This window comes from Lactuca virosa, chromosome 9 (assembly GCF_052849685.1).
Source record: "Lactuca virosa cultivar CGN04683 chromosome 9, Lactuca_virosa_CGN04683_v6, whole genome shotgun sequence".
Lineage (NCBI taxonomy): Eukaryota > Viridiplantae > Streptophyta > Magnoliopsida > Asterales > Asteraceae > Lactuca > Lactuca virosa.
In genome coordinates this window covers 47,848,973-47,921,061 of record NC_136434.1, presented here as the reverse complement: position 1 = coordinate 47,921,061, position 72,089 = coordinate 47,848,973, and the positions used below count along the sequence as shown (strand labels likewise).

At 35.2% G+C, this 72,089-nt stretch overlaps 6 protein-coding genes across 7 annotated transcripts; 3 read left to right on the top strand and 3 right to left on the bottom strand.

The window, feature by feature from the left end:
- The first annotated feature begins 270 nt into the window (after nt 1-270).
- On the top strand, nt 271-1,262 carry LOC145139207 (uncharacterized). Its single transcript, XM_079073117.1, has 2 exons — nt 271-862; nt 931-1,262. The coding sequence occupies exons 1-2, from the start codon at nt 271-273 to the stop codon at nt 1,260-1,262; spliced, it is 924 nt and encodes a 307-aa protein (XP_078929243.1).
- Nucleotides 1,263-18,275: 17,013 nt separating this feature from the next.
- LOC145137774 (adenylosuccinate synthetase 2, chloroplastic-like) lies at nt 18,276-20,414 on the top strand. The gene is made up of 4 exons (XM_079071911.1): nt 18,276-18,665; nt 18,875-19,567; nt 19,640-19,951; nt 20,038-20,414. Exons 1-4 carry the CDS (start codon nt 18,345-18,347, stop codon nt 20,206-20,208), a joined length of 1,497 nt encoding a protein of 498 aa, XP_078928037.1. The 5' UTR covers nt 18,276-18,344; the 3' UTR covers nt 20,209-20,414.
- A 7,220-nt stretch (nt 20,415-27,634) lies between these two features.
- On the bottom strand, nt 27,635-28,665 carry LOC145139206 (uncharacterized). The gene is made up of 2 exons (XM_079073116.1): nt 28,074-28,665; nt 27,635-28,005 (listed from the first exon to the last, which is right to left on the bottom strand). Exons 1-2 carry the CDS (start codon nt 28,663-28,665, stop codon nt 27,635-27,637), a joined length of 963 nt encoding a protein of 320 aa, XP_078929242.1.
- A 7,285-nt stretch (nt 28,666-35,950) lies between these two features.
- On the bottom strand, nt 35,951-41,192 carry LOC145138528 (exostosin family protein). Its single transcript, XM_079072602.1, has 15 exons — nt 40,942-41,192; nt 39,743-40,161; nt 39,554-39,647; nt 39,114-39,300; nt 38,768-39,026; nt 38,425-38,640; nt 38,252-38,338; nt 38,009-38,143; nt 37,815-37,928; nt 37,481-37,728; nt 37,315-37,395; nt 36,997-37,228; nt 36,778-36,876; nt 36,499-36,687; nt 35,951-36,286 (listed from the first exon to the last, which is right to left on the bottom strand). The coding sequence occupies exons 2-15, from the start codon at nt 40,064-40,066 to the stop codon at nt 36,188-36,190; spliced, it is 2,364 nt and encodes a 787-aa protein (XP_078928728.1). The 5' UTR covers nt 40,067-40,161; nt 40,942-41,192; the 3' UTR covers nt 35,951-36,187.
- A 14,239-nt stretch (nt 41,193-55,431) lies between these two features.
- LOC145137089 (1-acyl-sn-glycerol-3-phosphate acyltransferase 2-like) lies at nt 55,432-58,481 on the top strand. Its single transcript, XM_079071233.1, has 11 exons — nt 55,432-55,660; nt 55,882-56,004; nt 56,250-56,289; nt 56,390-56,463; nt 56,635-56,694; nt 57,179-57,256; nt 57,336-57,494; nt 57,565-57,690; nt 57,789-57,881; nt 57,971-58,057; nt 58,149-58,481. The coding sequence occupies exons 1-11, from the start codon at nt 55,580-55,582 to the stop codon at nt 58,371-58,373; spliced, it is 1,146 nt and encodes a 381-aa protein (XP_078927359.1). The 5' UTR covers nt 55,432-55,579; the 3' UTR covers nt 58,374-58,481.
- A 120-nt stretch (nt 58,482-58,601) lies between these two features.
- NRPA1 (nuclear RNA polymerase A1) lies at nt 58,602-65,678 on the bottom strand. 2 transcript variants are annotated; one of them, XM_079071232.1, is made up of 17 exons: nt 65,429-65,678; nt 65,233-65,355; nt 64,569-64,898; nt 64,163-64,483; nt 63,802-64,077; nt 63,542-63,721; nt 63,291-63,453; nt 63,019-63,209; nt 62,847-62,936; nt 62,505-62,767; nt 62,068-62,419; nt 61,653-61,979; nt 61,382-61,520; nt 60,465-61,308; nt 60,246-60,386; nt 59,427-60,168; nt 58,602-59,356 (listed from the first exon to the last, which is right to left on the bottom strand). In XM_079071232.1, exons 2-17 carry the CDS (start codon nt 65,248-65,250, stop codon nt 58,775-58,777), a joined length of 4,959 nt encoding a protein of 1,652 aa, XP_078927358.1. In that variant the 5' UTR covers nt 65,251-65,355; nt 65,429-65,678; the 3' UTR covers nt 58,602-58,774. The 2 variants fall into 2 exon arrangements, with proteins under 2 accessions (XP_078927358.1, XP_078927357.1); XM_079071231.1 differs by having other exon boundaries at nt 65,516-65,678.
- Between the last annotated feature and the right edge of the window lie 6,411 nt (nt 65,679-72,089).

The window sequence follows — 72,089 nt, the reverse complement described above, 5'->3', positions numbered from 1 at the left end:
AATCTTCAAAGAACAAATCCTAATACCTTCACAGCCATCAAGAAAACGGATACCAACCGCTTTCAATTCTGTTTTGTGGCGTTAGGTTGCGTGGTATAACATATTTGTTTTATTGACTTAATTAATATTTCTTGCTAATGTATCTCGTGTACTCTTTACTTATCACTAATTTATGTTTGTTTTTTTATGCAGATTCGTACCTTCCTTAGGTGCATGATACCGTTAATATATGTGGGTTATTTACCCCTTCTTAGGAGCTATCTGACAACAATGTACTTCGCAGTGGCTTTAGATGGAAATCATGAACCCCTACTCTTAGCAATTGATTTGGGAACCTTAGAGTGTGAAGAATCATGGAGATGGTTCATGATAAAGTTAAAAGAGTGTTTAGGTGAGGATACAGAGGTTGGTTTCATAAGCAACCTATGTGATAAAATAGACTTTGGTGTTCAGAGTGCCTACCCAGATTCGTATCATGGATATTGTCCTAAAGATATAGCTCGAAAAATACATGAGTCTGTCGGACATAACGATACGGAAGTCGAATCGTTGTTTTGGAAGTCATGCAATGCATATAGTGTTCATGATTTGTACTTGTGTCTGGAAAGGTTGCAAAGTGCATGTAGGAAACCACCTTTCTGCACGTTGCTTAGGAGTCCAATTTTCTGGCTTGACGATATAGCAATTTCAAAATGGACACGAGCATTTTTCCCAAAAGTACGTTACAATGTTAAATCGATTGATGTCCCTGAAATGTTGCAAATTATATCCACGTCCACACGTGAGTTTCCTATAACAACGATAATTGAGTTAATCAATACGTCGATACAATCAAAGTATGTTGAACGGGCTGAAGTGGCGGGTAAGGGATATTGTTATATTTAGTTTTTTCTTGTGTTATTATTTTTCTAAAATTATCAAATTTTCCAGGGAGGTTGTCTGGTGGGTTGACCCCTTATGTTGAGAGTAAGGTTCAAAAACGTGTCAACAAGTCTTATAATTGGATGGCAAGACGTTTGTATGGGGATACATTTGAAGTCGATGACAATTTTGCCACCAGCAAAGTACAACTTGAACGTAGGGTATGTAGTTGTGGGAAATGGAAAAAAAGCGGTATACCATGTGGCCATGCTATAGCATCTCTAAGAACCCGTACGTCTGAAGCCATTCACGAAATGGTTGATTACAAGTTCACTGCTTTCGTGTATCGACTTGCATTTGGATCTGAGTTGGTGAATTCTATACCATCACATGTGCACTGAGAAATACCAAATGAAACGGTGGTCATGTTACCTCCCTCAAAGAAGTAGTGATTCATGTACCCCGTTTGTATTTTATGTCGTATTATGTATTAGTTATTCATGTACCCCGTTTACATTTTATGTCGTATTATGTATTACTTATTCATGTACCCCGTTTGCATTTTATGTCGTATTATGTATTAGTTATTTATGTACCTGTTTTGTTAATTCTTTTTTAATTGCGATTGAGGAAACAATATACATTAAAAGTAAGGGACATTTATTAACTAGTCACAAAACACACGTACAACAACAAGCAACTTAACTAACGAAAAACAATTAACTTAACCAACATGCATATTAAAAATGAGTGACATTCTTTAAAATATTCCATGCATCTGCGTGGGTAAACTCGCTACCATCATATTCAAAACGGTATAGTTCCAAAGCCACCTGTCGCAGAATGTCTTCATCCATATTTACATGTTCATTATCCAACTCGTTATAAATACGTTGAAATTGCTTCACCTTTATTTTCAAATCCAGTAACGTCGCTTTGACATCTCTTCTTCTTCGATATTGAGTACGCCCCATTAAATGGTGAAACAAATGACAGACACGAGACCAAAATGATCCAGTGCAAACTTGTGGCGGACCCGGTGGAAAATCCTCCTCTACAGTTACAATCCAAACTTGAACCAAAGCGACCTCCTCTTAGTTGCTCCATATATGTGGTACATGTGAGTCCATACTTGCAAGGAGAGAAGTAATGCGATACAATTAAAATGGATATTAACAACTATTTATAGCGACTCCTTATTTTCCCGGTGCAATGGCTTGTCAACTCAAGTAGCAGTGTATTGTGTTGTCATTCGATGGAATGACTTGTCAACTCGAACAGTGATCTGTTGTGTTCTCAGTTAGTACATTGCGTTCGTCAGTTAAGTTGGACTATGAATTGCAGACAAATTAGAAGATTGGACTGCGATATTGTGTATAAACTACTATAAATTGACATTAAGTTAAATAAATAGTTTACTAAACGATGTTACAGCTGTTCATATATTATTTTTGACATTTTACTCTCTTTGTTTCAATAAAAATGAGTTATATACCATGGAGCAATGACGAGTTCTTGGTTCTTACACGTGCATATATTCATGTGTACGAGACCAGCAAGTTGAACGATCCAATGTTTTGGAGTCGTTTAACCAATATTTTCAACGCTGAAAACCGAATGACTACAACAAACGATCGTGACGAACTAGACATCTTAGCAAGATGGTATGAAATGAAAACCGAAGTTCTATTATTCAACGATCTTTATACCAAAATTGACGACACCCGTTTAAATGCTACTGAGGAGGTCATCTTGGAAATTGCTAAGGAGGAATATAAGTCATTAAGTGACGGGTTGAAATTCCAGTTTGAAGCCCCTTGGAATATTTTGAAATATATCCCGTTTATTTAAAATCTATTTCAGTTTATTAGGTGAGTACTAGGTTATTTTCATGTATTACGTATGTATTGGATGCATCTCTTATGTTTAATTTTAATTAATAAATGCCCATTGCATTAGTTTTCACAATACATTAGAATACATTACTAACAACAATTCCATGAACCATTACAAACATTACAACAATTACATGAAAAACAACGAAATACTACAAACAAAGCATTAAAATAAAAAACAAGTCCATGGGTTATTATTAACGGAAAATAGAGTGGTCTACATGAAATACTGATTATTTTTAACAACCTTCCAAACTTCCTCATATTCGAAGTCTCTTCCTTCACGCTCACAGATGTAAAAATCTGTAACAACTTCCAAGAACTCTTCTTCGTCCCGACAACGAAGTTTGGTACTTTTCGCATAATTACACGCTCGATTGAACCATGTCACTTCTTCCTTTACATCCATCCATTTAGTAACAACATCTGATTGTTCTCGTTGTTGTCCTTCTCCCATCTCATAATTGAACAAAGCTGTTATGCGAGTCCATTCATCACCTACTATGCAATGCGGGGGAGCAAGTAACGATACACCATCCTTAACACTTAGCCAGTATCGTGTAAGAACCAACACCTCGTTTGTCGTCCATGGTCGTTTAGAATTGGAACCAGGTACTTCATTCGAAGAACTTGCTGCATTCGACGACATTTCTAAATATGGGAGTTGGTTTCGTTTAGGTGATTTGGGTGTTTGGTTTTTAGATCTTAAACATCTATTTATATTAATAAATACAGGACTATGAATTACAACTTTGACTACGAAATGGTTGCATTTGGACTACGATTTGCAGGTTACTGCAGTGACTTATCATGTCAAACAGTCATTTATGTCTTGTCACTTAAGAGTTTGACTACGATTTGCAGGTTACTGCAGTGACTTATCATGTCAAACAGTCATTTACGTCTAGTCACTTCAGAGTTTGACTACGATTTACAGGTTACTACAGTGACTTGTCATTAATGTCTAGTCATTTCAAAGTTGGACTATGAATTACAACTCTGACTACGAAATGGTAGCATTTGGACTAGTATGTATAAATACCACTTATAGCACCAGTTTATTATAATGTCGACTTTATTATGACTTCCTCACACAAATTCGAAGTTTGCTCATGCAACGAAGTAGATTGTTACTACTGTGATTCAGTCGACCCTTTTTTTTACACCCTCTTCAGCCGGGCCATATATGTCAGATGAAAATTTTAAAGAATTGAAGAAGGCTGAAGAACAACAAGAATAGGACAAAGAGTCATCCCGACTTCTCACTCAACGTGGTAATGATATTGCATCGGAATGCAAACAAGCTCAAGAATGGATACACCCCAATAAAAACAAAATCAAAGAACATGAAGAATGGATAAAAAAGACTAAGAAGGCAATCAAAACGACTGAAAAATGGCTTGCTGAGAAGGACGAGCAGTTGATACATATTATAGTGCAATAGGATCATTTGGAAGACAAAATGAGAATTAGGGATGACTATATAACAATCGAGAAAGAGAAGTACCCATTGCAGTTCCCTAAGTTTAAAAATTAGTTACAAAATTGTTGTAATATTATCATGATACACCTTTGGTTGCAAAAGGATCGTTTGTTGTTTTTTTTTAAATAACATCTTGTAATTGTTATAATCTGCAAACTAAATATTATAATATAAAAGCTTCATTAATTGTTATAATCTACAAACTAAACTAAAATATGAAAGCATAGCAATGTCTTCTAAGATTTAATACAAAAATTACAATACATAATAAGTTAACAACTCTTCATTTCAAGGTTGTTTTATATCAAAATCAGCGTCATAGGTTTGTGAGCAACTCGCTGAACCACAAATATTAAATGCCATTTGTGCAGTAGAAATTGTGCGACGTGCTCCACTACTGGACGCCCTTCCAGTACAATTGTTTCTCGTGTGTCCTAGTTGACCACATGTAGAACACTCTTTTCTAATTGGACCCTCGCCTTGGGATGGAATGCGGTCTGTGTTTCTTGGCCTGCCTGGCTGACGTTTATCCATTATAGGTGGCTTAACAATCATCAAATCATCGGGGATATCCCATTCGGATGGCTTTGGCAAAGGGTTTATTGATTCCTCATACGTTTTCCTTAGTGTTTCGGTAAAGTAAGCATTTAATGCATACCTCGAGCAGTCTTGGTAATTGTTCACTGTTAAACATCTTATGACATGACCACAAGGTATCCCATCAAGTTTCCAATGCCTACATGTACATGTCATATGTTGGAAATCAACAATCACGTTTTGTGCCCCCTTTTTGACCTCACATTTCGTATTTGAGATCATGCGAACATCCCACTTACTAAAAGTTTTTTTTGTTTTCTTTTACAATATCATCGGCCCAAGGGGTGAGTGTTGTTGTTGCTTCCGCTAAAAAAACGCAAAATGAAGAAGTTAAGATCAATAACATTAAATTAATAAAACATTAATATTCAAAATTAACTTAATACCTGCAAAGTTACGTCTTTGAAACCACCACTGTTGCATTGTTGCACGAAAAAAATCGATCAACATAAGTATCGGCACCTTACGTGCGTGTCTAGATAATGCATTTATAGACTCCGCACTGTTGGACGACATAAGATTGTATCGGTTCCCTCTAAAATGTGCCATTGACCAAGTTTCTGGATTTATACTTTTTAAGTACTCCCATACTGGTTCTTTTGTCTTTTTCATAACATCCATGGCAGCGTCAAAAGCATCAACTGTGTACGCCCTACAAGCCTCCCAAAAAATTCCTTTAACTGTGTTACTCTTCCCGAATCTAGATACTATGTTGAAATACAAATGGACACCACATATTCCGTGATGAGCGTGAGGAAAAATGTTGGCAACGGATGTTGCTATAGATGGAGACCTATCGGATATAATTGTAAGTTCCTGCATATTACCTATGCAATCATGTAGTTTTTGAAAAAACCATGTCCAAGAATCTGTACACTCATTTTTGCATATACCATATGCAACCGGTAATATTTGGTTTTGTCCGTCCTTAGTAACTGCAAGTAACATGGTACCTTTGAACTCGCCCTTTAGGTGGGCTCCATCTACTACAAGGGTCGGTTTACAAAATTTGACAAAAGCGCGTACCTACAATACATTGTATATCTATTCAAATACACCAAAATAAAAATGAAAAAACTAATAATATATTAAAATACTAACCGAGCAACCAAGTGCGACGTACAAAAACTCAAAGCGATCATCACCATCTGTTTTAATATGTGTCACCGTACCCGGATTATGTTTGACCAAATTGTGACAATAAGCCGGAAGTTTGGTAAAAGAATCATCTTTCGTACCCCTTAACAACAACAATGCATATTGCTTCGCACACCATGCCTGATGGTATGAGATATTGATATTCAATTGAGCATTCATATCATTAATAATATCTTTTCCCCGATAAACTCTACTATAATCTTCAGCCAAAACATCAGCAAGATATTCACCCAAAACATATTTGTTTGCTTGTCGATGATTAGGTTGCAAAATTGTTGAAGAACATGTGTGTACATCAACAAATGTATTCACTTGGAAAAGTCCATCAGAATTTTTAATTGCTTTTGCTCTTAGTAACCAAGAACAATTTTTTGAAACACACACAGCCTCATACCTTGATTTGGTGGATCTACTTGTCCTCGTCTAAAAACCTTCTCGAAGACATTTTTTACCAATACACCGCTTTAAAAGTTCTTTGTTCTTAAATATACTTTCACATTCAATGTTTTGAAGATTGATGTCTACCATGTAACACCCATAAAATTCAAGCCAATTTAAAACATTTTAACCCATTCAAAAACCATTAAGTTATTACAACTTGTTTTCAAAATAGTTTAAACATCAGAGTATCCCCAGAACCAAATCACAAAATCATGAGATATGAGGAGCGGTACGATCACGCCTTTGCCTTGCCATGATCACCTGATGTACCTGAAACAATAAACTGAAAACCGTAAGCTCGAAAGCTTAGTGAATTCCCCCAAAATACCCGAACACACATAACCATACACATACAACAATGAACAGCATATTATGGGTCTAATCAACCGTCAGGTTGGAATACCCCAGGCCCTCAACCATCGGGTTGGAATGCCAACATACTACGAGTCCAATCATCCTCGGGATGGAATACTCTCGGCCCACAAACATCGGGTTGGAATGCCCACCCACCTATACATAAAAAAACTACTATGGGTCCAATCATCCCTCAGGATGGAATACCCCAGGCCCTCAACCATCGGGTTGGAATGCCCACCTACTATGAGTCCAATCATCCTACCGGGATGGAATACTCCTGGCCCACAACCATCAGGTTGTAATGCCCACCTACTATCAAACATGTGCACCTATCAAATAATCATATAACAGTCTACAGAACGACATACTAGGGCCCTATCATCCTACCAGGATGAAATACCCTCTACTACTGCTCAATCGTGCACATATAACAGGTAATCTCCTACCAGCATACATACAGTCAGACCAACTACCAATCACTAAGCATAGCCACATCCAATATACCAGAATACCGATCTAACAGAGCATACCATCATATAGCCATCCTATCTACCAGGAAGCCAACTAACATAACACAGCAGTAACTAACTCAAATAACAAATCAAAGGGCCAGCCTTGGTGCCTTAGACCCTTGGGTATAGTGAGGATAACTCACCTTGCAAATACCGAACCGAACCACGACAGCATAATCCCGAAGCACTGCCCCAAACTCCAACACCTATAGCCATCAATGATCCATTGACATGAATATCCAAATTACCATAATACCCTTGAAGGTCAAATTGGTCAAAGTCAACGTCCTGGCCAAAGTCAATCTTCCTGATTGACCCTACTCGCCGAGTCAACCCGCTGACTCGCCGAGTTCCCAAACTTCAGAAAACTCTTATATCACGACTCGACTCGCCGAGTCACCCCATGACTCGTCGAGTTCAACAATCTCTGAGCCCTATCATGTCCAACTCACTGATATGAGTCTTAACCAGAAGAGGTTGGGGTTTTGCGTTCTGACTCGCCGAGTCCAAGAACAGACTCGCCGAGTCCACGACAATCTTCAACACACTCGCCGAGTTGTTCCTCGAACTCGTCGAGTTCATGCCTATCTTCAACAGACTCGCCGAGTCCCTTCAGTCCTTTATTCATATAGAGGCTTTTTGAGCCATGCAGGGGCTCCAAACTGTAGATCCACTCTTCTAGGGCATAACTCCCACGTAAAGTTGCAAACTTTACGTGAAACCAAGGAGCTATAAGCCCAAATCACTCTAGGGCTAAGGTTTAAGACAAGGATGCTTCACCAACAAGCCAAAGGCTGATACTTTGTGAGTTTCTGGACCAAGACAAGTCTAGATCTGAAGTAGCAACCTCAGATCTAGACCTCTAACCCGAAATAGATCCTTAACATGCAAAAAGGGCCCCAAAATCTCATTCTTGAATAGATATAAATGCAATAGAGTCAAGGTAACAGCTTGTTACCTCCAAAATGTGCCCAAACTGTAGTAGATTCTGGATCTACACCACCCTCTTGATGCAAACCCTTTTGATCTTCAAGTTTCTTCCACTAGAAACAACTTCCAAAGCTTCAATCTCCCTCCAAAGGCCTCACACACACGAGCTTAGGGTTTTCTGGTTCTCAAGGGCAATAAGGAGGCTGGGAGAAGGACATAAAGTCCTTTAAATAGGGTGCAACCCCCGAGATTAGGGTTTTTCTCATTCCAGCACCAACTCGTCGAGTCCAGCTTCCGACTCGGCGAGTTGGTCACTTAATTCGCGACCTAAGACCCGCTCCGACTTGGCGAGTAAGCATACCTACTCGTCGAGTCCCTTCTTAAAAATTACGCTTTAAACCCTTAAGTCATACCTCTGAAATTTGGGGTGTTACAACTCTCCCCCACTTAAATTAGGCTTCGTCCTCGAAGCCTGCTGCAGTATACGATTCTGAATACACCTCTTGCACTGCAGACTCCGATTTCCCAATCAACTCAGGCCCTTCCAGACCCTACCACTGTTCCCCTAAAAAAATAACTTCTTCTCGTGTGGTATCCTTGCCAATACTCCCGGCCGACCATCGGCCTTTTCTACTTAATGTCAGAACACATCAAACCAATATCACCCGATGATACTGCCACCTTCCTGAAACGAACACACCTTCAAGACTTGCGAAAGTTAGACACCACAATAATCCACCTTTCCTTTGCCCAAAAATTGGAGATAACCCGGATAACCTGCAATAGGGAACGAATCCTGTTCCCATCCCGAATCTATTCCCTTTTACAATGACAGGATGTTGCATCCTTCAGCTTCTAGCACTCCCATGAATCAGCCAACTATATCACATAACCATTCGTACCTAGCCCAATCAGCCTCGGGCTGGAATACCAGATACGCCTATAACGGGTCCCGTCATCCCAAGGATGGTACACCCTCGCATTCCCACGCAGGTTTGGCCCAATAAACCCTCGGGTTGGAATACCAAACACACCAGGTCCAATCAATCATAGGGTCCGGTCATCCTCATGATGGAATACCCTAGATTGGAATACCACTTCTCACGTAACCCATGCCTACAACCATACTTGAAGCCCAAGGATCCAACCTTGCAGCTCCCTCAATCTACTCTGATTCGACACAACCGAGTGTAACTCACTCATATCTCGACATCACATCTACTCCAAACGTACCATGACAGGAAACATTACTCTCGTGATCCCTAGGTCCACGTCCTACGACTAGAATATCCTCACACGGTTCTCATCCCGGTCTAGACTGCTCCCGAGTCTATCAACTCTGCTATCTCTAGCTCCTCTGTCCAAATCTCCAATCTAGAGTTAGGTAGTGTTTGTTTTTTCTCTGCAGATCTGCGTGACCTCTCCTGTCTGCGCCGCGCAGACCACGCGCAGACATTAGCCTTCGCAGACTGTTTGTTTTTTTGAAGACTGCAGACCTAAAAATGTCTGCGCGCCCTCTTCTTGGCGCAGATGTGGACCAGAGTCTTCTAACATCTTCAGACATCTTCTAGCCTAAAAAACATATATATCTTTACTTTTTTTAAGTTTTTTTTTAATTTATATTTTTTCCAACTTTATTAATGATAAACAATTTGAAAAAAAAATTACAAAACTTAAAAAAAAAAAAAAAAAACTCTCGACGATACAAACATGATATTTTTAAAGATTTATTACAATAATAGTCGTTGAAGTTGTTTATATAAATATGAAAAAAAATAATAATATATTCTTATATTTTTTGCCAGATTTTGTAAAACATTATTTAATAAGTATCGTCAATTTCTCGAGAAAGTATTTATGGTACGTTTTTAATGGATTTAATTGAAAAAATCAAAGTTTATTTCCATCCATTTATGTATCAAATTCTTTGATCACTAATTATAATCTTTAGTTATAACTTTGCAACCAAAGTTGTTGGTTTTTATCAAATATATATGTTAATTATACCATTTTTATTTTTATTTTTTATATAATAATACATAAAATTGATCTAGATTCGTTAATTATTTATAACAAAGTCATAAAAATATTAAAAAATCACTTTGAAGTTTAAAAAAATCAGTTTATTTAGATTTCGGTTTATTTTAGTAGCCCGCAGATGTTAAAAAAACAAACAGTCTTATTTTTTCAGACTGCAGACGTTTGGTCCACCTCTTCTACTGCGGAGGTCTACAGATGTGGTCCGCAGACTGCAGACATTTTGCCTGAGAAAAAACAAACAACACCTTACTCGCCTTCCCCTCTTCCAAGGAGACCTGAACCATGACTTCGCATCATCAGTTGGTGCCGAAATGTCGGAACCTCACTCTACATCGTACACTTGTGGAGCACGTCGCTATCCCATAACACATACATATATACTCAGAAACGGATTGCATAACCTACAATCCATGAAGAGTCTTTCGCATGCCCCTCAACATTTCCGACACTTGGGAGCAACCCCACTGATCGATATAACATGGCAGTATCCTCACTGCTCGCTCAAAGATCTACCATACAGACAGGGTTCTTACCATAACTGGAACACCTCATCGCACCACTTCCCGTGACCGACATCCAAACTGCGTCAGGCGACATTCTTCCCAACCACCCCCATCCGATAATTTCCAATTCTCCCCCACTTAGAGCACTAACTACTGCCTACCGGCGGCGAAGCTGGTACGCGACCCATTCGTCCCAATCTGAGACGACGAACTTCAAGTGATCCGAGTTCCCGCTGATGATTCCGAATCTCTGGATCATGACCTTCCTCTCTCTTGAATGCATCAACAGATACTACCCCTCTATAATTTCTCAATAATAACTTCTCACTATCATCTACCATGCCCTAATAACTTATGCAGGAAACGAACAACTCATAATAACATGAACAAGATATAGAAGGAAAAGACATACCGGCTGTCACCTCTGGCGCTGTCCCGATCTCCTCGGCCACAAGCTGATAAGCACGCCCAGGAGCCTTCGGAGGCTCTGCTCGACCCTGACCCCCGTCAGTAAGTCTCAAAGTGGCTGGTGCTGGGACCTGCACCGGCCTGGCAGCCAAGAGAGGACATTGGGCCTTCATATGGCCCATCTGATCACAATGATAACAAAGTCGGACTCCAGCAGCTGGAGCCTGCTGCCTACAATCCCTGGCTATGTGGCCCTCCCTGCCACACTTGTGGCACCCAGAAGAAGATCGACAAACTCCATCATGTACCTTACCGCACTTCCCACAAGTACGACTCCTCTGGCTTTCCTGACGATAATCAGCGGCCCTCATCCGTTTCGGCGCAGGCTGCGACTGTACCGGGGCCTGCCTCTGCTCCCTCAGCTAGAGCTCAATCTCTAGCTCGCGCCGCCTGGCGGCCTCCTGCAACTCCAACAAAGTATCACATCTTTGCGTGGACACAAACTGTATGTTGTCCCTCTTGAGCATGCTCAGATATCGGGTCATCTGAGCCTGCTCCGAAGCAAACTCAGGGCAGAACATTGCCCTCTCCGTAAACATCCTGGTGATCTCCGTCACTGACTCTGAATCCTGTCTAAGCTCCAAAAACTCCCGAGCCAATCTCTCCCGCTCTACCCGCGGAACATAACGAGTACTAAACATATCCCGAAACTGATCCCAAGTCACCGCAGCTCGCTGCGCGTCAGAGTATGATCCCGTAGTCAACCTCCACCAATCCTTCGCCCCGAGCCTCAAAAGTTTCAGAGCACACCTCACCCTCTGCTCAGCAGGGCACGAACACGTGAAGAAACATCCCTCCACGTCCGACAACCATCTCATCGCAACAATCGGATCCTGAACTCCGTCGAAGGTAGGGGGCTTCGTATTATCGAAGTCCCGGTACTGGAAACCCCGACCGGCTCCTCCCCCTGCCGTTGTAGCTGCCGCGGCAGCCGTCTCAGCAAGAGCTGCATAACGATCATCAAAGTACTCCCTCATAGCGGACTTAATAGTCCCAAACAACTCCGGAATCTGACCCCGGACAATCTCGACCACTTCCTCACGAATGATCTCCCTGACCCGATCCTCTGTCAACATTGGCCCCTCCTGACCGATAATCTCAGGTGCCGCTGGGGCCCCTTGATCACCCTGACCTGACCCCGATCCGGATCCAGTCACAACACGCCTTGTAACCACCATACTGAAAATAGAAGAGGAAAAAATATCAGACAATCCGCCTAGATAACCGGGGACCAACTCCCTTCTAAACCCTAGGGGTTGTGACTTCCTTGCTACGCGTATGGGTCCTGTGCTTTCAGTAGTACAGACCCATACTACCTTCCACACCTACCCATATTTGTCTCAAGTATCACCACAACACCCTAATAATATACATAACACAACGAATGCTCAACCCTCACTCCTAGAGGAATGCTAATTATCTCATAACTGGCCTACCGACCTCTCACTACCCACCCATCCACCAACTGCCACACGACCCTCCATTGGTGCCAGTTAACTATTGCATGAATACAATCACATACGACACGACTTAAACAATCTTAGGCTAAAAGATTTAACCCCAGAACGGTTGGACTCAGACAAGAGCTGCGCAGCAGGACCAAATCCCTTACCCTAAGACCATTTAACCCATGTAGCATGTGACTTAGAGTATTCACCCAATAGTTAGTTCACACGCGAAAGAGTCACAAACAATCAATTGAGGTACTCTACATAAGATAGGGCATCAAAGATCAGGCAATTCTATCATATGAGTCCTGAGGATCCCTATCTTATTACTAGCATGTTGTTCTAACATATCACATAATATCAAATAACTTGTATGGTATTTTGGGGTCTACTTACTGGCTCCGGCTGATCGTACCCTCTGCATCCTCCTTTACTTATTTTGAAAACCATTTGAAAATCTTTCCTTGATTTGAGACTGGATTCACACGAATGTTCCTCCAATTCACTCAAACCAAGGCTCTGATACCAACTTGTAACACCCATAAAATTCAAGCCAATTTAAAACATTTTAACCCATTCAAAAACCATTAAGTTATTACAACTTGTTTTCAAAATAGTTTAAACATCAGAGTATCCCCAGAACCAAATCACAAAATCATGAGATATGAGGAGCGGTACGATCACGCCTTTGCCTTGCCACGATCACCTGATGTACCTGAAACAATAAACTGAAAACCGTAAGCTCGAAAGCTTAGTGAGTTCCCCCAAAATACCCGAACACACATAACCATACACATACAACAATGAACAGCATACTATGGGTCCAATCAACCGTCAGGTTGGAATACCCCAGACCCTCAACCATCGGGTTGGAATGCCAACATACTACGAGTCCAATCATCCTTGGGATGGAATACTCTCGGCCCACAACCATCGGGTTGGAATGCCCACCCACCTATACATACAAAAACTACTATGGGTCCAATCATCCCTCAGGGTGGAATACCCCAGGCCCTCAACCATCGGGTTGGAATGCCCACCTACTATGAGTCCAATCATCCTACCGGGATGGAATACTCCTGGCCCATAACCATCAGGTTGGAATGCCCACCTACTATCAAACATGTGCACCTATCAAATAATCACATAACAGTCTACAGAACGACATACTAGGGCCCTATCATCCTACCAGGATGGAATACCCTCTACTACTGCTCAACACGTGCACATATAACAGGTAATCTCCTACCAGCATACAGACAGTCAGACCAACTACCAGTCACTAAGCATAGCCACATCCAATCTACCAGAATACCGATCTAACAGAGCATACCATCATATAGCCATCCTATCTACCAGGATGCCAACTAACATAACACAACAGTAACTAACTCAAATAACAAATCAAAGGGCCGGCCTTGGTGCCTTAGACCCTTGGGTATAGTGAGGATAACTCACCTTGCAACTGCCGAACCGAACCACAACAGCACAATCCCGAAGCACTGCCCCAAACTCCAACACCTATAGCCATCAATGATCCATTGACATGAATATCCAAATTACCATAATACCCTTGAAGGTCAAACTGGTCAAAGTCAACGTCCTGGCCAAAGTCAATCTTCCTGATTGACCCTACTCGCCGAGTCAACCCGCTGACTCGCCGAGTTCCCAAACTTCAGAAAACTCTTATATCACGACTCGACTCGCCGAGTCACCCCATGACTCGTCGAGTTCAACAATCTCTGAGCCCTATCATGTCCAACTCACTGATATGAGTCTTAACCAGAAGAGGTTGGGGTTTTGCGTTCTGACTCGCCGAGTCCAAGAACAGACTCGCTGAGTCCATGTCAATCTTCAACAGACTCGCCGAGTTGTTCCTCGAACTCGTCGAGTTCATGCCTATCTTCAACAGACTCGCCGAGTCCAAGAACAGACTCGCCGAGTCCCTTCAGTCCTTTATTCATATAGAGGCTTTTCGAGCCATGCAGGGGCTCCAAACTGTAGATCCACTCTTCTAGGGCATAACTCCCACGTAAAGTTGCAAACTTTACGTGAAACCAAGGAGCTATAAGCCCAAATCACTCTAGGGCTAAGGTTTAAGACAAGGATGCTTCACCAACAAGCCAAAGGCTGATACTTTGTGAGTTTCTGGACCAAGACAAGTCTAGATCTGAAGTAGCAACCTCAGATCTAGACCTCTAACCCGAAATAGATCCTTAACATGCAAAAAGGGCCCCAAATCTCATTCTTGAATAGATATAAATGCAATAGAGTCAAGGTAACAGCTTGTTACCTCCAAAATGTGCCCAAACTGTAGTAGATTCTGGATCTACACCACCCTCTTGATGCAAACCCTTTTGATCTTCAAGTTTCTTCCACTAGAAACAACTTCCAAAGCTTCAATCTCCCTCCAAAGGCCTCACACACACGAGCTTAGGGTTTTTTGGTTCTCAAGGGCAATAAGGAGGCTGAGAGAAGGACATAAAGTCCTTTAAATAGGGTGCAACCCCCGAGATTAGGGTTTTTCTCATTCCAGCACCAACTCGTCGAGTCCAGCTTCCGACTCGGCGAGTTGGTCACTTAATTCACGACCTAAGACACGTTCCGACTCGGCGAGTAAGCATACCTACTCGTCGAGTCCCTTCTTCAAAATTACGCTTTAAACCCTTACGTCATACCTCTGAAATTTGGGGTGTTACATACCATCTGTGTTGGGATATCTTCATTAATATCAACTGGGCATGCTGGTACAGGGGGCATACCGTAAAAAAGGTTATCGGGAAACTTAGCTTTAACTTTATCACCCAACTCATCTCTATCTGAATTGCTTTGTAAGTCGGTTATATCTAAACGTACATCAGCAACATCAACATAATCCCCGTAAACATGCTTTTTTCATCTTTTTGACTCAAATTTTTTTTTCTTTTTACTTTTATCTACTACACGCCTATTCATAACTTTAACTTCTTGTTCGGGAACATCATCACAACGACCACCCACATCATTAAGATATATACCAACATCATCATCACCAACATACTTGTAATTCTCAGGATCCACATAGTGAATAGGTAAATAACTAACATTAACATTTTCAGCAACACTGTGAAATTGAGGTACACTAGGAGTATTGAAAGTACCTATCAGATCGTTGCTCCCTTTATAGCTGCATAAATTACCAACCGACTGATTTTCATTGTGACCAGCCTCATTAACCTCATCTCCTTCATCAACCACCACAAACACTTTCACAGCCCTTCCTCCACTACATTTGATTACATTTATCAACATTCTAACATCCATGTCTTCAACTATAGCTATATAATAATTCAATTCAGGATGATAGAAACGAAGACTAATTCTATATTTGTCTAACAAACCAATTTTGCTTCTCACCAAAGATACAAAATCACTATAACTAATATACTCAGAAAATATCAAAGCGAATTCAGAAATACCTCCCTGTGGACATACGTATTCCAGATTTGTTTCAATAACTTGCCATCTCCCACCGGTTACAAGACAAACCAAATATTCAATCATTTTTTTAGAGAGATTTTAGAGAAATTTCCTAAACAAATAACAACTAAACTGATAATTTTCTACAAAAGTTTATATATAGTAAGGTTATTTCGTAGTCAAACCAATTGATTTCATAGTAAAAAAAAAAAATTTAAAAAAAAAATTATAAAAAATACCCACCTACGAATGTACAAGTGGCTAAAGCACACTTGTGCTTTAGCCACTTGTACATTCGCAGATGGAATGTGCAAATCGCAGATAGACCATTCCCATCTGCGATTTTTGTGGCCATTTTTGCAATTTCAATTTTTTTTGGCTATTTTCCACAAAATGATTAGTATCTTTGACTATTTTTGTCATTTTCTCTATATTTAATAGAATACAATTAATAAATAAACCCAATAAAGAAATAAATGAAACTATATCGTTTTTGCAACATCTTTTGAGATTACGACATTATTCCTTTATAAAATATATTATTCCTTTATAAAATATAAGCCACTTTTTCCAATTATTATTATTATTATTTTAAAAGATAAACACGTGTTCATATCATTTTTATTTGATACGTTTGATTTTCTCGCGTCAGATGCGGTGAAACTTCTTAACAGAGTACAAATGATCATGCATATCAATGTTATATCCCTTAAATCTATTAATGTAGTATTCAAAAGAATTGACTTTACGATACAAAAATGTTTAACGATACAACTTATTGCTTGTTTTCCATCACACTCGTTGTACGATGATAACTAAAATATATTAGACATTTAAGTCAATTTGTATGAATAGTAAGAATTACAATTTGGGCTTCAAAGAGACACTTGTTTAATAAAGATTGATCTTTAAATGATTTTTTTCTTCGTGCCATCTTGGACGTGGTGCACACCTTTCGTGGTGTGCGGCTAGTGTTGAGCTCGACTACCACATGCCGAGCTTCCCCCCCCCCCCCCCTCTCTCTCATGGTATGAAGTCGATGCCACCATCATCATTGTATGTAAAGGTCTTTGTTATGGTAGAACCATAACACCACTTCCTTATGAAGTGTTTCACCAATCAAGAGTTTTGACAAATTTATCTCGGATGCCTTTTTCAAATAAGAATTAGCATATTCACAATAATTCTTTTGATTTATTCCTGAGGGCAATTTTTATCATCCTAACACTTGAGTTTTTGGACAAATATTTCTTCATATCATCTTTGAACAAAATTATGTAAATAAGATTTTACAAAATACAATGAACGTTTCGTTTGGTCATCATTAAAACAAGAGATGTGCATATGCACCATATGAAAATAGTTATATGATTTTGCTTGACCATCATGAAAGATTGCAAAACCAACCAACAAAACCATTAACCTTATTAACATATTAGTTCACTCTCGTTCACTTACTTGGTCATTTATCGAACATATAGTGATCATTAAATTGTGTAATTTGTTTGGCGCAATGCAACACAACTTTCTTGGATTGTTCTACTAACTATCAAGAAAGATTACAATATTATTCAAATAAACCCTAAATCAAAGTAACATATTAGTTTGTAGTCATCCATTTGCATATCCCGACCAGAGGCCTTGTGCGAAAATAAAATTGAGGCCCTAAAAAAGTTTATAGTAATATTTTTATTAGGTAATTTCCGTAATCTTAAATTCAAAACTTAAAGTTGATAACAAACATATCATATATTTTTTTACCCGAGCATCATATATCGGTCTTCACTTATTAGTTATTAATTAAAACTGCTAAAAGAAATTTTCTTAAAAAAGATAAATAATCAGTACATTACTATTTTCTAAATATGGATATTCTAATATTTTTATAAGCAATTTATCTATTATACTTTGATAATCAACTTATTCTTAATTAAAATCAAAACTAAAACTATTAATATCTCTTGAGGCATCTTGAGCCATGGTAGATGGTAAATAGTATTTTAAAAGTTTTAGTTTCAAATTTTTTTCTTCGACCATGTAATTGTGATGGGAAAGGAGGTATGTTTTTGAAAACATTAATACTTAGAGGGCTTTAAATGTAGTTAACCTTTTTTTTTTTTAACATCTCCTCTGACTGCGCCGTTCTTTTCTGTGGAAAGTGGAAACCCTTGCTGTCGCTCTCTCATACAGTCATGAACATCACCTCTCTTCGGCTAGACACAAACCCTATCACTGCTCCGCGGAGGGCCTTCAATGGCGCTGGTGGAAGCTGTCTCACCACACTACCTCGACGCATTGCTATTCTCAACCACCATCAGTGGAGGAAAACCGGTCCAATTTCGTGTTCCGCATCTCCGCCAGTCGCCGTGGAAGAACAAACTAGTAACACTCCGAGTCGAATCGAAGCTCTGAGTCAGGTATCCGGAGTGTTGGGTTGTCAGTGGGGCGATGAAGGCAAGGGAAAACTAGTTGACATCTTAGCGAAGCATTTCGACGTTGTCGCTCGGTGTCAGGTTAGTCCTTCATATTACTCTCAGTGCTACATTTAGGTTTTTTTCAATGTCTATCAGTTTTAACAATGAAATTTACGGATGCCATTACATGAACTTCACACGATTATTGCTTGATTTCATTTTAAACCTAGTTTCCTTGTTTCAAGTGTACATAACATCTTCACAATAATCCCACGAGTTCCGAAATAAGATGTCTATTTTAACTCCAGGGCGGAGCAAATGCTGGGCACACTATCTACAATTCTGAAGGCAAGAAGTTTGCACTTCATCTTGTTCCCTCAGGGATTCTCAATGAAGAAACCATGTGTGTTGTTGGAAATGGAGTTGTAGTCCATCTTCCTGGATTCTTCAAAGAAATTGATGGCCTTGAATCCAATGGGATCTCCTGCAAAGGAAGGATTCTGGTATCTGATCGTGCTCACTTGCTATTTGATTTCCATCAAGAGGTAGACGGGCTTAGAGAAGCTGAATTAGCCAAGTCCTTTATTGGCACTACCAAAAGAGGAATCGGACCTTGTTACTCAAGCAAAATCATTCGAAATGGTATAAGAGTAAGCGACCTAAGGCGTATGGATACTTTCCCTCAAAAGCTTGATCTTTTGTTATCAGATGCAGCTTCAAGATTCAAGGATTTTAAATACACCCCTGATATGCTTCGGGAAGAAGTTGAAAGGTACAAAAAGTTTGCTGAGAGATTGGAACCATTCATCTGTGATACGGTCCATTTCATGAATGAATCTATATCACAGAAGAAGAAGATCTTGGTGGAAGGTGGTCAAGCTACCATGTTGGATATTGATTTTGGGACATACCCTTTTGTAACCTCTTCTAGCCCTTCAGCTGGTGGAATATGCACTGGCTTAGGGATTGCTCCTAGAGCCCTTGGGGATATCATTGGAGTGGTAAGCCTCTTTTCATTTTACAGCAGCATTGTACTTTGAAAAATCTACCCAGTTATTGATTTTTTGATACAGGTAAAGGCATACACAACTAGAGTGGGGTCCGGTCCATTTCCAACCGAATTATTAGACAAAGCGGGCGACCTTCTCCGGTTTTCCGGGCAGGAATTTGGCACAACCACGGGTCGTCCACGTAGATGTGGTTGGCTTGATATTGTTGCTCTTAAATATGTTTGTCAAATAAATGGATTTTCTTCTTTAAATCTCACAAAACTTGATGTTTTATCCGATCTTCCCGAAATCCAATTGGGTGTTTCTTACAAAAATCCCGATAATACCCCCATCAATTCATTCCCTGCTGACTTATACGTCCTCGAACAGTCAAAGGCAAGTTTAATTTTCTTTACACGTGCTGTGGAATTAATTATAAGTTATCAACAACTGATTTTGTGTGTGTGTGTGTGTGTGTTTAGGTGGAATATGAAACGATGCCAGGGTGGCAGACTGATATTTCATCTATAAGAAACTACTCTGATTTGCCAAAGACTGCGCGCCAGTATGTTGAAAGAATAGAAGAGCTGGTTGGTGTGCCTATTCATTACATCGGTGTGGGGCCCGGACGTGATGCTCTTATATACAAGTGAGCAAGCGTGATTTAAAAGATTAAGTTGTTTGTTTGGTTTGTATTGTTTGATGTATTTATTCCCTTGAGAGATGTATCAAGAATTATGGGATGCTACATTTGTGCTCAAATAGGGCATGGCAAAACATATGTTGTATTACATCTCACGTGCATTGGACTGGGACTGAGAGTTTTGTTAACATGGTATAATTGCAAATTTTTGGGACATGGACTCGTTCTTGATTTCTTGTATGTGCAAAAGAGCACAAAAGACGTGAGTACCCTTATCCTCTAGAAGGATAACACAAGAAAGTTTGTGTAGTTGTATCTAGTTTCAAGCTGTGTTGATTTGGATTGTTCTGATGGTTGAGAACTCCAAGATACACAAAAGGCGTCTGAATAACACTGCACCCAACCCAACATGAAAGCACCTGCTTTGATCGCTTCTACCAACCCAACATGAAAACCTTCCACAGCCAAGGCAAAAAGAAAAGGAGACACAACGAATCAACTTGGCGAAGGCCCCGTTGAATATCAAACTCGTCAGTAAGAGCCCCATTAATAAGCACTGAAAGCATCTCTGATCCAAGCACACCATAAGTCACTAAAACCCATTTTCTTCATAACTTCAATAAGAAATTCCCACGACAGTGTATCATAAACTTTTTCGAAGACCACCTTAAACACCCATGATTTTCTTCTTTAAATCCTTACGATGAGAAATATTTCACTTAACATCAAGGTTATCTTATATGAGTTTCTTCTTAAACACCATGAGTTTCTTCTTAAAAGCCTTAGATTTGTATTGTTTGATGCATTTATAAGAAATGCTAAATAAATTTTATTTCACCATTTGGTAGGAAGATAGAAAGTTATGGCGATTAATCGTCTTTATGCTGTAAAAGCATAATGACCATTTTTTGTTAGCTAAAACACATGTCGTCCTATTGTGACTTTAGATTCATATTCCATAGGAAGGTGGGATGTTAGGTTATCATCTTTATGTTGAATGAGATAAAGGAAGACATGTATTAAACCGAGACAATGATTGATGTTAATGGGGCTTTTTATGGACGTATTACACTTCAAATCTCAAAACTTTGAACCTTCAGAACTATTTCCTACGAACTCCGTTTGAGTTGATTGTTTGCATTATGTTATTGTAACAAGGACTTTTTATGGACATACTACACTTCAAATTTGGATGTCGAAAATTTATACTTATTTCGTCTCAAAATAAACTAGTTAGTGAAAATATAGAAAAAAAACTGTTACTTTGATCATTCATAAATTATGTATACAAACTCGTTTGAACTAATTTTTTTTCATTGTGTTCTTCGTCGCAACGCTTTCCATGAAAATATTACACTTCCAATTTAAATGTTGAGAAGTCGTATTTTTTTAACTCCAAAGTAGACAATTCGGTGAAAATTATGAAAATAAACTTTATAGCTTTCATATACAAACTTCATAACAATCATCATACCATTTGGGTTTTCCCAATCACTGACTTACAAAATATTAACCTGGGCAAATCTTGAAAAAATAACCATTATGATTATTTTCTCTATATTTTTATGTAGTGGTGGTCAACCCAAGTGTCGAACCCATTTTCCAATTATAATACATGTCCATGTTTCTTATCATGGTCCATGTAAGAGGCTTCATAATAAACTTCATAATAATAAAAAATTGAGAAAATGACAAAGATAGCCAAAAATACTAATCACTTTGTGGAAAATAGCCAAAAAAAATTGAAATTGCAAAATTGGCCACAAAAATCGCAGATGAGAATGGTCCATCTGCGATTTTCACATTTCATCTGCGAATGTACAAGTGGCTAAAGCACAAGTGTCCTTTAGCCACTTGTACATTCGCAGGTGAGTATTTTATATAATTTTTTTCTATATATATATATGGGTGGAGCAGGCTTAAATCGCAGATGGACACAGTCCATCTGCGATTTCCTCTGTATTTCATCTGCGACAATTATGATTTTTTTTTTAATTTTTTTAATTTTTTAATTTTTTTTTATTTTGACTATGAAATCAATTGGTTTGACTACGAAATAACCTTACTATATATAAACTTTTGTAGAAAATTATCAGTTTAGTTGTTATTTGTTTAGGAAATTTCTCTAAAATCTCTCTAAAAAAATGATTGAATATTTGGTTTGTCTTGTAACCGGTGGAAGATGGCAAGTTATTGAAACAAATCTGGAATACGTATGTCCACAGGGAGGTATTTCTGAATTCGCTTTGATATTTTCTGAGTATATTAGTTATAGTGATTTTGTATCTTTGGTGAGAAGCAAAATTGGTTTGTTAGACAAATATAGAATTAGTCTTCGTTTCCATCATCCTGAATTGAATTATTATATAGCTATAGTTGAAGACATGGATGTTAGAATGTTGATAAATGTAATCAAATGTAGTGGAGGGAGGGCTGTGAAAGTGTTTGTGGTGGTTGATGAAGGAGATGAGGTTAATGAGGCTGGTCACAGTGAAAATCAGCCGGTTGGTAATTTATGCAGCTATAAAGGGAGCAACGATCCGATAGGTACTTTCAATACTCCAACTGTACCTCAATTTCACAGTGTTGCTGAAAATGTTAATGTTAGTTATTTACCTATTCACTATGTGGATCCTGAGAATTACAAGTATGTTGGTGATGATGATGTTGGTATATATCTTAATGATGTGGGTGGTCGTTGTGATGATGTTCCCGAACAAGAAGTTAAAGTTATGAATAGGCGTGTAGTAGATAAAAGTAAAAAGAAAAAAAAATTGAGTCAAAAATATGAAAAAAAGCATGTTTATGGGGATTATGTTGATGTTGATGATGTACGTTTAGATATAACCGACTTACAAAGCAATTCAGATAGAGATGAGTTGGGTGATGAAGTTAAAGCTAAGTTTCCCGATAACCTTTTTTACGGTATGCCCCCTGTACCAGCATGCCCAGTTGATATTAATGAAGATATCCCAACACAGATGGTAGACATCAATCTTCAAAAGATTGAATGTGAGAGTATATTTAAGAACAAAGAACTTTTAAAGCGGTGTATTGGTAAAAAATGTCTTCGAGAAGGTTTTCAGACGAGGACATGTAGATCCACCAAATCAAGGTATGAGGCTGTGTGTGTTTCGAAAAATTGTTCTTGGTTACTAAAAGCAAAAGCAATTAAAAATTCTGATGGACTTTTCCAAGTGAATAAATTTGTTGATGTACACACATGTTCTTCAACAATTTTGCAACCTAATCATCGACAAGCAAACAAATATGTTTTGGGTGAATATCTTGCTGATGTTTTGGCTGAAGATTATAGTAGAGTTTATCGGGGAAAAGATATTATTAATGATATGAATGCTCAATTGAATATCAATATCTCATACCATCAGGCATGGCGTGCGAAGCAATATGCATTGTTGTTGTTAAGGGGTACGAAAGAGGATTCTTTTACCAAACTTCCGGCTTATTGTCACAATTTGGTCAAACATAATCCGGGTACGGTGACACATATTAAAACAGATGGTGATGATCGCTTTGAGTTTTTGTACGTCGCACTTGGTTGCTCGGTTAGTATTTTAATATATTATTAGTTTTTTCATTTTTATTTTGGTGTATTTGAATAGATATACAATGTATTGTAGGTACGCGCTTTTGTCAAATTTTGTAAACCGACCCTTGTAGTAGATGGAGCCCACCTAAAGGGCGAGTTCAAAGGTACCATGTTACTTGCAGTTACTAAGGACGGACAAAACCAAATATTACCGGTTGCATATGGTATATGCAAAAATGAGTGTACAGATTCTTGGACATGGTTTTTTCAAAAACTACATGATTGCATAGGTAATATGCAGGAACTTACAATTATATCCGATAGGTCTCCATCTATAGCAACATCCGTTGCCAACATTTTTCCTCACGCTCATCACGGAATATGTGGTGTCCATTTGTATTTCAACATAGTATCTAGATTCGGGAAGAGTAACACAGTTAAAGGAATTTTTTGGGAGGCTTGTAGGGCGTACACAGTTGATGCTTTTGACGCTGCCATGGATGTTATGAAAAAGACAAAAGAACCAGTATGGGAGTACTTAAAAAGTATAAATCCAGAAACTTGGTCAATGGCACATTTTAGAGGGAACCGATACAATCTTATGTCGTCCAACAGTGCGGAGTCTATAAATGCATTATCTAGACACGCACGTAAGGTGCCGATACTTATGTTGATCGATTTTTTTCGTGCAACAATGCAACAGTGGTGGTTTCAAAGACGTAACTTTGCAGGTATTAAGTTAATTTTGAATATTAATGTTTTATTAATTTAATGTTATTGATCTTAACTTCTTCATTTTGCGTTTTTTTAGCGGAAGCAACAACAACACTCACCCCTTGGGCCGATGATATTGTAAAAGAAAACAAAAAAAACTTTTAGTAAGTGGGATGTTCGCATGATCTCAAATACGAAATGTGAGGTCAAAAAGGGGGCACAAAACGTGATTGTTGATTTCCAACATATGACATGTACATGTAGGCATTGGAAACTTGATGGGATACCTTGTGGTCATGTCATAAGATGTTTAACAGTGAACAATTACCAAGACTGCTCGAGGTATGCATTAAATGCTTACTTTACCGAAACACTAAGGAAAACGTATGAGGAATCAATAAACCCTTTGCCAAAGCCATCCGAATGGGATATCCCCGATGATTTGATGATTGTTAAGCCACCTATAATGGATAAACGTCAGCCAGGCAGGCCAAGAAACACAGACCGCATTCCATCCCAAGGCGAGGGTCCAATTAGAAAAGAGTGTTCTACATGTGGTCAACTAGGACACACGAGAAACAATTGTACTGGAAGGGCGTCCAGTAGTGGAGCACGTCGCACAATTTCTACTGCACAAATGGCATTTAATATTTGTGGTTCAGCGAGTTGCTCACAAACCTATGACGCTGATTTTGATATAAAACAACCTTGAAATGAAGAGTTGTTAACTTATTATGTATTGTAATTTTTGTATTAAATCTTAGAAGACATTGCTATGCTTTCATATTTTAGTTTAGTTTGTAGATTATAACAATTAATGAAGCTTTTATATTATAATATTTAGTTTGCAGATTATAACAATTACAAGATGTTATTTAAAAAAAAACAACAAACGATCCTTTTGCAACCAAAGGTGTATCATGATAATATTACAACAATTTTGTAACTAATTTTTAAACTTAGGGAACTGCAATGGGTACTTCTCTTTCTCGATTGTTATATAGTCATCCCTAATTCTCATTTTGTCTTCCAAATGATCCTATTGCACTATAATATGTATCAACTGCTCGTCCTTCTCAGCAAGCCATTTTTCAGTCGTTTTGATTGCCTTCTTAGTCTTTTTTATCCATTCTTCATGCTCTTTGATTTTGTTTTTATTGGGGTGTATCCATTCTTGAGCTTGTTTGCATTCCGATGCAATATCATTACCACGTTGAGTGAGAAGTCGGGATGACTCTTTGTCCTATTCTTGTTGTTCTTCAGCCTTCTTCAATTCTTTAAAATTTTCATCTGACATATATGGCCCGGCTGAAGAGGGTGTAAAAAAAAGGGTCGACTGAATCACAGTAGTAACAATCTACTTCGTTGCATGAGCAAACTTCGAATTTGTGTGAGGAAGTCATAATAAAGTCGACATTATAATAAACTGGTGCTATAAGTGGTATTTATACATACTAGTCCAAATGCTACCATTTCGTAGTCAGAGTTGTAATTCATAGTCCAACTTTGAAATGACTAGACATTAATGACAAGTCACTGTAGTAACCTGTAAATCGTAGTCAAACTCTGAAGTGACTAGACGTAAATGACTGTTTGACATGATAAGTCACTGCAGTAACCTGCAAATCGTAGTCAAACTCTTAAGTGACAAGACATAAATGACTGTTTGACATGATAAGTCACTGCAGTAACCTGCAAATCGTAGTCCAAATGCAACCATTTCGTAGTCAAAGTTGTAATTCATAGTCCTGTATTTATTAATATAAATAGATGTTTAAGATCTAAAAACCAAACACCCAAATCACCTAAACGAAACCAACTCCCATATTTAGAAATGTCGTCGAATGCAGCAAGTTCTTCGAATGAAGTACCTGGTTCCAATTCTAAACGACCATGGACGACAAACGAGGTGTTGGTTCGCCACGATCGTTTGTTGTAGTCATTCGGTTTTCAGCGTTGAAAATATTGGTTAAACGAGTCCAAAACATTGGATCGTTCAACTTGCTGGTCTCGTACACATGAATATATGCACATGTAAGAACCAAGAACTCGTTATTGCTCCATGGTATAGAACTCATTTTTATTGAAACAAAGAGAGTAAAATGTCAAAAATAATATATGAATAGCTGTAACATCGTTTAGTAAACTATTTGTTTAACTTAATGTCAATTTATAGTAGTTTATACACAATATCGCAGTCCAATCTTCTAATTTGTCTGCAATTCATAGTCCAACTTAACTGATGAACGCAGTGTACTAACTGAGAACACAACAGATCATTGTTCGAGTTGACAAGTCATTCCATCGAATGACAACACAATACACTGCTACTTGAGTTGACAAGCCATTGCACCGGGAAAATAAAGAGTCGCTATAAATAATTGTTAATATCCATTTTAATTGTATCGCATTACATTTCCCCTTGCAAGTATAGACTCACCTGTACCACATATATGGAGCAACGAAGAGGAGGTCACTTTGGTTCAAGCTTGGATTGTAACTGTAGAGGAGGATTTTCCACCGGGTCCACCACAAGTTCACGCTGGATCATTTTGGTCTCGTGTCTGTCATTTGTTTCACCATTTAATGGGGCGTACTCAATATCGAAGAAGAAGAGATGTCAAAGCGAAGTTTCCGGATTTGAAAATAAAGGTGAAGCAATTGCAACGTATTTATAACGAGTTGGATAATGAACATGCAAATACGGATGAAGACATTCTGCGACAGGTGGCTTTGGAACTATACCGTTTTGAATATGATGGTAGCGAGTTTACCCACTCAGATGCATGGAATCTTTTAAAGAATGTCCCTCATTTTTAATATGCATGTTGGTTAAGTTAAATGTATTTCGTTAGTTAAGTTGCTTGTTGTTGTACGTGTGTTTTGTGACTAGTTAATAAATGTCCCTTACTTTTAATGTTTGTTGTTTCCTCAATCGCAATTAAAAAAAAAGTTAACAAAACAGGTACATAAATAACTAATACATAATACGACATAAAATGCAAAAGGGGTACATGAATAACTAATACATAATACGACATAAAATGCAAACGGGGTACATGAATAACTAATACATAATACGACATATTAAATGCAAACGGGGTACATGAATAACTAATACATAATACGACATATTAAAAATGCATACGGGGTACATAAATAACTACATCTTTTAGGGAGGTAACAGGACCACCGTTTCATTTGGTATTTCCCAGTGCACATGTGATGGTATAGAATTCACCAACTCATATCCAAATGCAAGTCGATACACGAAAGCAGTGAACTTGTAATCAACCATTTCGTGAATGGCTTCAGACGTACGGGTTCTTAGAGATGCTATAGCGTGGCCACATGGTATACCGCTTTTTTGCCATTTCCCACAACTACATACCCTACGTTCAAGTTGTACTTTGCTGGTGGCAAAATTGTCATCGACTTCAAATGTATCCCCATACAAACGTCTTGCCATCCAATTATAAGACTTTTTGACACGTTTTTGAACCTTACTCTCAACATAAAGGGTCAACCCACCAGACAACCTCCCTGGAAAATTTGATAATTTTAGAAAAATAATAACACAAGAAAAAACTAAATATAACAATCTCCCTTACCCGCCACTTCAGCCCGTTCAGCATACTTTGATTGTATCGACGTATTGATTAACTCAATTATCGTTGTTATAGGAAACTCACGTATGGACGTGGATATAATTTGCAACATTTCAGGGACATCAATCGATTTAACATTGTAACGTACTTTTGGGAAAAATGCTCGTGTCCATTTTGAAATTGCTATATCGTCAAGCCAGAAAATTGGACTCCTAAGCAACGTGCAGAAAGGTGGTTTCCTACATGCACTTTGCAACCTTTCCAGACACAAGTACAAATCATGAACACTATATGCATTGCATGACTTCCGAAACAACGATTCGACTTCCGTATCGTTATGTCCGACAGACTCACGTATTTTTCGAGCTATATCTTTAGGACAATATCCATGATACGAATCTGGGTAGGCACTCTGAACACCAAAGTCTATTTTATCACATAGGTTGCTTATGAAACCAACCTCTATATCCTCACCTAAACACTCTTTTAACCTCATTATGATCCATCTCCATGATTCTTCACACTCTAAGGTTCCCAAACCAATTGCTAAGAGTAGGGGTTCATGATTTCCATCTAAAGCCACTGCGAAGTACATTGTTGTCAGATAGCTCCCAAGAAGGGGTAAATAACCCACATATATTAACGGTATTATGCAAGAATATTGGTAGCTGAGAAAAGCTTCTTTCGGTGTAAGTACTCATTTTCACAAGCAATGAAAGTGTATTATAATCATCACACAAATACAATTTTAATTATATACAAATTGGTGTTTCTCTATAATTCATAATTCATAGTTCAACTTTTTTAATTCATAGTCAAACCAGTTCATTTCATAGTCAAACATCACTGACCGACAAGACAAGACAATGTACTTGTATGCAGTTCATAGTTCAACTTTTTTAATTCATAGTCAAACCAGTTCATTTCATAGTCAAACATCACTGACCGACAAGACAAGACAATGTACTTGTATGCAGTTCATAGTTCAACTTTTTAGATTCATAGTCAAAATAGTTAATTTCATAGTCAAACATAGTTGTCTGCAAGGTTCTAAAAAGCTCGCCATGGCTCCGCCATGGCACGCCATGGCTCCAAGGCTTGTATGTGCCGCCAAGCTTTACCAAAACGCCGCCATGACTCATTTATGTGTATAAAAATGAATAATAGTAGAAAACACATATAAAAATATGAATTATATACAAAATTGCCGCCTTAAGTCACGCCTTACAAACGACGTGACTCGTCAAGCCTCGGAAAAGCTTGAGGCTTGACATTGCCGCCAAGTCACGCCTTACGTTATTTAGAACCTTGGTTGTCTGTAATAAAATTTCTTCTATAAATGGGTGTAAAGTAACTCCATGAAATTTATCTGTGAAAGTAATTCATATTAGATAGAATAAAAAAGGCGAATGGCATACTGTAATTGCGGAGGTGAACGTGTCATTAGGATTTCGGGTACAGCTAAAAACCCAGGAAGATTATTTTACACTTGCCCATATATGGTATCATGTTCTTAACTTCATTCATATTTACACCCTAATCATTATATGGCAACAATTCTTATTGTCAATGTTTAAATTTACAGGGACCAAAATGCAGGTTTATCAGTTGGGTTGATGAAGAGAAGGACCAATCATCTATCGTAATAGCTAAAATAGCTAACAGTAACAAGCTATTTCAATCAGAAAATAAGAAGTTAAAGACAGCCTTGGTTTGTAGTTGGGTGTTGTTTTTGGCAATTATTGTTTACAAGTTATAAGCTTTTTAGTATTGTTTTCATAGTTTTCAGGTTGTTACATCAATAAATTGTTGTATTTGTTGTTATGTTTAGAGCAGTGTACTTGTTACTTTAAAACAAATGGTGGTGTCGTTCTTATGTTGTAAGTATTGAAGTTATTAATAGGTCATTAAATCCAACATACAGCCACATATACAAATATATAATCCAACTACATAGGACCAAGACTCGACTCCCAAAAAATTTTGGCCAACCGTTGGCGAAACTCTAAAGCTGCGTTCCTTGGGTTAATAAGTTCACGTATTGGTTGGCCTGAAACTAATTGTTCCATAAACATACAAACAAAAACACCGCAATCTCCCAAATGACTACTTTGTTGGGGAACATTTGTTTCGAATATGAATTGCATATTCAATGGAATCCTTGGGATGTTCCTCCGGGCCCAATAGTTAATCTTGTCTAAATTATCTGCCACCCGAGCTTCAAATTTGGTAAAGGTTCCATCAGAGTTGAATTTTTCATAAGCCCCTCTACCGAGACTGTCATAAATATGGACTTCCATATTCGCCAATCGTAGTTCCCCAAATAACCAGTGATTAGGGGCTGAATGAATCGGAAATAGGACCTGTATAAGGATAATAAATAAATAAATTTTGTTTACAAATAAAAATACAAAACCATAACGACATTAACAATAATATTTTCAAAAAATAAAATTTAGTTTACCGTATCGACATCCCACCAAACAACCATGAAGTTGGGGTATTTAGCAATACCAGCCATAAACACCCTCCAATCCTGCCCTTCCTCCAGAGAATGGCAAACAAAAAAATTTGTAGGCATTATTGTATGTCGGTCGCTATCAAAACGTCTCTCCATCAGTAGTCTATACCAAAGGGTGATATGCTGCACAAAATTATGAGACTTTTGTTATTAACTAAAAAAGAAAATACTTTTAAAAAAATAAATTAACTATTATTTTACCGCTGCCTCCAACCATCCGTCGTGTATATGCCCAAACAAGGCGCTCCAAAATTCTCTATCTAACACCAAATTAAACAAACGATGCTGCACGTCATAAGAATGAAATAAATAATTCTGGATCACAACCTCACCGCCTGCTACGTAAGGTTGCAGGCGCAACACGGAGAAGTCGTGAGCAACAGCAAATGCTGGAGGAGGAACGGGGCTTGTTGATTTCATATCAACCTTCCTTTTTGGTCTTCTTTTTTGCTTCGGTGTCGTGTGCAGCTAAAACAATATTGAAATGTTTAGATCTCTATCTTTCAAATAATTCACATAAAAAAAATTCTATTATTACGATATAAGTTTTTAAATTAAACGAATACCTCGGTGTAAGGAGGGCACAAATACTTTGATGGATTTCGAGCCCTCGGTCTATCGGGTGTAACTTCTTTGCTATCAAAACCATAAGCATCATAATAATTTAGATTTCCCGTAATTTGTATTTCATCTTCCTCCGACACCTAAATTAATAAGCAAAAATCTCTAATTAAAACATGTTTCAATCTACTAAATAAAAATTAAAATAAATGTAAGTATAACAACCTCTTTAGCTTCATTATAATCATTTACATCAAACACATCATCATCAAATTTGTTCCTACTACAACCCGCATTCTCATTCCTCTCCTCCAACTCCTACATTAAAATTAACACATTATAGTTATTAACGAAAGACACATTAAAAATTAATTATTAAAATCGTAAATGTAATATATATAATAACCTTGCCGTCTTCAATATCACCAAAAATATTTTCATTTGTATTATTTTTTTTCATCACTTCATCTTCTACAACCTACATTTTCAAATATAAAATATGAACACAAATATTCATATATGTTAATAAATTAAAAAAAATAATGTAGCGTGTAACTAACCCGTTCATCAAAATTTGTTTGGAATACTGCAGGCTCCTCAAAACTGATGTTATTCCATAGATCTTCATTATTCACTTCTTCAACAAACACCTCTGTAGGTTCTCGGTTCGTAAACACATGTTGCTCCAGTGCATGTAGCCGTTTCAACACCTCCTCTAGGTTGGGTTTCCCACTGCGCCCACCTCTACCATGAGAGCGATCACTAGACGACATACTAGACGAAGATTCGTCTTCTCTCCTAAAATGGTCCCGTACTGGGGATGAAACTGATTTCCGTTCACCATATACATACTCTTGAAATGACATATAATAACAAGATGTCATCTCATCATCACTCGGTGACATTTTTTTTCTTGGTGGTTGTCCCTCCTAAAAAATTGAACATATTAAAAATGCATATAAAAGTATAATAATGAATTTTATTAATAATAAAAAAATATTTATAAACCTGTATCTTTGAAAAAATCTTGTTCACATCAACCCATTTCAATTTTTTTGTCCCACTCCATCGTTTCATCCGAGGCATGTCTCTATTTTTTCTCAATACAAATCCACAGACACGAACAGTCGGAAGCATCTCATATATCCATATCTACAATTTTTACAATTATAGTAATAAAAGTTAAAATTAAAATAACTAACATAACAATAAAACCATTTAAATATAAGTAAATTTTTATACCCTAATTGGAGCCGTAAATCCTGAGACGGTGTATTTTAAAGTTTGACGACGCTCAGGAAGTGATAAATATTTATTTATCTTGTTCCATGTATCCTCAAGGTCATCATACGTAAAATCCCATAAATAGTTACCTCAAGCGAAACTAACAAAACAATAAAATTTTAATTATAATATAAATTAACATTAATAATATAAAACTTTCAAAGTAAACAAAAAATACCTGTTCCAGACATCCAAATTCTCAGCAAAAAAAAATCAATCTTGTGGCACCCGATCATTTATTTCTTTTCCCAAAAAACATTCACACAAAATGTATATCAAACATACTCTAACTGCATCGACGTCGTCAACTTCTAAGAATGGTTGATTTAAATTAAAACTTTTCAGGTCACCGATTTTCACCGAACCATTTGTATAGTTCGGAAATAGCCGTTCACGCAATAAACATTTTTTTTACTACTAACTATTTTTTCTGACACTTTTTTCCCGATGTTTTTTGGATACTCCCCAAATTTCAACCCGGTTATCAAACAAAACTCTTCCGGCCCATATACCATTTTCGTATCGCCTACTCTAAAATAAAACCGTTTTATTCCATCTGGAGATAAAACAGCGGCCGGCCGTATCTGATGAAGGAACATTTTGTGGAACAGCAATCTGTCCCCTTGTAAACGAGGGACGTCCAACAAGTAACCAAATACCGTATCTCTAAATATATCACGTCTGACACCATCTAACACTTCAAATATTTTCCATATGTTACACCCCGATCCTTTTAAGTTTACAATAGCTTTCACATTGAAATTATTATAATCATGCTGCACAAAACACAATAACATATTAGAAAACTAAACAGCTATTTCATTTTAAAATATATGATTATTAAATGCAATAATAACATAAACAATAATAACAATGCAAATACAAATATTTAATAAATAATTTATATATTTATGCTAAAAAACAATAACATACTATAACAATTTTTCAACTTAAACGACAACTATATAAACAATTTTTCAAGTTATACGACAAATATACAAACGATTTTTATCTTTCTAATTATATAAAATAACATTTTCTAACCATATAAACAAACAATTTTTCAACTAAAACGATAACTATATAAACAATTTTCCAAGTTATACGACAAATATACAAACAATTTTTAACTTTCAAATTATATAAAATAACATTTTCTAACCATACTATAAAATTTTTTCTACTAAAGCAACAAATATATACAAATTTTCAAGTTATACGACAAATATACAAACGACTATTGTACACATATTATAAAATTTTCTAACCATACTATAAAAAATTTTATACTTCACCAACAAATATATACAAATTTTCAACTTATACGACAAATATACAAACGACTATTGTACACATATTGTAAACATTATTTTAACCATTTTTCAATTTATAAAAACAATTATACGATAAGAATATACAATTTTCAAGTTATACAACAACTATACAAATGACAAATAACATATTCTAACCATGCTATATCAATTTATCAACTTAAACCACTAACCAAAACATATTGTAAACATTATTCTAACAATTAATTTAACTAATAACTTAAAAAAATTAGCATATTCTAACCATTTTACTAAATGTACAACTACCCGATGCATACTCTACGCAGTCTCTACTTGTACATTCATACAACCACTAACAAAATAACATTTAAACTTCAAGTTTATTAATAACAAATATTAAAACTATCAAATACAACAAAATTACCCTATCACAAACAATATAATTTCATTTTTTTTACACTAACTAATACAATAAATAATAAAATAATAAAGACATATACTAAATAAATGTTAATTAAAACATAAAAAGAGTTAAAATCTAACTATATTTTCGGGATTGTTGAAATAATCGTCCATTTTCTTCAAGAAATCGTCAAAAGGAATCCCCGAGAGAGAGAGAGAGAGAGAGAGAGAGAGAGAGAGAGAGAGAGAGAGAGTTTTTCTATATTGAAGAGTGAAAAATGAAGAAAAAAAAAACCGTTTTATAGATTTTCACCTCGAAAATCGCAGATGAACAGCAAAAATCGCAGATGGACTTTTCCATCTGTGAATGTACAAGTACCTAAAGCACAATTGTGTTTTAGGCACTTGTACATTCGCAGATGGAAAGCCAAAATCGCAGATAGGGCATTTCCATCTGCGAATTTAGTGATTATTTTTGCAATTTCTATTTTTATGGCTAAATTTGTAAGGTAATTAGTGTATTTAGCTAATTTTGTAATTTTCTCTTAAATATATTGATTTTCTTCATGGTTGTCGTAATGGTATCTTGATGGTAGATTATTTTTATGTCTAAATTTGGAAGTTGCTATTTTTAGGAATCTAGGACATTAAACCAATGACTTTACTTCTCGTTTTCAATCATATGATATGTTTGCATTCTTATATTAATATCAGTTACATTAAATGAGATGAATTTAATGGAGGTTTTAATATATTGTGGGTGGGTGGCTGATTTGGCATAAATTGATTTACAGATTTATCCATTTTATCTAATTATGTTGTTAAAAATAGCCAAAAGTTTCGACTTTGCAAAAAATAGTCATTGAAACCGAAAACAAGGTTAGGTCGTATGAGACCAATTTGTTGTTTCGTTCTTCATCAGAGATTCTTCTTTTATTTGGTTCAAATGTGTTGAAACTGAAGATGAGTATCATATGTTGTTATGTGCTACCATTTATGAACTTCATCTAGTAGCTTGTAAGATTTTACGCTATAATACCATAATGAGGAAGATGTGTCAACGAAATCACATATCGCTTATGCCCATATGGGATTTCGTTGTCGAAATCCCATGAACGGAAGAATAAACAAAACCGCATATGAGATGAGAGGAAACCACATTAACTAAGCCATTTGCGGTTTCATCTGAAAAAATGATTTATTTTATAGGCTATACCAAACCGAATACTAGATGACGAAATCATGGATGAGGTAGCCTCGTTTGTGGTATCAGTGGCTATTTTTTGAAAAGTTCAAAATTTTTGCTATTTTTTTGCAAATAATAGGCAAAATAGCTAGATTTGTAAATCTCTCTAAATTAAAGGGTAAAGTTTAATCTCACCATATTTTCTTTAATTAAACAATAATGTATTAACCAGGTTTTTTATTTTGATTAACAAAAAACTAAAATGCAATTCAAGTATTAACCTTTTAATTTCAATTATAAATTTTTATTATATATTATTTTTAATTTTTGTATCGTACGTATTACTCAAATTATTATATTTTAGGTATCGTACTAGACTACTAGTTGATATACTACATGTTTTAGGTACCATACTATTTAAATTGCAAAGTTAGTTTCAGTAACTGTTTTATAATATATTAGTTTCAGTTTACTATTATTATTTCACATTATGTTTAGATATTTATAAAATGATAGGAAATTTCATTGAACTAAATAGAATTTAAAAAGATTAGCGAGAAATGGTGAACAATCTCTCAAACTCAATGGATGGATGCCCTTAGTTCAAGTAACTAACAAGTAACATGTAAATAAATAAATAAAATCATGCATCCACCACCAATGTTTTATTTCCTTCTTTTATAAACACAAGATGAGCAAAACTGGGCACAAATTTTCCCCTCAAAATTCAAATATACTACCAAAACAACGCAAATTGGCTTTCGCATGTACCCAAAATCATTTTCAATAAATATAATTATATGAAACACTAAACGATCTTTATACCACTGTTTACAGTTTACACGCCTCCAACTATAACATATGTTCTTCACTATACTTTGAGTAAGCATTCTCTCGGTATGCCAGTCTCATTTTTCATATTTGTTTGTTGCCTTCTCCAAGGGTCGTTATATAATTTGTAATGCAATATCTAGCAAAAAAATATATTCTTTTCATCAGTCATGACATGACATGTTGTACTGTATTTGACACACAGGACAAAAATTACAATTTTTGTCCAACCCAAAAAGTTGGGACAAGGTGGGAGACGTGTGCAAAAGACATGAATGTCCTTCTCATCCTTATCATTAAAAATAACCCTAAAAAACTTAAAGTAATACGTATGAACGAACGTGTATATACCTGTATGAATGTTGTAAAAACATCATCATCATCACTTAGCTCAGACAACTTTTCAGCCCAATCATTAATATGCCCAAAAGCAGATTTTTGTCTTTCAGCCTCGAGCAAAATTGAACCACGATACAAGTATCTTTGCCAGATTTTCTTCACATTCGCCAATCTGAATTCTATTTCTGTTTCATTGAACCCCTACATGAACAACCATCATATCAAATTCAATACTTGTAAACATAATTGCATGTTTATCGACTGCTAGAAAAATAATGAAATCTGAATTACCCGGAGAATATTTACGAGGTTTGGTATTTCATCTTCACCTAATCGAACAGCAAAACTCTCATAGTTAAGCACGTTCTCCCATGGCAAAAAGATCCCATCCTGAACATGAAAAATTGTTTAGGAAAACGAAGGAACTGTTTCTTAATGGGTTAAGCACTTAACATGTTGACTTAATCCAGACATAATGACTTAATGGGTTAAGCCAAAAAGGTTAGAGACCTGAATAACCACGGGAATGCAACCTTGCAAAATACTATCTTCCATTCTACCACTCCACCCATCACCCGGCATAACTCCACAAAAAACCGAACTTGCCAAATCCTCATGATAACTTTCGGAAGGATGCGCGATCACAATCACATCTTCCGCGTGTTGTTTCCCGAGCTGCCCGTTTTTATTTGGGGCAGACCCGAATTCTTCAGCTAGTTTTTGCCTTATACCCATACTATACCTGCATCACAAAAATTAAAATTAGAATTAGGGTAGTTTATGAACCTAAACGACCATTTTTTTTAGATTGCCTATATGTACACTTACGTGGCTTCAGGCCTTCCACGTTCATAAGCTGGCCCTAAATTTCCGTTGAAGTAAAACAATGTTTTCCGCTCCTCACGAGGCCTAAGCACATGAAATTACAATAAGCTTTAGAGATAGAAATAGCAACGCGTTTTTTTTTTTTTTTAATGATGTTTGACTTTTATACCTATCCCAAAGCTTTAAGGTCAAAGAGGTGACATCTGGGCGCTTCCATGCTGGAATTACTAAATCTTTTTCTGGATCAAAACAAGAATGATTGCCCCTTTTATCTGAAGGGACCTGATCCCAATTATCAGCCCAATAGGCTGTGGTTGAATGGTTGTGCTTTGAATTTGTGTTGCCCCAATGAACCAACATCATGCTGTTCCATATCTCCTTTGGTGCATAACAAGCACCTTCATCCCATGAAAAAGACTGCAAAAAAAAAAAAATCAAAATTATAACCAAATTTCTTTTATCTATCTTATCATCAAGTGGACGACCATATACTCAAATCATACCCAAATGTGATCTTTTCCAGATGAGCGATTCCAGTATGGGTATTGTTCAACAATATGATCATGTGCTTTCTTGTAAAAATCGAGAGTGAAAGAGCTTCTCAAACCCCTATGTTCCTGAAAACATGAACAAATCAAACATAAATATCAGTAAAAAAGAAAAAAAAAAAAAAAATCAAGTTTTTATGTCGCTGTACCTCCATGCTCAAATGGGGTGCATCATCAGCACGAGTAATGATGCAAGAATCAAGAACAGGAACAAAATAATAATCCGCTTCTTCACCATTTAATGTCCGATGTGGACTAGCTAACATGCTTTCGTACATTGCTATCTGCAAATAAACAAACATTCATAAAATTGCTTAATTTCAAATTCATTCTTCAATTTTTCACATAACAAAAATAATTTAGAAAGATGATTATCTATAATAGATTAATACCTGAGAACCATATAGCTGCTCCGTCCATATAGTAGCATTATCCTGATCATAGATCCTATTTACACACTCGAGCTTAAAATGACGACCCTGTAATTCAAAGATTTACAAATTGAGAATCAATAAAAAAGAGAATAATAAAGACATCGTTTACAATTAGGGTTTTGCATTCTAACCTCGAGTAGGATACTGTTAAAATCGGGAGGCAAATCGTAGACATAAATCAGCGGCCTTTTCTTTTCCACCACCGCTTGTAAACCGACGATGCTTCCTGTCACTTGTTCGTTATCAGGAACAGTAACCTGAGCAGGTCGAAGCCACTGTGGCCAATCTTGAATAGAAGAATGAACAGATGGAATGCTACAATCTACTCCATACCACCCATTCTCACACTGCATATAACCAAAAAGGACATTCTACTTTTAAAAAACTCTACCCAATTATAGCATTCTACTTTCAAAGTACAATATTATAATGTAATAAGAAGAAATGCAAGTATGTTGTTATTTATTGCTATACCTGACAGAATCCACCCCGACAATGGCCTTGACCAGAGCATTGGTTAATACAAGTAGATAACACAGGTGTCTCACAAAAACGCCCAAAAAGACCATCATATTTACAATCACATTCTTCTTTAAATTTCACCTTCAAATCATAAGCTTCAACAGGATCCACATTACACCATCCGGGTAAGCTCCCGTTTGTTGTGAAAATATTTTCATGGTCTGATTTTGACCAGTCAACATCTTTCGGGCCACCAGGTTCAGAAGGTAAGCTGGGTTCATTGAATTGGTGAATCAGAATGGAATTATATATAAATTCGGTGGAAACAAAGAGATTTATGGTTTATTTATGGGCTTACATCATTTGAAACCCACATGACTCTGCAACAGGGCGATTTGGGTATTTTGTTCCTTCCCCACAGAAGCACATTGCTCGTGTTGTGTCGCAATGTGTAGAGCAAATGGAAACAACCCATCGGCCGTATGGTAGCTCCTCTGTTGCCGGATAATTACAACTTAATTCTAGTCTTTCAGAACATTTCTCTCCTGTTTCACCAAAAAAAAGAAAAAATAAAGATTGCTTAATTCTGAAAAAGGGTTATTCTTCTGGCAACTCCTAAGCTGGCCCACACTGGCAGTCATGTGAGATGTAAATCAAGTACACAGTGGCCCGCTAGGTGGCTGACGTAAGAGACCAGTGCCCACAAGGAGCCCAATCCACATTGGAACTGAAACTCTCACACAGCAGCTGATGAGACTCAAACCCTAGAGTGTATCTACACATTGAGGAAGTACTAACCACTAAATCCATGAAAGCATCGGCATTGACCAAGTTCATGATTACAAATGCCTTGACCACTACACCCATCTTCACATTTCTTCCCACTGATTGGCTATCAACAAAACCGCAAACTATAAGCCAAGATTAAAAAAAAAAAAAAAAAAAAAATTTGAAAATGAAATTTTGATAATCACAAACTTGTAGCACCTCAAGAACTTTTATGGTAGTGGCAACTGAACTACAAGCGGATAACCATTGACCAATCTCAGCCTTCCATGGTGCACCACGATATACAACTGCCTTATGCAAGTCAGCTGGAAACGTTGCATTTAAAGGCAAAATGTGCTTCTTTTCCACATTGATTGTTTCATTAATTGGGATACAAGAGTCTTTTACTTGCTTATATCCAAAGTAATCAAAAGAAGGCACAGAAGGAAACAAGAACATATGAACTATTGAAACCAATGTGACAAGTGAAGCAACGGTTGCTATCAGTGACCATGAGCAAGTCAACTTCTGTAACGTGATCATGGTCAACCCCAGAAACTAGTTCCTCAATTTGCATGAACTAGTTTATTTAGTTGACTTTTTGGAACAATATTTTCACCTCTCGAAAGGCCAATAACCTAAAAATCAAGAATGTTAAACAGGTCAAACATAAAGATATGAAAACCTTCACTAGATGCGTATAGTTTTCAGGGTTTTGATTGGGTTGAAAGGTATATAATATAGAGAACTGAAAAAGTCAACTCCATGAATTTCCCCCAAAAGATTTTTCTTCAATTCTCTACAGTGATCCTTTAAGCTCACAATTTGTCCTCAAAATGCAAACACGAGTTGATTACATTCAAAAGATCAACTCCACATTTAAACACCCTAAATCCGTTTGAACAAAATGAATTCGATTCAGTTCATACGTTTGAAACAAGAGTTCAAATTTACAAATTGACACTGGTCAATGAGGAATTAAAAAGTAAGTCTAAATGATTACTTCATGAACACGATTCAAATGACCTTTACTTTTTAACATCCACAATTAAATAATCTGGAAAGCGAACTTTAGAACATACTAAATGAATCCAAGCACAATCTTAAATTCTTAAATTAACATGTTAAGAACTTCAAAAAACGCTACAGATGTTCAGTGAATACAATCCAACTGTTTTCAATTTCTTCCAAACCCATACAAAAAGCTCAATTTATACAAAATTGTTCAATTGCATAGTACAATATGTTCGTCGCAGAAATGGGTCATGCTTACTTCACCAGATCTCATTAGAAATCAGGCAAACTCAAATTACTTCTCAAAATATAAAAGTTTTCGGAATTGGAAGTTGGTATAATCAGATTTGATGCCAACTCACAAACATAACAAACGAAACAAATAGATGAATGAACCAACTTACCAATTGAATGAAAAGGTTTCCTCAGAAATTACATACAGAGAGAAACGACAAGAGGAAAGAGGTGGAAGTCGCCACGTCTGGGTGACGGAGAAGAGCTCCAGAAAAGTAAATAATGGTGACGGCCGAAAAAATTCTCGAAAGTACCCCCGGCAATGATGGGTAATGTGCAACTGTAGATTTCCGTGTTTGGGGGTATGTCTGTCAAATGACACGCCACTTATATGCATGAAGTCATGAACTCAAGATTCCGATTTGAATCCGAGAAGTTGACTCACTTTATTCCCGAAATAAATGTATGTATTTACTAATGAAAAGTATTTTATTGTTTATTTTTTATAATAATATATTTATATATTTTTTTTATTAACATCGACTTCAAATTATTTGTCATTTTATTATTTTATTAATTTCGATTTCTAACTAAACATATTTTCAAACAAATTTCAATAGTTTTCTAATAAATTGAACATATTAATCTTCATCTATTTAAAATGTTTAATAAAGTCTTCTTCTATTTTATTTTGTTATTTTTAAACATATCATATTTTAATACAAAATATTTTAAACAAATATTATCAATAGATATTAATATATATATAAATGTTTCATAAAGGAAAAACTATAATAAAAATAATTAATTAGTTAAACAAATAAAAAAAATATTTCCAAGTAGAATAAAATTCAACCTACAAAATTAATATATAATTAAAATAAATTTAGTGGGAGTATTTTTAAATTTTTAACGATTTGTTCGTATCCTAAAAAAATAATGGAAAAAAAATATGTTTTGTTGGCTTTATTTTTTTGTGCCTTTGGAATATTTTAACTTTTTGACGTTTTGTTCGTTTAGTAAAAAAATAATGCAAAAAATATGTCTTGTTCGCTTTACTTTTTACAACTTAAGAGTATTTTTAATTTTTTGACGTTTTGTTCGTTTCATAAAACTAAATAAGAATGCAAAAGTCACTTTTCAGTTTTGATGTTCACTAATTATGGGAAAATTATATATATATATATATATATATATATATATATATATATATATATATATATATAGCTTCATGTGTTCTTCATATCTCTGTTGTGTGTTAGAATGGATCAATAAGAATTTAATAAAATTTAAATTATTATTTAATGAAATAAGGATAAATATTAAATGATATCCATAATTATATGTATATTAAAATATATATATAATTATAATTATTTTTTATGGAAACTAATTAAATTCGTGATTAATGTCAGCAATAATAGTATTTCAGAATAAATTCGCATCTAGGTTTTCATGTATGAGTTTGGGTTTTATTTTAGTACCCACTCACTCAAATACAACAAAGTTGTGTGAACATTATGAACGAGAGTGTATTCTAGCATAATAATAGTTTATTCTAGCAGAATAAGAGTGTATTCTAGCAGAATGAAAGTATATTCTAGTAGAATACGCTATCATTCTCCATGTTCCAGACAACTTTGTTGTATTTGAAATAAGTGTGTCCTGAAACATAATACGAAGTCATATATGAAAACCTAGATGCGAATTCATTCTAAATTTTTATTGGTCCATTCTAACACACAATAGATATAAAAAACATATTAACCTAGCCATATATATATATATATATATATATATATATATATATATATATATATATATATATATATATATATATATATATAGTTTAGATATGAACTCTTTTCTCACTATATATAATTTAAAGTAAAAATAAAAAAATATATAATGAAACAATGTAATTAACAAGATAAACTCTAAATGATTTTTAGAACATCTAACATACACACGCACTAATTATATTTCAAAATCTATTTATTTTTTAACATTAGAACGTAACCCTCTCAACTTCTTGGAAAGAGACTTTTTCATATCTAATACCTATGAGCTACAAGCCATCTATCCACAAAATTACTTATAAATGTTTTACAAGTAACTAACATATGTATATTTTAATATTTTTCATCATTTACGACTCTCTAATAAAAAATATTATATCTACATTTTTCCTATTTATTCAATATATATAACATATTTATATATTAACTTTAACAAGTTATATCGTTATTAGAAAAAGTAAGCATGCATGAAAACAACCTTCGCCATTCAATTGGTAACAAAATATAAAAAACACTCCTTGATTGTCAAATTATTTATTGTCAATTCAACATATTCCAAGTTTTATATAATTTTGTTACTAACCTTGGTTTTCGTTCAACATTTCCTCATCAATAGTTTTCTTTAGTAACATTTGCACTCTTAGTACTAGGGGTGAGCACGGATAGCGGGTATCTGTGAAACCGAAACTGGCTTGGAACCGTCGGTTCTAGAATCGGAATCGAGGTCACTAGTTCCGATTCCGATTCCTAAAAGTGGAAACCGCCAAGGACCAGTTTTGGTTGGTTTTTGTATTTTAGGAACCGTTACCCGCTGGATAACCGTCGGAACCGGTTCCAAAATATTAAAATTGAAAAATACTTATTACTTAAATTAATTGGTCGTAACAACGTTGATGACTAAGACATTTGTTAAGACTATCTAATTGGATCTTGGAGGTAACATGTGTTGGATTAAGGTGTCTAAGCTCATAACTAAATTGTTATATACTTGTAATTAGAAGCAGAGTCATTTTTTGGTTGCCCTCATAACTAGAACTTGATTAGAATGACATTTGTAGAGAGAGAATGGTTTATTAGATTATTATACGATTAATAACCTAATTGAAAATTATGAGGAAATGATTTGTTAATATATTACATGATTAATATATTAATTTGAAATACATAGTTAATTCGTTAATTTATTATGTGATTAATAAATTAATATGAGATCAATTGTTAACATAATTGATTTGTTAATTTAATGATTAATAAATTAATATGACATCAATTAGAATTTATTAATTATTAATCAAAATTAATCTGAAATAAATTTGAGATTAATTGGAATTAATTAAAAGTACAATGGGTGAACTATAATTATTCAATAGTTGAACAAAATAGACAATTTTAGAACCATCCAAGGGTGGACGATTTTAGGAGCTTTTCTAGGGTTTCCAAAAATCTTTAGTATGTTAATAAAGAAAGAATTTTAATTGTAATTAAATCTATTATTTAATTATTTAAATCTTGTTTTGTCCCTAAGTTACCTAAATTTAAATAGAACCCCTTGGGCATCAAATTTCGTGGTTACTCTTTCCAAGGAGCATATGAACGAATATATACCTCCCTCATCTCTCCTCAATAGTCTTGTAGTTCTAGGGTTTGGGTGTGAGCCATTAGAGACATCGTCTTTTTGGTGATAGCTTTCCAAGCTCTTCAAAGGAAGGATTGAAGTGATTTGTTTGCTACAACAAACCAAAGGTATGTAAACCCTTGACCTTGATCTCTTAATTTCGAAATTGATAGTAGTTAATATTAAGAACGAAATACACAGTAAAATAAAGTTGGGAAAATGACTTATAAGGGTAAGAATGTTTTAGAAACGTTCAAAAAAGACCATCGAAGTTTTGGTTGTTCAAAAAGTACCATCCAAGTAAGGGTTTGATACAAAAAAACACACACACACACACCAAGAAAGTATACCATTTGTTCAAATGTTACCTATGGTAACCGCCATGTGTAGGTTACCTCTCTTATTCGACCGTTTAAAAAAATAAAAAGAAAAAAGAAAATGACATGGAGTATACGATCAATTAACTTAGTCATATGTGAGATTTTACCCAATTTCTCGTCAAAAACAGGAAGAGAGGGAAGTCGATTCCTCTAGAGTTCGATCGATCAAAAATCCTCCAAGAAAATCTGAAGTTGATCCCTTGCTACAGTCGGATATGTTCATCTTCATGTAAGTTATACTCTTAGAAATCGACATATCTTCTTTTTTCTTCAAACACTGGCTTCGATACCCCAACCCCTCTAAATCAGACCAATGTTGGATTTATAACGGAGGTTTTTGGAGTCATGGTTGATTGATAAAAATCAGACCATCACTTATTCGGTTTTCAATCCAACTTTTTTATTTTATTGCTTTTGTTTAATTTTTATGTATGTAACAATTCTTCAGTGAGTTTTATTGAAAGGTTATTATTTTAATGGGTAGTCTTTGCATATAAGAATATATTGATGTCGATATCATGTTTGTTGGCCTGATTAGTCAGTATGCATGATGTAACAGACCCTAAATCAAGGTATAATGGTCTTTTTTGAAGTGTATTTGCAGAGGTGAGCTATTAGCAGCTGTTGCTAGGGAATCCAACATCCAAATGTACCCTCTGGCATAGGTTGTAGTGGCAGTAGAAAATAAGGAAAATTGGAAGTGGTTCTTAGATCTGCTACTTGAGGACATTGAGATGGGAGACGGTAGAGGTCTTACCATTATTTCTGACCAGCATAAGGCTTGTTCTTATAAATACACAACTTAGTGCTTTATATGTTTATTTGTATGTTGTTTAATATTTAATGTTAATATTTTCATCTGGCAGGGTTTGGTAGAAGTTGTTAAGGAAAAATCATCAGCATGTGAGCATAGGCAATGTACTAGACACATCTATGCTAACTTTAAGAAGAAATACACAGGTGTTGAGTTTAGGAAGTTATTCTGGAGAGCTGCAAAGTCCACAACCGAGTCAGCTTTTCGATTTTATATGAGGGAAATCAATGCAATGTCCACACATGCTTATGATCACCTGATGGAAAGAGACCCAAATACATGGTGCAGGGCATTTTTTAAGCTATGTAGGTGTTGTGATGCCGTGGGAAATGGAATATCAGAATCTTTCAATGCAACAATTGTAGAGGCCAGAAAAAAAAACATAATATCAATGTTGGAAGAAGTCAGAACGTACGTGATGGAGAGGATGTACAAACAAAAACAAAAGGGGCAAAATGGAACTTGGATATATGTCCTTTCGTTAGAAGGAGGATTGAGAAACTGAAAGAACAAAATAGGTATGCTACTTACTTGTTGTGACAACCGTCAAATTCTAGTCAAAGTCAAACAAGACAAACCGGTCGAATTTAATTAGTGCCTGTATGTTAGAAGTTATTCTATGAATAAAAATGTGCATTTGTATGTCAAAAATTCAAGTGTCTCGAAAAATCTATGTGTTAACAGTGTAAAAACCCTAAAAAAAAGGGAGTTAAACGCATCAAAACACGACTAAGGACCCTTTCGGGGACTTAAAACAATCATAAACGAAACATAACGGTGTTCACAAACCTTGCATTACGAGATTATACAATAATAATAGCTAAGATCAAATCTCTCCAAGTATATGAAATCTCTCCAAGTATGTGAAATCTCTCCCAAATCTCTCCAAGTATGCCAAATCTCTCCCAAATCTCTCTAAGTATGTGAAATCTCTCCAAGTATGTGAAATCTCTCCCAAATCTCTCCAAGTATGCCAAATCTCTCCCAAATCTCTCCAAGTATGTGAAATCTCTCCCAAATCTCTCCAAGTATGCCAAATCTCTCCCAAATCTCTCTAAGTATGTGAAATCTCTCCAAGTATGTGAAATCTCTCCCAAATCTCTCTAAATATGTGAAATCTCTCCAAGAATGTGAAATCTCTCCTAAATCTCTCTCTGTATGAGAAATCTCTCCAAGAATGTCAAATCTCTCTCAAAACCTCTTTTGATCTTTTCGTAATCATTTGGGGCATCCTGACACTTGACTTGGTGAAAAACCATGCGAAACGGGAAGATATCTTGGAAAATAGCCTTTTAGGGCCGAAGTCCCTCTACAGGGACCAAACCCTACTTGAACCGAAGTCCCTCTATAGGGACCAAACCCTACTTGAACCGGAGTCCCCTTGTGTAGCCGCAGCCATCTAGCCGCAGCCAGCTAGCCGCAGTCAGCGAGCCGCAGCCAGCGAGCCGCAGCCTCCGGACCGCAGTCAGCGAGCCGCAGCCTCCGGATCCACTTCAGCGGCCAACCCACACTTCGGATCTAAGGCTGCCAAGACCCGGAACCAAGCCCTGACTTCGGATTTTCCCATTTTTCACCCGGTTTTCGACCACGACTTCGTTTTAAGCCCGTTTTTCATGATTTTAACGTGGGATTTTCACCAAAATCCATATTTTATCATTTTTAACCCACAAGACTCTTATTTTATTTATTTCTCAAGAATTTATTAATTAAAAATCATTAGTTTATATTAAGAAGATATTAACCCCACAAGTGGGTCAAGTGTGCCCACTTGCCTTCCATGTGTCATCCTCTCAATAGTCCAACCCTATCCACATCACACAAACCAAGGTAAACATCCCTTCAATCTTGCAAATTGCTCCAGCAACATTTATATAAAGAAATCCCTGGAGGATTTCTTGGTTCACTTTGATAAATCCTTCACTTCCACACTTCTCATATCACCTCAAGAAAGCTTCTTTCTCTCTACTTTCCACCACCTTGTGCAAGTGTTCTTGAGTTGCTACAGCACTTTTTGGTAAGTATTCCATCTAAACTCAAGTGTCATTCCATAATTTCATAACACTCTTGGATCATTAACTCATATCTTAACACCAAAAAAATCGTTCTTAGGATCATCCAAACTCTCACGTGTTCATCAAGTGTTCTTGACTTGATACTCCTCGTCTTCGACCTTCCACTCTTCAAGTCATCACTCAAGGTGAGTTCATACCCCTATATTTTCTAGTTTTCTTCAGTTTTCAGGGGGAATACAAGTTAAAACACAAAAATATATTCAAAACTTAACTTGACAGCTTACAACAGAAAAGTTGTGACCTGTTCACGGACTGTTTTACCCAACTTAAACTTAATATTTTTCAAAACTGTATAATATGCAAGTAGTTCAGGTTTATATCTTTAAAATGACTACTTGCACATCTCCATACGATTTTTCTACAATTTATGGTGATTTTTACAAAACTGCCTATTACTGCAGCAACAAAACCAGACCAGGTTGTGAAAATGAACATTTCACACTAGTTTGAAACCACCAAAAATTATGGGAAAATTTATGAACATAGTAGACACTTTTTCCAAATACTCGGAGTTTGCGGATTCAGTTTCCGACTTACGATGATTTTTCTATAATTACTCAAAAACAGTGACGGTTAAGGGTAAAACTGTCAAATACATATTTAAGAGTTATTCACACCTTCTAACATGTTGAGCAAGGTGTGTAAGATTTACACTAAGTATTTCCAATGTCCCTTATTTGAAATACATATACGTGCGTAACAAGGTTTCATACCCTCATACAACACTTTAGATAAACTATAATAGGTATAGTTTTGAACACTTCATTTAACAAAGAAAACAATAACATTATCGATTTACAAAACGAACTTTCACTACACACTACGTGAACTCGTTAATGAATATTTGTGAGACATTCTCCTTCGGGGTACTCCAAGTACCATAAAAAAAAGTCCTTTAGTTATAATCAGAATCTCCTGGAGTGAGAACGTGATAGTTGTGTATAGATCTATACTGGGCCCGACAAACCCGCACCTGAGCTGCTTGCAACAGCTAGACCGGCAGGTCTGTGGTGACAAGTGTCATAACTTTCCGACGCCTGAAGAACGTCGCATTTCAAGGCCACCTAGTCTTTAGTATGATTATAACATCTCGCATGGAATATTAACACAACATACAGTTCACGGAAATTCTAAGGCTTTATACCAAGGGGTTTTATTTAAATATAAAACACACACATAAGTATGACGATTTACTTGCACATACTAAGCCTTGCTTCATTTCAGTTTACAACAAATCTTTTAGAAAATATTGGATTTTCTAGAAACAAACTTGTAACAAACGTTAAGGAAACAACACTCATTTTTATAAAATACTTATGAACTCACCAACTTTATGCTGATACTCTCTTTTCAAAACAACTTGTATTCTCAGGTAATCAGTAATACAGGTAACCGCAAGATTTCAGAAGTCAAGACGCTAAGGCGTAGATTCTTTTGCTACATTTTATCATCATATGTAATTTAATTGGAAACATGTATTTTGGAAACAATGTAATCTTTAAATTATATCTATGATGGTTGTGTTTTACTTTCTTCACTATGGTTATGATACTGAGCATGACGTCATCCGCCCCCGAACGTTTCCGCCGTTCTGGTTTGGGGGTGTGACACTTGTAATGCAACTTTTTTTATTGGAAATTTCTTACTTTATACCATTTCATCATAGGTATTGGGATGTTACTCCAAGTGGTTCGTAAATATATGAAGTGAAAGAATTGCATGAGGTTTATGCAGTTGACTTGGACCAAAGAACTTGTGGGTGCAGAGCATGGCAGCTGACTGGTATACCATGTGTACATGTCATTGTTGCAATCTTGTTTTTGAATAGGAATGCAGAGGAGTATGTTGCAGTTTGGTTTATAATGAAGATGTTTGGAAGTTGCTATAGATATAATGTGAAACCAACTAATGGAGCTGACATGTGGCCGGAAACAGGTCTTCAAAGCATCTTGCCACCAAGGCGTAGGTGAATGCCCGAGAGATCAAAAGTGAACAGAAAGAAATGCTCTATAGAAAAAGAAGGAATGCATATTGTTAGCAAGATTGGTGGGCATTCCAAAATGTGGTAATTGTCATCAAGAAAGTCACAACAAGAGACAATGTCCATTGCTGAAACAAGGTTTGATTCCTAATTACATTCTTTCTTTATTAATATTTTGACACTAATAATTTGTTTGCTTTACAGATGAACAAGTACCACAGGAACATGTGGCTGCTGAGGAGGTTGGGGCTGAAGAACAAGTGGTTGATGAGGAGGTTGTTGAAGAAATGGTGGCTGATGAACAAGTAGTTGATGAGGAGGTTAGGGTTGAAGAAATGGTGGCTGATGAACAAGCAGTTGAGGAACAAGCAGCTGAACATGTAGTTGCTTAACATGTACGAGTTTTTGCTCAGAAGTGGAATAGGAAGAAAGGGTGGTCATTCGCAGAGGAGCACAAAGCTTAAGCTGATGAGAAAGGTGGTGACAAAGGATGGTAGTGGGGCAAGTATTGAACATCCGGTCACCTTAATCTAGGATATTTGCTTTTGTTTGAATTATGCCAAAAACTATGAAATGACACATCTTTTGGTGCTTAGTGCACACGTAAAACAATTGTGTATTGTAAGAGCTCCTCTTTTGGTGCTATGTGCACATTTACCAACATTTAGTGTCTTATGCACATGTTTTGAATGAATATCATTTGGGTTAACGTCACTGTAGCTCAACGACCTTTTCAATTTTGGTTTAAAAGGTCCTTGATGTTATTTTTTGGCATTCTAGAGGCATAAAATCTCTTTTGACCTGTTAAAAAGGGTATCGGTTACCGGTTTCACAGGTAATAAATATGACGTGGCATGTATATGATACCATTGTGCTTTAGGAGTTGTAAAGTCAGCATTGAGTGTAGTAAAGTCAAGTTACATTGTATTCTCCAGGAAGGATGCGAAGATGCTTTGCTTTTATGTTCTTCATCTTCAAATCTCAGTATATGTTTCGCTTCTTCAACTTTAAGATTCACCAACATCAATATTTAATTCTCTCTCAAACCAACATCAAATTTCTTCAAGATTAACAACCTCTTTCTTTGTTCACAATCTCATAAAACCAACTGTATCTTTTAAGGATTCAATCCTCTTCAGAGTTTCACTTCCCAACCACAGTCAAGTCGATTTCAGCTCATCAACATCAAGAACACAAAACAAAGTATAGTGTAATCTAATAATTAATCTAAACAAATCAATGTTTCGATATCGCAAGACGTAACATTAGATTTTTTTCAAGAATTTAGAAGAAAAGTGTTTAGAACCAAGTTGTAGCCACCACGACTTAGGTGTCTGCAGTGAACAGTGTATCATCGAAGGGGAAGAAAACATTGAGAAAAAAAGCAGTGTTATAACCACCTGAACTGCATCTGGTTTAGGTTTAGCTACCTCTTAAGCATTGGCTAAAACTGCGAAGTGGCATGTGATTATGGCATGTGTTCAGAGTACAAGTGACCAATGTAGAAAGTACAACGATGCAAAACCAGAAGTAGGTAACTCGTCCTTCTCCCACCATTGATGTTTTCATACCAAATATTACACCAAACTCATATATACATAACGAATTATGTACAAACATTAGGCTTCACAATTACTACTCATACTTTATCCAAATCCGTACTACAATGTAAGAAAAGATGAACAAGCCCAATAAATTACCAAACCAGGTTTCACATTAACAACAATTTTAAAATATAATGATAAAATTAAAGAAAAAGTTGGGAATTAGATAGCAGCGCCGGTGTTGAGGTGGCGAGATAGCAGCGGGAAAAAACAAACGGCAGCGCAGAGTCAATCGACTGGAGCGCGGGCCGGTCTTTAGATCGTCTGACGAAGTAGCAGAATGGGATGGAGAAGATGTAAGGCAACCAGAAAAGCCGGGGAAGATAGGAAAAAGAAAGAAAAAAAAAAGAACGGTGTTTTTTAAGGTTAAAGTCTATATAACAAATTTTGATATAGCCACGTCATCTTATTTTACCGGTGAAACCGGACAAAAAAAAAGTTCAATGACCTTTTTAGCAGGTTAATAAAGACTTTATACCCTTAGAAAGCTAAAAAAATATATATTAGGGACCTTTTAAAACAAAAATGAGAAGTTTGTTGCGCTACAGTGACAATAACTCATATCATTTACTGTTTATTCCCTTTAAATTGTTTGTACATCTAATGTTTTATATTCCGTTGTATGGTTAAAAAAGTATAGATTTTAATAGTTTTTTTTTACCAAACTGGCCCTATATACTATTTTGTTGGTAAAAAAAGTAGTGATTTTAAAAGTTTGGACCAAACTGCCCTTATTCGTTTTTTACTTTGATCTGATACAATCCCTTGTTAATGGAAGCTTCATTATGATCATGAATTGTGATGTTAAAAAAATAGTTGTCATTTTCATACAATATTGCACATAACTGTTATCAAACTAAGGGACCCCAAACTAACCCTACTACACATGTTTCGAAATTGCACCTGTTTCTAGGGATGAGCATGGGTCGGTTTGGGTTGGTTATTGGCTAAAACCAAACCAAACCGTAGAAAGTCGGATTTTCGGTTTTTAAACCTATATATAGGTTCGGTTTTTGCATGGTTCGGTTTTTTGGTTTTCCGGGTTGGGTTTATGGGTTTTCGGTTCTAGACCGTGGGTTTATGAGCTCCTTTTTTTGCCTAGTTTTTTGGGTTCAAAACCTAGTGAAAGTACGTTGCGATAAATAGTACTGTATCTACTTCAAATATACTAAAATAAAGAGTACGGATTCTAGTATTCTAAAAGCATAAAAGTTTTCTAAAGATCAAAGTTTAACATCATTAACAGTTTGTTGAAAATAAACATAAAATACTAAAGGGATAAAGTCTAAAGTCTAAAACTAAAAGTTTAAAACATAATAAATAATATATATGTGGGTCGGTTCGGTTTTTATGGACGGTTTTATACGTCAAAACCGAACCAAACCGTTATTTTTCGGTTTTTGTAAAATTCAAACCGAAACCAAAAAATTCAAACCTAAACCATCGGTTATTGCTTTGGTTTCGGTTTTTCGGTTTCGGTTATGTCGGTTTTTTTCGGTTTTTCGGTTTCGGTTTGGTTTTTGCGCATCCCTACCTGTTTCCAACTTCTGTTGTAACTTTGTTTCTCATTAAGTGAAATAATTACTGCATTTAAGTGCTAAGACTTCACTTAATAACAAACAAAAAAAGGAGAAGGGCAAATCATGAAAAAAAAAAGTAGAAAATGGTTAAGAAAGTATGTTGAATATACCATTTATTCCATTTCTGAAATAGCAACATACTTTCAATTTGTTGTTTTTTTGTTTTAAATAAGAAAGTACGTTACTATATCTTGATAACACAAGTTATAACAGCCATTTGTGAGGGATTGCATAGGGTTTTGTATCATTCAATACAAGTATATACTAAAAGTACATTGATATTTCTTCTAAACATTGTTAAAATCAAAGTAAAACTACAACTTACCATACATACTAAAAAAAAGTACATTGCAAAGGCTTAAACATATATACCACATCATTAATTTCATTAAAAACACAACAAAAAGCATGATTATGAACCACTTCTGAAATCGTAATTTCCTACTCATTTGTGCCAACTCCTTACTTAAAATAATATATTCCTTATTTGCCATCCCTTGTGCTCATTGAAATCTTTTTCCAAAATTGATATCCTCACTTCAATGGAATCTACTTTTATTTCTGTTTAATCTCTCTTATTCTTGTTTCTTAGTCCTTCATCGTCATCAACCCATTTCCAAAGAGAACAATTTGGTAGGTTTTGGATCCTTCATATGCAGAAAAAATAAATCAATTAATTAACCAACCAAAGAGGGAAAACGACATTAACTAAGGAAGTATGTATACAAAAGGCATGATAACTCACCAGTCGGTTGGGACAAACCCTAAAAAATTTCCCATGATTCCTCTTAATTGTTGAAGTTCAAATTTGCGATGGGAACCCACAACCACAAGGGTATGCATCATCAACCATCTTATTTGTCTTTGAAACGTTTGAGCTTGAGGATGAGATTGTGGATTTGGCAGAACAAGATGAAGCCATCACAAATGCTGAAGAAGAAGACGATGCAAGAGAAGAAACCTAGGAGTGCTCGTCCCTTATTATGAGCAAAAGCCCTAATTCGATTTAAAGAAATACACATAAATGTCATGTCATTAATTTTAGGCCAACTCACCAATTTTTTAATCCTACTCATCAAGTAACCCATAAGAACCGGTTACCATAAGGTGGGATGTGAACAAAATGTATACTTTATTGGTATTTTTTATACAACACCCTTAGTTGGATGATATTTTTTAAACAACCAAAACTTCGATAGTCTTTTTTGAACATTTCTGAATAAAAGGAAAGAGGGGCACAACCTGTAATTTTACCAAACCATAAAAACAATTTATGTAACTTATTCTATATACATATAAAGGTATTTATTTTTGAGATAAAGAGTTTGAATTTCTTGGTGCACCGGATAAAAGCTTTTCATAGTGAACACCGCCCGCATTTATTTCCATTAAATTAGTATTTACTTGCTAAAAGCCGAACTGTATATATTTTCAGTTGGCCTCCTTGCTTTAACATATTATAGCAGTTTATTCCTTTCCTTGTCGAAAACCTAAACATCAGAATAAGGGTAGCTTTTGTCATTTTGTGAGGCTATTTTATACGTGAGTAATAATCAGTATCTCAAACTACCACATCCCGTATTTTCGTAAATAAAGTAAATTTGTGTTTGTAAATAATCTAAACTTCACAGCCCTAAAGTTATAAACTAGCCTGATATAATTTTTTTAACAATTTGAAACCAAAAGGTAATATTGTATTGTGTGACAAAACCTTAATGACATGTAATTTCATCTCGAATAAGTGTATTAAGTAAATTTATAAATTAAGTTGGGCTATATTTCGAATTTTAACAACTTCCGTGGTCATTCATTGTTTTAGACGCCATGTGTTACTTAACATTGGTCTTTATACGGGTGTCTTAGTATTTAAAAACCAATTTCACAAATTTATGATACATTTAAATTTGATAGATCCAAATGAATTGTTAAGATAACACAAAAAATATTGTCCAGATAGAAATGTCGGACCTCTTTATAGAATGAAATAAAGAAGTTCGGTAAAAGTGGTATGCCAACCTTCAACCTAACTCAATGGAATTGTTCTTTTTTTTTTAAAGAAGATATAAAAAAGGATCATGGTAAACAAAAATTAGGATCTTAATATATATATATATGCACATTTATTTGTACTATAACACAAAAGTCGTTATGATTTTATTTTTTAAGAACGTTAGCTCACGCACATACGTAATTATGATTTTTTAAATCTGTCTCTTTCATTTTAAACATGAGTTGAACATAAATATTTAGTTGAGATACACATTTATGTTAACGCTTAATACCGTTGGATCAAATGTCCTTTGTTATTATGATTTTATTGATCTCAATTGACAATGCACATTTCGAGAAAGAAATGAAACATTAAAAATTACATAATATTTTGACTTTTCGTTTGTGTATGTTTACATGTTTTTGGTAGATCAAGAATGCTACTTTAATTCATAAGTTTCTTTATCTATATTCATTTTGGTCAACAACTATAGAACTTTATTAAAGTTTATATTATTAGTTAAAACATTACGAAAAGAATAAAAAAAACATAAGTCTTACTTAATTTTTTTTTACTTGGAAGTTTTCATCCAAGCCTTGCAAAGAGAAAATAGTATTGCCGAATATAATTTAATTATAAATTTGTTGTTAAGTAAAATTCATTACTCCTATATTAAAAACATATACAACAAAAACAAAAACGTAAATAGTATACTATTGTACAAAATCGAAAAATGAAGGACTTGATATGCAGCATATTTTAAACTTAAAGGGGCATTAATAGAAAAGTGTACATTTCGACACCAGTAATCTTCTGCTTCTAAGAATTGCAGCTCTCTTTCTTCCATAATCCATATCCATCACTCTCTCCGTCCTCTTTAAATCATCCGAAACCTCTTTGCATCTCTCTCTATCGCATACACCCACCCACTCCTGCCAATCTACATAGATTCTGTTAACGGTGCTCTTCAGCAATGGCGGTGGCAGCAGCAGCTGTTATCGTCCCTCTCGGCGTCTTCTTCTTCGTCTCCGGCCTAATCGTCAATCTCATTCAGGTGTATCATTCGTTACTAATTTCTGTTTGTATGTGTGTATAATGTTTCTGGATCATGTTATCTAAATTCTTCTAGAGATGTGCTCAATTGTGTAATTCCTTTCGACTAGGATCGCGGCAATTATAATTAGGATTTTTTTATCATATCGATGTCATCACGAAGGTTCATTTATCTTCCAATGTTGAATTTCACTGTGTTTTATTGTTATCGTGGGTTTTTAGGCGATACTTTTCGTGGTTGTTCGGCCGTTTTCGAAGAACACATACAGAAGGATTAACAGAATGGTGGCGGAGCTGTTGTGGCTTGAACTTGTGTGGATAGTTGATTGGTGGGCAGGAGTTAAGGTGATGATCTACTAACTTTCAGTGATTTTTGAACCATTTTATTAATATTTTTACAATCGTTTATTTCGCCAAGTTGATAAAAAAAAAAAAAAAAAAAAAAAAAGGGTTACTTAGGGCTTCATGATATTTAGTTGTTTCTCCTTTTTAGTTTTCTCAAATCTGTCTTTCAGATTGTTTCTCTTCTATTGAAAACCCCATGCATTTTGATGTGTTTTAGTCTACTTTTCTAACACTGATTCCCACAGGTTCAATTGTACACAGATCCTGAGACATTAGAAATGATGGGTAAGAACATACCTAATTACCTATACTTTCTCATGTGTTGTATCTTATTTGGTCTGAATGAATAATAAATTTCTTCTATATATACTAATTATATTTACAGGTAAGGAACATGCTCTTGTTATAGCTAATCACAAGAGTGATATTGATTGGCTTATCGGATGGGTGTTTGCACAGGTGATTCATTATTAAATATTCTCATTGTTTTTGTGTTCTCTACTTTCTTATACACTTTTTAAAAGCAGCATTATAGGGCTAAAAGATTACTTTAAAAAAAAAAAAAAAAAAAAAAGTTACAAGATTTTTGAAACATGACTTACTCATGTTCATTGGATTGTTCTGTGACAGCGATCTGGATGCCTTGGTAGCACGTTAGCTGTCATGAAAAAGTCATCAAAATTCCTTCCTGTAAGTATTTAAAATTGCAATCTTATGAAACAAACATGTTAAGTTTTTAAATTAATGATAATGTTGTATACGCGCTTTTTTGTATTCTCATAATACTTCCTCAATTTCACTTCAATGCCCCCTTATGGATTTCGTAAAACAAACTACTCTGAACTTTAACACTGATTTGAATATGTTTATTTTGTATAAATACTGTAAACTGTGCAAAAATGTTGTAAACAGAGACTTCTTTGATGGCATTGTGACAAAAAAATCTTGTTAAATTTGAAGTTATTAAGCATTAGGTTTGATATTCAAAAGGTAAAAAGGGTATATTTGGAAGGCGAATATTTATAACTTTATGGATTATAATCGCGAAATGTGACCAAATTTAGAAAGTTTGTGTTTTGTTTATATGCTTAAGTTTATTTACAATTACGCGGTTGAATATATATATATATATATATATATATATATATATATATATATATATATATATCTGCAGGTGATAGGTTGGTCAATGTGGTTTTCAGAGTATCTTTTTCTTGAAAGAAGTTGGGCTAAGGATGAAAGTACCCTAAAGGTATCCCCTAATTCATTGACTTTTTTTAGTCAAACCTAAAAATTTAACATGCTTTGCTTTTCCGAATGTGTTTCAACAGTTTGGTCTTGAACGATTAAAAGACTACCCACTACCCTTTTGGTTGGCTCTTTTTGTGGAGGGAACAAGATTTACACAAGCAAAACTTTTAGCAGCTCAAGAATATGCATCTTCAAATGGCTTACCTGTACCTAGAAATGTCCTCATTCCAAGAACAAAGGTAATATTAAGTCACTTTCCACTTTCAGTCATTCATTCATTCATTGATTGTTTCCTTTTTTTGGTTTTAGGGTTTTGTAACGTCTGTAAGTCACATGCGATCGTTTGTTCCAGCTATCTATGATATGACTGTTGCTATTCCAAAAACCTCAACTCCACCAACAATGTTGAGGCTCTTTAAGGGCCAACCTTCTGTGGTACTATTATTAATAATAAATTTCCAAATAATAAGATCTGTAATAAATTTGATATTTGGTGTGTAAATGGTTTGATTTTTTTTTTTTCTTTGTTGCAGGTTCATGTGAAAGTGAAGAGGTATTTGATGAAAGATTTGCCAGAAACAGATGAAGCTGTAGCTCAATGGTGTAAAGATTTATTTGTTGCAAAGGTGCAGACTTTATGAGATTTTTTCTTATTATTATTATTATTATTTTGGCTTAACACATTAAGTCATTATTATGTTTTGCTTTTGTCCAGGATGAATTATTAGACAAGCATAAATCAAACGATTCCTTCCCTGATTCAGAACTCCATAACATCGGGCGCCCTGTAAAGTCTCTCATGGTAAGAAAAAGAATATTAATTAATAACTAAATAAATAAATAAGGTAAATCACAAATGCTTATATAGGTTTTGTGTATGTATGAATGAACAGGTGGTTGTATGTTGGGCATCCTTGCTTGTTTTTGGGACATTGAAATTCTTGCAGTGGTCTAATCTTTTCTCTTCATGGAAGGGGTTTTTGGTGACAGGGGTTTGTTTGGGTGTCGTTACAGTCTTGATGCAGATCATGATTCAGTTCTCTCAGGCAGAACGTTCCAACCCTTCCAAGGTGGCCCCATCAAGGACCACCAATGGTGAACTTGATAAAAAGCAGTGACTAGTATAAACTATAAAATATATATATATATATATATATATATATATATATATATATATATATATATATTTTACACTTATTAAACAGATTTATGTGGGAAAAAAAAAAAAAAAAAAACTTTACTTTGGGTATTTGTTTGTGCATGTTTAGTTTCTGTATCAAAGAAATAGAAGAGTTGAAAAATCAGTTTGTGTTTTTAATATGTTTGTTATTTCATTACAGTTTGAATTTCGCAAACACTTGTATTAATATAATTTCAAACAATTACAACATTGATGGTAATCCCAAAATCATGTGAAATGAATGACAACAAACTTGAAAAACACAATGGGGACTAGTTCAAAATTGTTTTGGTATATGTGATGGGGGTAAATACCAAAAATACCCTTACAAAAATCAATTTATATATCAAGTTTCTGCATCAACTCCATAGAGCCAGTACCAACTTTAACAGGCAAACCAAGACAAATCCTAGCCGTTGGTGTCTCCAAATTATCCATCATCCCATGAGAAGCCGCCTCAACAATAAACTTACTCGCAGTCTCAAAGGACATCTTCAAGAAGGGAGACACGGATTCCGATATACTCCCGAATCTACTCATTGGGCGATAGCCTCCAGAATGAGTCATGTGATCAGCAATGAGACTTAAATGCCTGTAATCAATCTCCACCCCATAACTCCCAAACACATTCTTCATCTCCAAAATAATCCCTGTTCTTGCAGCTTCAACTCCATAGGTGTTGAGCATGGTGTGTATGTTGTTGGAATAAACATGGTCCACATCAAGCTCATCTTCCATATCCCAAAACGCAGGAAGCTCTACTCCTGAAGCCTGCAATGCACACATTTTGTCTTTTGCTGTCTCCATGTGTTTTTGATTCCAACAGACTTGTTTCACGTTTACACTGTACTTCACAGGCTGGCACTGGTCCAGTTTTCCAGATCCTTTGATGTATACCTTTTTTGCAGCCTTCTGTGCAACCTGCAATACAATACAAACAAATTAGCTCAAATATTAAATATGAATATTTTTGTGTAATTTACGTTTTTACCTCTGCTAGCAAAATCTCTGGTTCGTTTGTGAATCTAAAATGGACTTCAAGACTCATGTCTTTGACTTGAACGAATATTGACCTATCGAATTTTCTCTCCACAAATTCTTCAGTGGGTTTAGAGCTTGCTTTGTCTGCATCACCTTCTTCTTCTTCTGGTTCTTGTTCTTGTTCTTCTGTTTCATCATCGGTTCCGGTTGCCATATCAGCATTCGCCACGTCAGCACCTCCATTTTCATCAACATCCGAGGATGCTTCCTCTTCTTCATCTTCCTCTTCAGAACCATCTTCGTATTCAACTGAATCTGTATTTTGTCGTTTTCTTTTAGTATACTCTGATCCAAGATCATCAGCTGTTTCATCTCTGTCATCATCATCGTCATCATCACCATCATCACCACCACCATCATGATCACCACCATCATCAACAGAAGCATCATCATCTTCCCCTGAACGTTCCGTTTTTGAACTCCGAACACTTTTGATTCCATTAATTCTAGACAGCAAAACCACATGTCTTTCAATGGCATCCTCCAATGCCCTTAGAAAAACATTCCTAAGTGTTTCCTGACAGTTATGTAGTGACACATGTCTCGGTTGTTTCAGCTTCACCATAAGCTTATAGATCCTACACGGACGATTATTATGTATCACAAGTGGTAACTTTGAGACTTGTACACTCTGCATAAGTTCTGCAACAGTAAGCTTCTTCACTTTCTCCACAAGTCTCTCCGCATCTTCCCTGTAAAAAAAAAAAAAAAAAACATAAGTACATTATTCTTATTATAGAAATTTAAAAAAAAAAAGATAATAACTGACATTGATTTGTCTTGAAGCAATGGACATGTTATGATAGGAGTCTTGATGTTAGCAGCAGCAGTCATTAATATCTCCTGTAAACGTGGAATACCAAGTGTCACATTCATCTCACCACGTCCCGCAAGATGAAAAGTATTCAATCTGCATAAAATAAATAGCAACAAACTTTACTTAAATACAAATTTAAAAAATTAATAATTTAAAAAAAGAAAAACTTACGTCATCTGAGTGGAAGGTTCACCAACAGATTGACCAGCAATGACACCAACCGGTTCGCCAGGCTGTGCAAGACTAGACAAATACTTTTGCCTTACCAACATCAATAAATCATCTTTCTCTTTTTTACCCTTCTGTTTATAACTTTTAACTTTATCTTGAATCCCTTGTGGTAATTCTTGAATGTAAGAATTGAATTCAAGTGGTTCGTTTAACATTTGGCAGACGATTTCTTGATTAGCTTTGAGAACTTGAACATTATTTAAAAAGCTAGTTTGATGCACATCGACACCATCTTCACCATAATAAAACTGAACAATGGATCCATCAGCATCACGAACTGTGTAATCATATGAAACTTTTAGGCTTTCAAGATTCTTAATAAGACACCTTTGTAAATACCCACTTCTAGAAGTTTTGACAGCTGTATCCACCAACCCTTCACGCCCAGCCATGCAGTGAAAATAGTATTCTTGTGGGCGGAGCCCGGTCAAAAACCGGTCAATGATATAACCGCCTGCCCGAGCGGTGAAATCCCAAGGTGAAAAGCTGGGTAAAGTCTTCCCGGAAACCATTCGGGGCACTCGTTTCCCTTCTAACTCTTGTTGACCGAGTAAAAATGATATTTGTTGGAAATTTACCGAACTACCCTTGGCACCACTGATGGTCATGAGAGAAATGCAGTTTTGTGGGAAGGGTTTCATCAGTCCTTTTGGTAACCATTTTTTGCTGATCATTGAACCTTTATCTCTTAGCTCTGTTTGCATGAGGTTATCTAAACTTGCAGATGCTGTTGCTCCATTGCTTCTTATTATTTTCTCAGTTTCCAATTGCAACTCTCTTGTCCCTATAAATTCGCAAATTAACAAATGCAAAAACCCTAATGATTTATAAAAATTTGTCCAAGTATATATATATACCTGTTTTTTGATTTTCCAAGTTGACAAATTTTCTATGAACTTTTTCACCTACATCTTCACCTTCAAGTTCCATCTTCATTTCTTTGTCACAATCTGGTGACACCATTAGGTCATCTAAACCACATGTAAATCCATGGAACTGTAGAATGATTATTAGATAAGATTATTAATAACCAATACGAATAATAATAATAATAATAATAATAATAATAATAATAATAATAATAATAATAATAATAATAATAATAAGTTATATAGAATAATAAAATACCTGTAAATAATTAGTGAATAATCGACTAAAAGCTCCAAGTAAAAGTCCTGCAATGTCTGGTCCATATAACTCTTGTACTGTATGAACCAAACCATACTTTCCAAATTGAGCTTTATCTATCACACCACTCACAAGCTCATTTTTCCAAATCAATAATCTTGTTTCATCAATTTCATTTTTCAATTCCACAACCTCTTTCTTTCGTTTTTTATTTTTTTTATTTTTATCCTCTTTTCCTTGAAAATACTGTTCTGGGATCTTCACCTTGTTATCAACAATACAAGGCGTATAACCTCTAGTCAGATGATTTAACAACGCTGTTATCACCTACAAAACACAAACAAAAAGATTTAAAAATTTCAAGATTTACATATGTTTGAGAAAGTGAATAGAGTCATTATATAAAATTTATGACCTGTTTTCCTGTCCAAAGAGGCTTTGGCTTCCAGACAGCCGGAAGAACAGGCTTCACAAAGCAGCCTTTATCAGTAAATGAAGTTTTACCATGTCTTGCATTACTTCCATTAAACACACCAGAAGCATAAAGAAGTTGATTGAACTGGTCACGGTTTAAAAATGTATCTTTCATTGTGAGAAGAACAGAACTGACAATATGATCTTGGATTAAGCCTCTAACAGTATCTCCCCTTGTTGGAACTATATACTGATTGTTTGCATTCACAATGTTATAAGCTTCAGAACGTGAGATTTCATCTTGTGGTAAATGAACATTCATTTCATCTCCATCAAAATCAGCATTGTAAGAACTGAAATTTAAAATTGACACCATGAAACCTAAAAACAATAAAATAATATAATATAACTAACAGAACTGGATTACAAGATTCTAACCTGCAATTTGCATAATGCATACGAAGAGTTTTCTCCCCTTTTAATACTCGAACTACATGTGCCATAATACTGGGCTTGTGAAGTGTAGGCTGACGATTCACAAGGACAATATCTCCATCTTGTAAATGGCGATAGACGATTTTACCCTCAAAATCATAGTCACTGCTGTTTTTGGATTGTATAGCTGTGCCTCTAGAAGAAGGTAACTTTCTAGATATAGAAATACGCATCTTTTTGCTTTGAGGTAGTCTCACAGTTGACACCTGTTGACCCCAGATTAGATTGAAATTCTTTAATTGATTATATTAAAAAATTAGTCATCATTGAATCCTATCAACACACCTTATCAGCATAATGAGTAGCTCCAGGATGAATATCAGAACCATTAATAATGGAATCTCTTAGTTTCACAACGTTCCAAGGAGTCACTCTCTGAAAACAATTTAATCAAAAAATGTTATCTTTAATGAAGATGTAATAAATATATTATGTGCATGAGTAAAAATAAAATTACCTCGGGGTAGGTCAACCTTAAGGCAAAATAAGGAGGAACACCGATTTCATTAACAGCTAAATAAGGATCAGGTGAAATGACAGATCGACATGCATAATTGACTCTTTTGCCCATCATTTTTTGGCGAAAGATTCCCTCTTTCTTCTCAAGCAACTGGCATATCCCAGTATTCGCATTTTTCAGATTTGGATCTTCCACAAAAAAATAAAAAAGATGCAACTTTAGTCAATATATCAAAGAAACAAGATAAAAAGATAAAGAAAAAGACTCACTTGTGGCAGTTTTGCTGTCAAATAGAACATTTACAGACTGTTGTAGGTCCCGCCAACGATCAGCAATCTTGGAACCTTCAAGTTTGTTGATATGAGCATTTCCCAATGATATATTTGACTGTAGCACCTTTCCTAGTAACACTGTTTGTGGATTCTCCATCACCTGTATTTCACCAATCATGTATTTAAATAAAAAACTAAAAAAGAATAGCATTAAAGTAGCATATCTTTATAAGAAAAGTTATACTTACAGCATCACCTGCTTTGGCAGCAGGACGAAATTTTGTAGGGGGAACAAGTAAGGCCTCTAAAAAGAACATGGTGTAACCAGTAGTTTTAAAAGATCCAGTCAGCCTTTCTTGCTGAATATTGCATAGATATGCACAAAGATCAGCTTCATTTTCCCACAAATCTTTCACTATACTTATGACCTGAAATTGTAATTGATAAAGAAATTAGAATCTAGTATGGCATAGATCTTGATTGTAGATTACTATGTCTTGGTTTGTACCCTAGATGGTAAAAGAGTGCCTGTGTAGTTGTTCTTCAGCTCTTTGAAGTCAGAGGGCACTTTTGACTTTTTCTTCTTTATTTTCTTTTTGTTAGATGAAGATGGTGAAAATGAATTGGTTCCAGCAGTGTCAACTCTTTCATCTTCTGATAGTTCATTGACATTTATAACCTCAGAAGTCTTGTCATCTTCCCCATCTTCTAACTCCTCATCTTGTATACTTCCCAATTTATAACCTTTCATATAGTTCTTTTCCGCATCAGCAACAGTCATTTCCTAAAAAACATTCATTTACATAACATTAACTAAAGAAAAATATGCAAAATGACTTGTAAGGGCATGAAAGAGAAGTAAAACTAACCATACGGAACGATCCAAATGTAGGTTTACTGATCTTTGGGTTTTTAGCTTCACAATTTTTACAAGACTTGCTAGGGTTAGCCAAAAATTCTTTCAAAAGATTCCTTGCTTCTATATATTGAACAGATGTCCAAAAATCATGTTGTGTTTGTTCAGGGCTTTCACTTTGTGAACCAGAATGTAATGTGGAACTTGAACCATGCCTAAAATCATTGTCCTCTAGATCAATGTCTTTGGCATCTGAATTGTTGATGACATAATCTTTAGCCCCAGAAACATCACCTTTTGCTATCTTCATTAGTTTAGACGTACAAACATTGACCTAAAGAATAGGAAACTATGCAACATGAGGACAATAAGATACAGGAACAAAATTGAAGAAGAATGTTACAAATTGATGATCTTACCTCTTCTTTTCCTGCTCTAAAATGGCGACAAAAGAAGCATGTTTTTCTTATAAGAGTGAAAAGCATATCAAAAAGCAATGGATTGTATACTGGTGAAACAAGATCAATGTGACCACAATGCCCTGGGCATTGAAATGACTGCTGCCCACATGACTTACATGGTGCTTGTTCATCCATTGGGCCCAACAAAGGATCATACAATCCTCCTGGCATTGGTCTTCCAACACTGTCAAGTAAAATAGGGTTTGTAATCTTTAAAACACTGTGCTTCCTGACCTCTTCATCAGTCATGAAACTGAACCTTACACCCTCCACAATCTCAGACGCACCCTGCAACAATACGCTTGTAATCAGAGGTGCATAAAGAATCTGAAAATTTCTTGTTTGTCTAACACTCTATGCTAATTGCAAATTTAAGCTCATCATTCTATCCATGGTACTTTACTATAGAGTTTGTACCAGTTACACTTGCTATCTCATATACAATAACATTATGCACCAACTATGCCTAGCACACTTCATAAAAGTATGCATATGCACAAGAATTTTTATATATAATATGGTAAATCAATGAAAACTATATTCAGCAACAAAGAGAAACACATGAAACTATGCAAAACTGATTGTCAATAAGAAAGCTAAATGAGTTACTGATTTATTATACCTCGGTGGTCTGAGCCATCTTTTACAACTGAACAGCTTCAACACAAATCGAAAACAGGTATATGTTCCAAAAGATAGGGAAGAGGGGATTCCCCTGTACACCAGACCGATGCTTTGCTCCTACCTGAGTAGGGAGTAAGGAAAAAGTAAGAAGTAAGGAACATACACAGATGAAAAAAAGAGGAGGTGTCATTTACATGATGCCAGGAGCACCAGCGAGAAGCGCAGCCGCCGAAATAGCAGTAGGGATGATAGATTTCCAAATTAAAAGTTGAAAAAAATACCTCTTTCTAACTTTACGGCGGTAGACAACACCAGGGAGCAGTAAGGGCGGAGCAAGGGTGAGGGGCGACTGATGAGGGCGGAAGAGTGGTGAGGATGGAGAAGGCGGAGGCGCACAGAGAGGCAGGAAGCTGAGAGAGGGCTGAGGGTTTTTCACGGTTTGCAAATGGGTTATTTCCAAAGATCGTATATTTTGATTTTTTTTCATTTTAAACCTAAAACTTTTTGTTTTTCGAAAAAGACCCAACTTTTACCTATTACTTGTTATTTTAGACCGTAGCAGGTTACCAAAAGAGAAATTAAGTATTTTCATTTCATAAAAAACCCTAAATTTTGTACTTTTTTCCAGTTTAGACCTAAAATGATTTTTTTTATTTCAAAATAAACTCAACTTTAAAATTGGTTACAACCTTTAACACTAGTTGTATAAGATACTTAACTACACCGATTTAATGAAGCTTAACTTCGTTCATGCATAAAAACGTGATTATATCCTTTCAAATTAAAATAAAATCCTAAATTTTATTTTGGTAATTATTATGATTATCCTTGAGAATCAATAACAGTGATATACAAACACCATGTATTGATCTAAACACAATGCATACATAAGATAGATTAATAAAATGAGGTAGTAGGTCAACTATTCAATTTTCTTTTCTCTACAACAAAATTCATAGTTTTGTCCGTTTTGCTCATTCACCACATTCCAACCATTGTTAATAATGTCAACCATTGTATTTTGATATTTAAGTGTGCGGTATCATTCTTGTTATTTGGATTTCAACTTATGCTCAAATGGTTTCATTCCCAAAATATAGTTTTATGTATTCATATGTGATGTTAACATTTTTTAAGGAAGTCTTAAACTTGAATCTCATATATCTAAACAAAACTAATACGAATGTTTATGATTAATATTTGTATGTATTTATTTGATATAATTATAACATATTATTTAATAATTGGCTAATGCTACAAAATATTTTATGGCTTTGGTTTAGGAGTATGATAGTGAGTGCGTTTGTTAACTGTTCTAAAAAAATTAATTAAAAAATTCGGCCAAAAAAATAATATAGAAAAGTGAGAGAGGGAAATATGTCCAAACTAACATCAAACTTTTTGTATACAGTTTGTTAAATGATATGGTATTTTTTTTTTCTACAAATAAAAAAAAATTGTTATTATGCTAAAAGATTCTTCTTAGCCATGTATTATCCATGTTACCAAAAAATATCAAACTAACATTAAACTTTTTATTAGCGGTAATAATAACATTTTCTATAAACAAAATATCAAGTTTAATGATATAATATATATCCAAGATAAAATTTAATTATATCTTTTAGACAAAAATAAAATTTTGCATTTCTTTTAGGTTATATTCGCTCAAAATATAATAGATTTGATAACACTTTTTAGTGTATACATGTATATACTTTCTTTTTCGGTGTAGTCAAGAAGTACCTTATATATTTGGTCTTGAAGATTATAACCAATTTTAAAGTTGAGTTTATTTTGAAAAAAAAAAACATTTTAGGTCTAAAATGGAAACAACTACAAAATATAGGGTCTTTTATGAAACAAAAATATCTAATTTACCTATTGGTGACCTGCTAGGGTCTGAAATAACAAGTAACATATAAAAAGTTGGGTCTTTTTCGGAAAAGAAAAAAATTTTAGGTCTAAAAAGAAAAAAAATCAAAATATAGGGTCTTTTATGGAAATAACCCTTTGCAAATTGCAGGTACAGGTTATAGAGAGGAGTAGGGGTTTAAGGGGTGTTTGGGATTGCTTTTAAACATCAAAAGTCCTTTTTGTAGAAGGGCTTTTTGTAAAAGAAGCTCTTTAAAAAGTGTTTGGATTAGCAAAAGGACTTTTAGCTTAACTTTTACATGTAAAATCATAAAAAATCACAAAAAGTCAGGTTTTTGTGACTTTTTGAACCCCCTCATTTTACTCTATGCAGAAAGTCATTTTAAAAAGAACTTTTTTATTACCCAAACATCTTTTTGACTTTTTGAAAAAGTTAAAAGTTAAAAGTCATTCTAAAAGCTATCCCAAACACCCCTTAGACTTTAGACGGTCAATTGTTTAAAATAACCCCAAGCGTTGTTAAATATACTCTTACACCATTATATACCGAGTTTAATAAACAAAGAAATGAGAGGAATAACACAAGGTGAGAAAACAAAGTGAAAAGAATGAAAATATATATTTTATTTTTGTGTTTTAAAGTTCCAAAAGAATGATGGGGAATAGATTTGTTTGATGATGCACAATGTAGGTAGCACAAGTAGTTATTATATTATTAGGTTACATAACTTTTTTTATGTGATGTTAAAATGTAAAGTCGTAAAAAAGAAAGCTTAATATTTTAGTGTATTACTTTTTCTCCAAATCCAATTATTTTAGGAAGAAAGTTAAGAAGAAAAATTATTGATAATCATCTTTTCTCTTATTTACATTTTTTTTCCAATAAAAAAATTAAGAAACACTGTTTTTTTCTCATTTCTTTCCATTTATTTTGGCTAAAAATAATCTCTTTTCATTTTATAAAGAATGTATAGTTAAATGATCTTGCGTAATTCATAATTTTTTCATACGACGTTAGATTTTGTTGGTCTTTATACTCACGGGTTCGTATTCACGACTACTACAACTTTCATATAGATTATTTATTCTTTTATAAAAGTAACTTAAATATTATTTATATACAAATAACATTTATATAAACACACATCATGTAAGAAAAATCTTTATTTATTTATTTATAAGAAAATTTACATTATTAACTAACGTAAATAACGATTTTTCGACGTAATGTTTAACAAAAAAATGTGGGTGTTACATACGATATGTTCAATTTCATCATTTAAATTGACAAACGACAGTTAATTCACCTATTTACTCTTCTTCTTCGAAAGTCATTCTCTCAAAAGAACCCAAATTCTCATGTCTTCTTCTGAAATTTCCTTCAATCTATCTCCAATGGCTCGTGTTGCTATGTTATCAACTGTTGATCAGGAAACCTATGCTCCTCAATTAAAGATCCATCCAACAATCTGATGTTCAATTCCGATGTTACATTGTATCCATAAGGTCTTCAAATGTTGGTTCAATGTTTGAACGATCCAATTCTTTACTATGCTCTGACAGCATCATCTACAATTCTGATGAATTGGTTTTCTATTGCTTGTTCTTCTGTTGGTTACAACAGGTCGCGTGATCTAATTACTTTTGAAATTGAGCAAAAAGGAAAGAAAAATTTGATGAAGAAAGCATTTGCTAAAATTCTTCACTTAGAATTTGATTCAAAGTTTGAAACTCCATCCACTGATCATGTATTGACAATGTTGAATGAAATGGGTTATACGTCGATTATCAAGCTCATAAGTGATTTTAAGAAATCCAATCTTCCTTTCATGTGGAATATTTTTTCTTTGTGGTTATCTTGAGGTGTCTTACTGGTCGTAACTCTTGATTGAATAAAGTCAATTAACGATTATACTTGGTTTTATATGGGATTTACAACAATATTAAAGTGGATTGTGTTTCAATTTTATGGGAGGAATTTACCACTTACATCAATCATACGTAGAAAGCAACTAAGATTGCTAGTGCTTGATTTTGGAGTCTAATCTTAGCCAAAGCTTATGAACAAGCTGGTATTGTGATTTATGGAGATGCAGAGGTTGCCACCTTTTCGACACTCCATATCCCAAAAGTAATGATCAATCAAACGGAATTTCCTTATATTTATCAAATTCTCGAGACTATGTTGCAAGTTGTTTCGAGGCCCGGTCCTATATTGCTAGCATATACAACTTCGATTACAATTCCTTATCATGTTCGTTATATTGAAGACGTTGTTGGTATTTCGCACGAAATTGGAAAGAAAAAGCACCAATATGTTCAAATTCCAAAGTCTCCTTCAAATAAAAGATCAAAAGGAGTTGTTATTCGTGAAACTATTGTGAATGAACCACCACATAAGAAAAGGAACGATAATGTGTTGCAAACTTTCTTATGCAAGAAGAAGAAGTTGAAACCTTTGCCAAGACGACTTAAAAGATGGTTGTTGAGCCAAACAATGATGATGATGAGGAGGAGGAAACAAATACATATCTCGATATTTACTATCAATCGCCAAATCATAGTGTGGAGACTGATGCAAATAATGTTGAACAACCTATTCTTGAGGTACATGTGTCGAATCCTTCTGTTATTAATATTGTTTCACCATGAAGGATTACCCATGTCGAATCTAATGCAGAGGAGACACGTAATTTGGATATCCCTAAGAACACATCTAATGTGTACTCATATATCATGACTGATGGAACTTATATTTCGACTCCACCATCAAAATCACAATCTATAATGACATCTTTCATCCCACCAATATTGAAACAACTACACCACCAAGGGTGGCTAATGTTGAATCCAATACGGAGGAGATTAGTCATCCATACATCCCTAAGCATACATCTAATGTGGACTCAAATGTCAATATCGGTGTTGTTCCTCCTAGTGAGACATCTATTTCTTCCACCTCCTACATCACCTCCACCTGTATCCACTATTCCTACTGTTACATTTCCCTATAATTCTCCAATCTTTCATGGAATTCTTCAGCAACCTTTGATGAACTTGTTTTCATCTCAATTTACAAATCCTTAAATTGATATCATTGAAGATCAATCATTGATTTAAAATAATGAAGCAATTGATAATGGATTCGACTTTGGTCAATTTCATTTCAACACAGATGATGAAAACCTCGAAGATGAAATCATGTATGGCAGGTAATTCAAGATTTTAAACTCCGAGCTAAATATGTTTCTTGACTTTATTTGTGATTCCTTCAGTGCTTATCACACAACATCTGCTATTACCAAGAAAGAATTCAAATTCTTGCTTTCCAGTCATGAAAGCAAAATCAATAAACTTTTTCAAACAACTATTGTTGAAATAAATGGGAGACTAAATGATGCGCTTAAATATTTTTCATTTAAGTATGATGAACAACAGAATGTGGCAAAAGAGCGTCAATAAAGTTTTGTTAAAGCTTTAGATGATCTCAAGGGGTCGATATCATTGAAAATACAAATTGTTGGTGATGCAATGAGTGTTGATGTTAAATCTATTGAAAAGTTATCATCTGGTGTTCAAACAATTGTTGACAAACTCATTTTTGATGTTAAGACTCTATTGGAAGATACACATGCATTTAATGTCGAAAACAAAGCAAATTTGGAAAAGAAAGAAGAGCAATTTGAAGTTGTGCTGGGTGATTTATAAGTCAAATTTAGTGCTCTCGAGACACAAGTTGTATCTTTGCTCCAAACTCACTCTTCTTCTACAACTGTTCAAGAACATGTGTCTAAGGCTCTATCGTCTGTTGAACAAACTTTCAAATCCCAATTAGCTCCTATTCATAATATGGTTGCCAGACTTCCAACAAATGGTCTAAGTGTTGCTTCACATTAAATGTCACAATGGGGAGAAAAATGGAATTCATTTGGTTTGGGATTTGGTATGGGTAATGTTCGTACTATTGGAAAAATATTTTCTTTGACCCTTCCAACTTTAACTATTCTAATTCAAACAATGGCAACAACTATTACTACAAGTTCTGTTGTAACACAACTCATTCAAGTTGACATGAGCAAATTACAATCAAATAAAGGTATTATCATTAAGTCAGTTACTGCTTCGACTGTCATACCTACAAATGTTGCAGACAAAGGAAAAGGTAAATTTGAGGAGATATCGAAAGAAGAAAGGTAAAGATTACAGGAAAAAGAAGCATACAAACTCAAACAGTTTAATAGTTTCTTAAGAAGAAGAGAAAATGATCATACTATTTATATAAAGGTGATATCAACAAGACTTGGAATTATGAGACAATTGAAGATATAGCATTTGGTGATTCCTCAATACAAGTTTCCTAATGACCTTCAAGATCAAGATGCTTATAAAAGTATCAAAATTCGGTTTCATGTTGTTCTTGTAAAGAATGAAGATAAAGTATGGTCTTTGAAGAAAAGTGTGAAATTGATTTCAATATCAAAGGATGTATTGTTTAAAAATTTACTTTAAAATTGTCGATACAAGGTTATTCAAGCTGGAGGTGAGGCATGTAAGTTCACAATTGCTGATTTTCCTTTAATGAATCGTAATGATCTCATTATTGTGACAATAGTTATTAAAAAGATTGACAATACACAAGTGACAGGCAAGGAAGCTTATGTGATTGGTTATGCTCACATAAAGAACTTTATTGATTGCTATTTTGCTTATTTGGGTTTGTCTGATTTCGAGTTTGCCAAAGCTTTCAATAAACCATCCAAAAAGCCAAACACAGGAATGGATGATATCAAAGATTATGAAGATGGTGAAATTTTTATGAAGCCCAAGGGAGATTGTATTTTGTGGAAGAGGCAAAAAGGTGGCCAGAAGAAATATATGTTCTATACAGATTTCAAAGAGAAGTTTTCGACTGAAAATGTAAATAATTTTTGGTGAGAATTGTTAGTTGCAAGAAAAATTCTAAAGAAGATTAAAGGGGGA

What these genes read in the sequence shown, in the direction of transcription:
- LOC145139207 (XM_079073117.1), top strand. Translation starts at nt 271, where the DNA reads ATGTACTTCGCAGTGGCTTTAGATGGAAATCATGAACCCCTACTCTTA. An exon ending in TGAACGGGCTGAAGTGGCGG is followed by an intron (nt 863 to 930) that starts GTAAGGGATATT and finishes CAAATTTTCCAG; the next exon opens with GGAGGTTGTCTGGTGGGTTG.
- LOC145137774 (XM_079071911.1), top strand. Translation starts at nt 18,345, where the DNA reads ATGAACATCACCTCTCTTCGGCTAGACACAAACCCTATCACTGCTCCG. An exon ending in ACGTTGTCGCTCGGTGTCAG is followed by an intron (nt 18,666 to 18,874) that starts GTTAGTCCTTCA and finishes TTTTAACTCCAG; the next exon opens with GGCGGAGCAAATGCTGGGCA. An exon ending in TTGGGGATATCATTGGAGTG is followed by an intron (nt 19,568 to 19,639) that starts GTAAGCCTCTTT and finishes TTTTTGATACAG; the next exon opens with GTAAAGGCATACACAACTAG.
- LOC145139206 (XM_079073116.1), bottom strand. Translation starts at nt 28,665, where the DNA reads ATGTACTTCGCAGTGGCTTTAGATGGAAATCATGAACCCCTACTCTTA. An exon ending in TGAACGGGCTGAAGTGGCGG is followed by an intron (nt 28,006 to 28,073) that starts GTAAGGGAGATT and finishes CAAATTTTCCAG; the next exon opens with GGAGGTTGTCTGGTGGGTTG.
- LOC145138528 (XM_079072602.1), bottom strand. Translation starts at nt 40,066, where the DNA reads ATGATCACGTTACAGAAGTTGACTTGCTCATGGTCACTGATAGCAACC. An exon ending in CACCCCATTTGAGCATGGAG is followed by an intron (nt 37,929 to 38,008) that starts GTACAGCGACAT and finishes TCATGTTTTCAG; the next exon opens with GAACATAGGGGTTTGAGAAG. An exon ending in ACCTTAAAGCTTTGGGATAG is followed by an intron (nt 37,396 to 37,480) that starts GTATAAAAGTCA and finishes TCATGTGCTTAG; the next exon opens with GCCTCGTGAGGAGCGGAAAA.
- LOC145137089 (XM_079071233.1), top strand. Translation starts at nt 55,580, where the DNA reads ATGGCGGTGGCAGCAGCAGCTGTTATCGTCCCTCTCGGCGTCTTCTTC. An exon ending in TGAGACATTAGAAATGATGG is followed by an intron (nt 56,290 to 56,389) that starts GTAAGAACATAC and finishes TTATATTTACAG; the next exon opens with GTAAGGAACATGCTCTTGTT. An exon ending in AGTCATCAAAATTCCTTCCT is followed by an intron (nt 56,695 to 57,178) that starts GTAAGTATTTAA and finishes ATATATCTGCAG; the next exon opens with GTGATAGGTTGGTCAATGTG.
- NRPA1 (XM_079071232.1), bottom strand. An exon ending in CTCTTTGGACAGGAAAACAG is followed by an intron (nt 61,980 to 62,067) that starts GTCATAAATTTT and finishes TGTGTTTTGTAG; the next exon opens with GTGATAACAGCGTTGTTAAA. An exon ending in TATTCACTAATTATTTACAG is followed by an intron (nt 61,521 to 61,652) that starts GTATTTTATTAT and finishes ATCATTCTACAG; the next exon opens with TTCCATGGATTTACATGTGG.